Source organism: Periophthalmus magnuspinnatus, chromosome 10 (genome assembly GCF_009829125.3).
Source record: "Periophthalmus magnuspinnatus isolate fPerMag1 chromosome 10, fPerMag1.2.pri, whole genome shotgun sequence".
NCBI classification, from domain to species: domain Eukaryota; kingdom Metazoa; phylum Chordata; class Actinopteri; order Gobiiformes; family Gobiidae; genus Periophthalmus; species Periophthalmus magnuspinnatus.
The window spans coordinates 4855512-4927600 of record NC_047135.1 but is presented as its reverse complement, the minus strand read 5'-3'; the positions used below and the strand labels follow the sequence as shown (position 1 = coordinate 4927600).

Below are 72089 nucleotides of genomic sequence, written 5' to 3'. Positions count from 1 at the left end.
GTTACTGGGATTTTCACGCACAACCATTTCTAGGGTTTACAAAGAATGGTGTGAAAAGGGAAAAACATCCAGTATGCGACATTCCTGTGGGCGAAAATGTCTTGTTGATGCTAGAGGTCAGAGGAGAATGGGCCGAGTGATTCAAGCTGATAGAAGAGCATTGTTGACTGAAATAACCACTTGTTACAAACCGAGGAATGCAGCAAAGCATTTGTGAAGCCACAACATGCACGACCTTGAGGCGGATGGGCTACAACAGCAGAAGACCCCATCTCCACTACAAATAGGAAAAAGAGGCTACAATTTGCACGAGCTCACCAAAATTGGACAGTTGAAGACTGGAAAAATGTTGCCTGGTCTGATGAGTCTCGATTTCTGTTGAGACATTCAAATGGTAGAGTCAGAATTTGGCGTAAACAGAATGAGAACATGGATCTATCATGCCTTGTTACCACTGTGCAGGCTGCTGGTGGTGGTGTAATGGTGTGGGGGATGTTTTCTTGGCACACTTTAGGTCCCTTAGTGCCAATTGGGCATCATTTAAATGCCACGGGCTACCTGAACATTGTTTCTGACCATGTCCATCCCGTCATGACCACCATGTACCCATCCTCTGATGGCTACTTCCATCAGGATAATGCACCATGCCATAAAGCTCGAAGCATTTCAAGTTGGTTTCTTGAACATGACAATGAGTTCACTGTACTACAATGGCCCCCACAGTCACCAGATCTCAACCCGATAGAGCATCTTTGGGATGTGGTGGAACGGGAGCTTCGTGCCCTGGATGTGCATCCCACAAATCTCCATCAACTGCAAGATGCTATCCTATCAATATGGGCCAACATTTCTAAAGAATGCTTTCAGCACCTCGTTGAATCAATGCCACGTAGAATTAAGGCAGTTCTGAAGGCGAAAGGGGGTCAAACACCGTATTAGTATGGTGTTCCTAATAATCCTTCAGGTGAGTGTAGAGCAATGTTGATGGTGGAAAAGGCATTTTCCAGGTCTATAACTATATTAAACTGATGTTATGTAGACAGCTTGTTGAGAGCAATGTGTGGTTCGGGGACTGGGTGTGATTCTTCTACTGTGACTTCATTTATGGGTCTGAAATCTTGTTCTCTGTGTCAGGGTGATTTGCATGAGTTGGTTCATAGTGCAACGCTGCCAATTTTATCATTGCTCCCAGTGATTTCTGTGTGTGATTCTTTGAGATTGCCAGGGACACAGGTGGAGCACTTTCTTCACCTCTGCTGTAGGCAAGGTAAGGCAAGTTTATTTGTATTGCACAATTTGTACACAAAGTAATTCAAAATGCTTTACAGAATAAGAAAGTGTCATGATCCTGGTCTGTGTGTCATATTTTGTATATTTTTTCCTGCTTGATCACGTGTCTGAGTCTGGAGCTGGGGCGGAGAGCTGGGCTCCTCCCGTGCACACCTTGGGCTAATCTCTAATCAGCCGCACCTGAGGAGAATAAGAGGAGCCAGGACCTGACACTCACCGCCAGATCGTCCGCGTGCCTGAATGGTATTCTCGCTTGGCTCAGTTCTTGTTTTTCCCTGTCTTGTTTCGGTCTTACTCATTGGATATTCTACCCTCCACCAGATCCTGCTCCTTGGACCCGCTCTGCTTTCCTGTCCCGGACCCAGCTCTACTCTGCCGGTACTGTGCGCCCTGTCCCAGACTCCGCTTCACACGCCCTGCTCCTGGACCATGACCCACGCCCTGTTCCCAACTAACCATTTGATCATCGTTCACGTATTTTGCACCTTTGTAAATAAACACTGTAAACTTTCCCCCAAGTCCTGTATCTTTGGTCCCCCTTTGTGCCGAGCGTTACAACAGAAATACATTAAAATCGCACAAATCAAAACATAAATAATCACAAATGATCATCATAAAATTAACATCAGAACAGAAGAGTGCAGAATAAAAACCTTTCAGTCATGTGCACAGCTAAACAGAACTGTTTTGAGCCTGGATTTAAACATTGTCAAAGTAGAGGCCTGTATCACATATTCAGGAAGATTGTTCCAGGTTTTACTTGTATAAAACTGAAATTCGGACTTCCCATGTTTAGTCCTGACTCTTGGCACCAGCAGGAGGCAGGTCCCTGAAATCCTCAGAGGGCAAGATGGTTCACATTAACATGTCAGAGATGTACTTTGGTGCTAGGCCATGGAGAGACTTGTTCACAAGCAGAGCTGCTTTAAAGTCTATTCTTTGAGCTACAGAAAGCCAGCGCGGAGATCTGAGCACAGGACTTATGTACTTGTACTTCCTGGTTCTCGTCAGGACCTGCGCAGCAGCGTTCTGGATGTACTGTTCTGTCTTAACGCTTGTTTGGAGAGGCCAATGAGCAGGCCATTACAGTAGTCTAACCTACTGCAACCTACTACAAATGCATAGATAAATCTCTCTAAGTCTGGTTTTGACAGTATACCTTAGATTGTTGCAATGTTTTTCAGATGGTAAAAAGCTGGAGATGTTATTGATTTGATGTGGCTGTTAAAGTTCAAGTCTGAGTCCAGTATTACCCCTAAATTTCTAGCCTGATTTGAAGGTTTTAGAGAGAGAGACTGGAGGTGACTGCTGACACTTTCTCTTTGTTTCTGTGTGCCAAAGACTATGACTTCAGGCTTGTCTGAGTTTAGCTGGAGAAAGCTGTTTTGCATCCACACACTGATCTGTTGGATGCAGTGGCAGAGTGACTGGTCCATATTCACCACCTGTAGTGAGACATAGATCTGAGTGTCATCTGCATAGTTTTGGTAGGACACATTATTGCTGTGTATTAACTGGGCTAATGGCAGTATGTAGAGATTAAAGGGGTCCCAGGATTGACCCCAGGGACACTCCACAGCTGAGATTCATTTTCCAATTTCATCAAAGTCTCTGTAAGAGGATCCCTTGATCCGCATGTAGATGAACTCAGAATGGTGACGATCTCTTGGACAGTTTTGTCAGTTACAGGTGCAAAGTGAATCAGCTTTAAGCATCCAGGTGGATGCTGGGTTGTTATTTGCATCATGGAATTGATGCCATTTTTAATGCCCTGCACCTTGTTATTAAATAATACTGCAAACTCATTGCACTTGTGGAAGATGTGGAAATTAGTTCCAACGGCAGTTGAGCTGGGGGGTTTGTTAATCTGTTTGCAGTTGCAAAAAGGACATGAAAGTTACTGCAACTTCCAATAATCCAAAATACCTCCCCCTCTACATAGAGTGTGGTTGTAATTGTGCATCTCTTCTCTGTAAATCTCAAAGTGAACCTGGGGCTGTGACTTGTGCCATTCCCGCTTGGCCCTCCGACACTTCCTTTTCTGTGCCCTGACTGAGTCATCATTCCGCCAAGGCGCTTTCTGCCTATCTTTAACCATTTTAACCTTCATCGGGGCACTGGTGTCCAAAACATTCAAAACACTCGAAGTCACAGAGTGAACAGTGCACCTGTGTTATCATTTATGTGTCTCCTTTGAACAACTGCAGGACTAGCCACCGCTTTGGGTGTAACAGACATGTCAAAAAAGACACAAAAATGATCAGACAGAGCAACATCCACCACATTGACATTTGAAATATTCACTCCTTTTGTGATGAGCAGGTCCAGAGTGTGCCCTCTGTTGTGGGTGGGCTCGCTGACATGCTGAGTCAGACCAAAGGTTTCAAGGACAGAACTGAGCTCTTTAGCATTTCTGTCAAACACATTATCCACATGTACATTAAAATCACCTGTTATGACTAAACCATCAAAGTCCGTGCATATGACTGAAAGCATCTCAGTAAAATCATCAATAAAACTTAGGCAGTGCTGGGGAGGTTTGTATATGACTAAGTAGAGAAGGGGTCGGCAACTTCGCTTGGCTTCGGGCCAATTTTTTTAGCGCCCACAGGTGGCGGGCAGGATGGTAAAGGTATTGGCTTACATATATTTATAAATACATAAATATGAATTACATGCATTTTAACTCACCTAAAACAGCCAATTAAAAAATCCTCGGGCAAAAGCTTTTGCTCCTTTTATTATGGTTTTGGTAAGAATTATGCCTTTGTTGAACATGGTAATATGGATGCTAAAGGTGCACAGTATCGGGTAGAGCTATGAAAAACTTTTCACTAAGTTTTTACCTCATTTATTCAGGTCTTTGTCTCATGATATTAATTGAAACTTATACTTTTGTGGTTAAAATGTGCGGATTTAAACAAGGATAAAATCTTTCTAAGACGGTTACTTGAACCAGGAAGCTGCGTAATTATTGCTTATCGTCAAATCTCTCCATCAAAATTCTTTTCTCACGCTGTCTTCTTGTGACCATCGCTGCGATTTAGCTCTGCCTCGATGGTTAAACTACGACAGGCTTTTAGTCGTGCGTAATACCGCACTAACGGCTTCCTTACTCCGCATTTGGTGCCGTAATGACCTGCACCTTTACGCACGACTGTGGGAGAGCTGTAGGACTTGGATGATGCCAAGTGCAGCAAGGATCGTGATAAAATGACAACGTAAATGAAAAATGTTTAAAATTGACATGGCTAAGTGGATTTATGTTGTGTCAAACATGAGCAAAGGTCGGGAACAATAAAACCTGACATGCGGACAAAAAGCCCCCACCCCGGTTAAAAGAAATCTTCAAACTGAGTATTTTGACAGTTTTGTGATTAAGTGATTTATTTTAATAAAATAGGGAATTTTGAATAACTAACCACAGAACTGCAAGAAGGCTATAGCGTAACTGGTGCACATTCCTTGAGCTGCGCGCAGTCTGCGCGCTTGCCTCACCAGATGTCCAAAAACAGTTAGCCACGATTTTGACTGGTGAAGGTGTATGTACACACCAGTTCATTGTTTGCTTTTAATGTTGTGTTACATGCACATCATGGGCAGTGGAATGCCCGTAGCAGTGCCCATATAACTAGGTATTTGTCGTAGCGGTGGGTGTAGCGGACCAAAGGATGCAGACTCGGGGAAAATTTACAGTATTTATTAAAGAAATGACAAATGGTGTAGTTCGAGGGTTGAACCGGCGGTGAGCAGGAGGTGAGGCACGGGCCAGGATCCAGGAGCGAAACGTGGAGCGCAGCGAAGATGACGATGCGGGCAGCACCAGGGCAGGACGCAGAGTGCTAACCAGGGTCCGGGGTCACGGAATGCAGAGATAAAACAGACAGTACCAGGGCTGGGAAGCAGGGTGGAAGCAGGGTCGGAGCTGAGCCGGGAGCGCTGGAGCTGAGACGGTCCAGCAAGCTGGATGGAGACGCACATACGATCCGGCACCGAACGGGATGAGGATGAAACGAAGATGAACCGGCACTGAACAGGGTGTAGAAACGCAGATGATCTCGCCCTGAGTGTCTGGTCCTGGCTCCTCTTATACACAGCAGGTGGTGGTGATTGCGCTGATGAGCTGCAGGTGCGCGCAGGAGGAGCCAGGAGCTCAGCCCAGCTCGGCAGGTGAGGGAGGGAAGGAGCAGGACAGGAGGAAAAACGTGGAGCAGACGGAGCGGATCATGACAGTATTAAAGAATCAATGCCAGAAAAAAGTCCAAAATCCTCTGGCGGGCCAAAAAAAATTGGCAAAGGGCCAACATTTTCCCGCAGGCCGGACGTTGCCGACCACTGAAGTAGAGTATTGAGGGGGATTGTTTTAGCTCCATTTTGAATGAAACATACTCAAAAGATGAAAACACCCCAAATGACAACCTGTGAGTGACCAAATTATTTCTAAAAATGCACACACACCTCCACCCTTTTTGTTTACTCGTGTTTCAGATTCAAATTTAAAGTTGGGTGGAGTTGATTCCACTAGAATTGCATTACCTGTGTTTTTGTCGAGCCATGTTTCGGTTAAAAATATAAAATCAAGATTAAAAGAAGAGATAAAATCATTAATTAAAAATGACTTTTTACATAAAGCTCTGACATTGAGCACAGCGAGTTTCAGATTAGTTTCAGTAGGGCTGGATGTTATCTTCTTACAGGGAATGTGAACTAAATTTCTCTCATTGGACAGTCTAACTGTCCTTCTGTTAATCAGTTTATGCGGTGTAACTGTAGATAGATATAGATGTTACATTAGAGTCTATTTTTAGTTTATTTTTTAAGTCTATTTTTTAAATTATTTAAAGCTATTTATCTATTATCTTGTTTTATTGCATGTATCATTTTCCTTCTGTTCTTTAACTGTGCAGTGCAATATGGGAATTTCCCCACTGTGGGACTAATAAAGGCATATCTTATGTTATCTTATATATCTCCATCACAGAGCCTCAGCATGATATTATTTTTATCACGACTGTATGTCCTGAGACAGCAGAGGCCCTGTGTGTCCTAGCTTTTGGTGATAACAGCTCTAGGAGAAGGCAGGGGGGAGTTTGGGTGAGGTACCAGGTGAGGGCTGAGGAGGTGGAGCAGATAGGAGAAGAATTCAGCATAGTTGATGCCAGAACTCTTGATTGCGCTATATTAGGTGTGATGGGAGCCATCTTAAGTCTTGATCTGAGGAGGCTTTCTAGATGGGTGGGAAGGGCCATGAGTGAAGGTGGGGAGTAGAGGGAGTAGATGTAGCAAAGGGGACCCAGGGTTGGCCTATGGGCAGGGGAGGTGACGAGGTGCTGCTGGGACTGAAACCTCCGTTGGGCTGTCATAGACAGGTTCAAGACCTGTGATGAGGGGCCTGGGGGAAGTGATGCCGGTAGCACCGTCACGTAACACCAGTGTATCTCTGGCCTTGATGTTTGGCACAGATTGCCTGTCTGCAGTTGCTCTTTTGCCAACTCATTGGTCTTGTTTTGTGACAAAAATCAATTTTCTGTTTGTATGTTTACACCAACATCAGTCTGTGACAGTGGCAAAAATCTGTTTGTAAGCTGTATTTTGGGTGATGTACCTATATTAGCATCTTTTATCACTTGTTGCATTAGCTTGGCATTCTTGTCTTTACAAAGTTTTGTAAAAGACACAGCATTACTCAAGTATAAATTGAAAGTAGCAGTTTTTTCTCTGCAAGTTACTGTGGGCTGCTAACCACTGGAAGTCACAGGGAGCGTCCGGTGAAGTCCTTTTTCAGATTCTAAAACAAATATCCGTCCTTGTAGCTCATTAATTTGTTGCTGATAGTTCCGACAGCATTCACAGAAAGAATTCCTTTGGTTTCTTCCACCGACAAGTTGCTGGCTTGTCAGAAATTTTGTAAATAGAAAATAGAATGTGTCAATTAAGACGTGCGTGCAATATATTGTAGTGGGTGGTTTTAAATTTTCTATCACATCAGAGGAAAAATACGAAATCTTGGTGTGATTCTTTGGTTCCAGGCTTTTTTATCAATGCAATAGTCTTTTGTTAGTAGTTTATGTCCTTCTGGACAGAAAACTAGAGACAATTAGAGCTTGATCATATGATCTCTTTCTTGCGATTTCACAACCTGGTAAGTATAGAAATTCATGTTCAGTAGTTAAATCCTTCATGCTTACTGCCTATGGTTCAGTGAAATGTTTTGTGTCTGGTTTTCCAAAACAGCAGGAAATGGGTACTGTAGTCTTCATAGTTAGTGGTAATGTCTGTCTTATGCAGGAAACTGTGGCTCCTGAGTCCATTAAAAACATATCTTCTGTCCATTTATCATCAAGACCACCATTGATTCACATCTCCATGGTTTCAGTGACTGTCCTTGGTATGGCTGTAGGCCCCTTCCATTGTCATATTCATTCAAACAGCTGTGGTCAGCAGGATATTGAGCACAGTTATCACAGCAAAGTGGCATCATACTTGGAGGTTGAGGTGGTCTATATTGTTGAGGTGTCAGGATCCCAGTCTGCCTTGTGTTTTGTGCTGTTTCCCCCCTCCCTTCTGCATCAGAGCCTGGAGCTGGGCGGAGATTCAGGCTCCTCCCATGCATACCTGCAACTAATCTCTAATCAAGTTGCACCTGAGGAGGACAAAGGGACCAAGGACCTGACACTCAGCCCCAGATCGTCCACGTATCCACAGTGGTACAACTCTGCTTGGCTCAGTCTCATGTTTTGCATGTGTTACTTTTCACTAGTGATGTTCAGATGAAGCCCCATGAAGCAACAACCCTTTCAGCCAACTGTGCTGGTACATGTACCGATGCTTCATATTGATTCATTTACTCCAGGAAGCCATCTGGAGGTCAACATGTACAATTATCTAATTTCCATTACAGCACCATCACGTAGACAAATGTACTTCAAAACATGTGATAGGACCACCATGAAACACAGTTTTAGAAATAGGAATGCTTGTGTAACTTTGTAGTAGCGTTTGTAAATAAATGAGAATAAAACATTGATATGTTTCATTGTTTATTATTCAAAAAAAGTTTTTCCAAAGTGGCTGGACTGAGGCGGTTCCGTTTTTTTGTAAGGATTTCCCCTGCTTTAGAGAAAATCCTCTCAAATGGCACATATGTTGCTGGTGTTGAAAGATAAGTGACAGCCAGTTTGTATAAAGTAGGGAAATTCTTTTCCTGCTGTTTTCCAATACTGCAGTGGATCTTCCCATTTGTCCATGTTTGGCTCTGCCAAGTATTTCTGAACTTCAATTGTAGCATTTACTGTCACAGACGTAGATGGGGCTTTGCCTTTTCGAACGAATTCGTCCAAGCGATGCCACAGTTTGCTCCCTGAGACAGTCACTATATAAAAGAAGTAACATTCATGTACCGCATACAATACCTCCTGTTTGTGGCTGTGAAGCTTCAAATGGCGATGATGCTGGAGCTGATGATGTTGAAGCTGCTACTGAGGGAGAAGTGCGTCTTATTACAGAAGCACATTCTGAAGTAAGTCTTCTCTCTGCTTCTGCAGCTTTATGTGGATCCCAGTTTTTAAAATCTGGGATCCAGCATGGTGCTCAGTGATAGGATACTTTGAGATTGCAAATAGAACAGTTTTTCTTTTAATATTTTTTTTCAGACACCCCACTAATGTGCTTCCCTCTGGAGTGGACATATTCATAATTTCTTCTTCTTCTAGTGCAGTATGAAGCATTGTCAGCATCGGTATGACTTTAGACTCCGACACACACTTTCCCCCTGACAACTCAATGGTTGGATCATTGAATGGTGCCAGAACCTTTAATGAATCAGAAATTATGTTAAGCTGATGGGAGGAGAGAGGAGAAATGTCCATACTCAAGCCAGCCAGGGCAGCAGCAACTGGCTCCCTTTCCTAAAAAAGTCTCTGCAACATGCTGTAAGAACTATTCCATCGTGTTTCCACTTCCTGGATAAGTTTTAGAGTTGGCCGACCCATTTGGATTTGAACCTGCGAAAGTCTCTCCTACAAGTGGAGCAAAAGTATTACTATTACTAATATGATGCATACATACACGTGAATGTGATGGAGAGACAAAGATGAAAAAGAAACTACCTTTGCTGTAGTGCTGCTCTTAAAGTACCCAACGATCTTCCTGCTTTTGTGTCTTATTTCTGATAGCGTATCATTCACGTATGTGCCACACAGATGACATGCTTAACTCCCATCTCTTTTGCACTCACAGCCATATTGGCAGCTCAATCTGTGACTGAACAGGTGACCTTGTTACTGATGCTCCACTGTAGAAGAAGGTCTTTTTTCACAACAGCCAAATTCAATGCAGTGTGTGATGCTGGGAAGTATGTAACACCCAGCACAACAGAATTCAACTTAGTGTTTTCATCAACAAAATGGGCAGTGATGGTGAGGAATGCTTCAGTATTTATGGAGGTCCACATGTCAGATGTTAAGCTTACAGCAGATGATGCACTCACAGTGGCTTTTGCCTTCTCCTTGTTTTGATTATATTTCTTATCCACCATAGCTTTCAGGGCCTAAAAAGATGAAGAAAATTAGAGCAATAAGTACAATTAACAAGCAATAGAACAACTACTTGTAGCTGATTTAAAATAACACCTGGCGTGTAGGGAGAACATAAGATGAGTTGCATGATTTAACCAATATATGGAACCCATTCCCCTCTACAATGGAGAACGGCAGGCAGTCTTCCACAACCATAGCAATTAATGCTGCGGTGATATCAGTCTTCTCTCCTGAAAAAGACTAAATAATTACTTGAACATTACAGCTTAACTACAGACAGTTCAAATGACTTTGTTATCTCATATGTGAAGTACAAATCTATATATTGACATATTAAAATATTAAGATATTTGCATTGTATTGAGATATTAAGATATTTTTATATATACAAATTTCTTAATTTTCTCTGACAGTGACACAGTATAATGTGTATTGTGTATTGCACTCAAAATAGCTTACCAGAGCTTGAACCACCTGCCATGCTGTCCTGATGCAGGGCTCTAATGTGCCTCACCTCATGTCACCTCATTACTGAGGTGTTCCCATTATACCCCAGCTCTCTCAAACACAAGAGACACTTCACCTGTGGCAACAAGCCCATGCTCAAAAGGTTTATAGTACGTGAGCAGACAATGTGTAATTTTGCACACCTCTTGTGTGACTATACGAGTTAAGCAATAGTGATTTTCTACATTGTGAAATTAATAAGAAGTTGGGTTCCAGAGCCCAAACTGTGCATGGAGGCGAGGCCGACTATATCTAGTCGGTAACGCTCAACCTCCTGCACAAGCTCCGGCTCCTTCCCCACCAGCGAGGTGTCATTCCATGTCCCCAGAGCCAGTCTCCATGTCCAGAGATCCGGTTGTCGAGGCCCCCGCCTTCGACTGCCACCCAGATCTTCATGCACCGGCCCCTTACGGATCCTCCTGCGGGTGGTGGGTCCACATGAGGACGGCCCCACGTCACTCCTTCAGGCTGAGCCCGGCCCCGTGGGGAAAGGCCCGGCCACCAGGCGCTCACTGTCGAGCACCCACCCCAGGCCTGGCTCCAGGGTGGGGCCCCGGTAATGCCGGTCCGGGCGACGTAAACGGCCTTGTTTTTACACTCATCATAAGGGGCTTCTGAACCGCTCTTCGTCTGACCCGTCCCCCTGGACCTGTTTGCCATGGGTGACCCTACCAGGGGCATGAAGCCCCCGACAACATAGCTCCCAGGATCATTCGGGCACTCAAACCCCTCCACCACATTAAGGTGGCGGTTCAGGGAGGGGGAGAGAGGAGTTCAAGTATCTCGGGGTCTTGTTCACGAGTGAGAGAAGGATGGAGCGTGAGATTGACAGGTGGATCGGTGCAGCGTCTGCAGTGATGCGGTCGCTGTATCGGTCCGTTGTGGTAAAGAAGGAGCTGAGCCCAAAGGCAAAGCTCTCGATTTACAATCTACGTTCCTACCCTCACCTATGGTCATGAGCTCTGGGTAATGACCGAAAGGACAAGATCGCGGATACAAGCGGCCGAAATGGGTTTCCTCCGCAGAGTGGCTGGGCGCACCCTTAGGGATAGGGTGAGGAGCTCAGTCACACGGGAGGAGCTCGGAGTAGAGCCGCTGCTCCTACACATTGAGAGGAGCCAGCTGAGGTGGCTCGGGCATCTGCTCAGGATGCCTCCTGGATGCCTCCCTAGGGAGGTATTCTGGGCATGTCCCACCGGGAGGAGGCCCCGGGGAAGACCCAGGACACGCTGGAGGGACTATGTCTCTCGGCTGGCCTGGGAATGCCTTGGGATCCCACCTGAGGAGCTGGAGGACGTGTCTGGGGTGAGGGAAGTTTGGGAGTCCCTGCTTAGACTGCTGCCACCGCGACCCGGCCCCGGATAAGCGGAAGAAAATGGATGGATGGATGGATGGTGAAATTAATAAGATTTTATTAATATATTTCTTATAGGACAAACCTTATTGGCAGTTACGAGGTCAAAGTACTCCCAAACCGGGGAGTACTTTCTTTTTTTTGGTGCTGGTTCCATCTTCGATTTGGAAAGACTTGCAAATGCAGTCAGACAACACAAGATGTTCGGGGGACTCCATTGCCATTTGCTGAGGCTTTTATGCTTCAAATGACACGCGGCATTTCCTAAACCAGCAAACCACTTCTTGAATCAGTCACGTGGTGCTTCAGGACGGTTCAAGCATCATCACAGACATCACCAAACCATGCTTCGAACCACACTTTGCTTTGTAGCTGCACTGATTACTCGACTCACGCTTCGAAGCCTCTGTTCATTTTGCCCATCACTAATTTTTTCCCATTGAGCGTTGGCTGGGGTGTGTGTGCCTTTACCACAATGAACTAATCTTTTTTCATTATTTTTATTAAACAGCATTTTAATCACTGTGATTTTAGCCTTAGCTTGTACAGGATCTGCTTCATCCTCATGCAACTTGCACTGTAAATGTTCTAGGAGTGTTATTGTGCCATTTTGTATTAACAATTTCAGTGTTTTATATGTTAAAATCCAAAATTTGTCAAAATTAGGTTACCATAAGAACACTGTATTATTGGAATTTATTAAAATTATTACTGTAAGAATATTAAATTTTAAATTTGTTAAGAGTACTGTCACTTTAAGAGTGTGTATCACGCAGCATGCAATCTACAATCAAAAACTAGTTAAAAATAATACACACAGCACCTTTAAAAAGTATCTTGCACACACTGGAAGCTAATGTCACTTTAAGAATATGTGTCACAGAGCATGTATTTTATACTCACTACTAGTTAAGAATATCAACAATTAGTTAAGAATAGAGCACACACACTGTGGGCTTTGCTTGGCCTTCACTTAGTTGCCTCAGTATTTATTCTTTTTTAAATATTCGTTACCTTGACACCTAGTGCCTTTGAGAATATGTAGCACACACCATGTATTCTAGACTCAATAATCAAGAATAGTTATCTCAGTATTTATTCTCTGTAAATAAATGTTGCCTTGGCGCCTTTATATTTGCCTTTATATTTTGGTACCCTTAGCGCTTTTATCTCTCAAAACTTCTTTACTTTGTGCACATACATATTAAAATCATTCACATACTGGCATAAAGTCTGGCAAACTCATAAAGTTACATTTAGCGAAAAAGAATCCAATATGCAGAACTCCGTATTTTAACGCAAGAGGTTTCTTACCTGTTAGTTGGCTTGACCACACCTTTGGATAAAATCAGTCAATATGGAGACTACGAGCTCATCATTTCAGGCCATTGATGAGCACATACTTCAGGGCGTTGATGAGCACATACTTCAGGGCACTGATGGGCACATACTTCAGGGCGTTGATGGGCACATACTTCAGGGTGTTGATGGGCACATACTTCGGGCCGTTGATGGGCACATACTTCAGGGCGTTGATGGGCACATATTTCAGGGCGTTGATGAGCACATACTTCAGGACGTTGATGGGCACATACATCGGGCCATTAATGGGCACATACTTCAGGGCGTTGATGGGCACATACTTCAGGGCGTTGATGAGCACATACTTCAGGACGTTGATGGGCACATACATCGGGCCATTGATGGGCACATACTTCAGGGCGTTGATGGGCACATACTTCAGGGCGTTGATGGGCACATACTTCAGGACGTTGATGGGCACATACATCGGGCCATTAATGGGCACATACTTCAGGGCGTTGATGGGCACATACTTCAGAGCATTGATGAGCACATACTTCAGGACATTGATGGGCACATACTTCAGGGCGTTGATGGGCACATACTTCAGGGCGTTGATGGGCACATACTTCAAGGCGTTGATGGGCACATACTTCACCAAGTTTCTTTGTTGGTTTCTATTCTGTTGCATGAAGAACAGGCACAGAGGCATGAAAATTGTACTTTAAGTCTTTATTGATAGTCACAGCAATAGAAATGCAGAGTCTAAAAAGTATCAAATGCTAGCAAAGTCTAAAGTAGAGTCTTACAAGTGAGTTTACTTTGAGGCTTATATCGTCCTCTCTTAGTGGGAGTCAAACACTCCTGTATGAAAGGAGGTTTCACTGAAGAGATGTGGCCATGACCAAAATGAGCGAAATGCAGTTGCTACCTCTCAGTTTCCCGAGGTTATGATAAATGGCAGCTGCTACATCTCTGTTTTATGGGAAACAGAACTTTTTGTACCTTGGTAAGGAAGCAAGCAATGTATTGCATATGAATATTGTTCACACTGCCTATCTTTATCCAATGTCTACACACTTTCTTTTCCTAAATTATCCAGACTATCCAATTAAGGTTAAGGTAATGTTAACATATATCTTATTTCATAAATTTGTCCTCTGCAGTTGACTCCTCCATCAGTGTCACTGGAACAACCTGGCGGGAGCATGACACAGAGAAGCACAGAGTTCATTGGAGTTCGTTTAGTCCGTTTCATCTTAGGAATCAGAGACTGGAGATCACATGGTCCATTTTTAAAATTTCACTTAAAACTATTTTGGAAAGAAGAAGTGTAAAGAGAGTCCCGTGGTTTTCTGACAAATCCAAAAACATGAGGACATGCCTCAGTGGCTGCCTCTAGATTTGCTGACTATCACAATATTTGAAAAAAGATCTGGTGTAACTCAATTAAACTTTTAAGTTATTGTGCTAAAATAGCAAACAAAATGTAACAGTTTAATAGTTAAAAACTTGTGCTCAGTGTAGGAAGAAGTACTTAGTTTTGTACAGTATCGATATCAGGGCAAAAAAATATTCAAGTAAAAGGAAAAATAACTCATGAAAAAAATCTGCTTAAGTTCAAGTATTAAATGTACTTAATGAGTAAAAAGTAAAATTATTTCACACAGATTTTGAGATCTAAGAAAGCTGTAGTCATTTTGATAAAGATTTGTGCTGAATTTTGTTCAACAGAGACAATTGGATCAATGTTTTTTGTGGCTGTTTTTCTTTGTATATTTTTGTTTGTTCAAACTACAAATGTTAACAATAATGAAAAATACTTTTCAGTCCTTCTCAAAATGTAGTGAAACAAAATAGCAAAGATACTTGCTCTCAAATGTAGTCAAGTTAAAGTAAAAAGTTCTCGATTTACCGGTCAATCTACATTCCTACCCTCAACTATGGTCATGAGCTCTGGGTAATGACGGAAAGGACAAGATCACGGATACAAGTGGTCAAAATGAGTTTCCTCCACAGGGTGGCTGGGCGCTCCCTTAGACATAGGAGCTCAGTCACACGGGAGGAGCTCGGAGTAGAGCCGCTGCTCCTACACGTTGAGAGGAACCAGTTGAGGTGGCTCGGGTATCTTTTCCAGATGCTTCCTGGACACCTCCCTAGGGAGGTGTTCCGGGCACGTCCCATTGGGAGGAGGCCCAGGACACGCTGGAGGGATTATATCTCTCGGCTGGCCTGGGAATGCCTCGGGATCCTCCCGGAGGAGCTGGAGGGAGTGTGTGCGTAAGAGGGAAGTGTGGGCCTCCCTGCTGAAACTGCTGCCTCCGCGACCCGGCCCCGGATAAAGCGGAAGAAAATGGATGACTGGATGGATGGAATATCCACAGGTAAAGTACAGATACCTAAAATTTATACTTACTGTTTTTAATTTGTTACGTTCCTCCATTGCTGGTACCTGAGTGATTTACTGTTACAGTCTTCCCTGAGCTGGAATTAAACCAAATACTTTACCAGCTGCAAACCCCATTGTGGGTCCAATGTTCCCTCTAAGTTTTCACGAGTCTGAGCAAACACACAAACTCCCTGAGCGGTCACATGGACCACTGTGAGCAACATCAGACGTGCGCACTGTGGTCATGCTGCATCGCATCCATCCAAGTTAAATGGTTTATTAAAAGAATCAAACTACTGCATTTACATTTCTGTTATAAGACTTTTAATTAAGTGCTTTAACCCACTTATACAAAGAAAAAATGACAAAAATCTTGCTCATGACCTGTGTAGTATGTTAACGCTATTGGAAGTATAAATATTTAATTTTAACTATGGCAAAACATGAGCTTCCAACCAAACCAAGCCAACTGTAAACTCCAATGTTGAAAACACACTTAACATTTTTATAGTAAAGCTCTGACTTGTATTATGAGTAAAAGCCATTGTGTGAAGCTTTTGCTGTGCACTGAGTGAGATTGCCCCACTGTGTCTGGGAGACAGTCCGGTAACTCTTTTTCAGTATATGACACGATCATTTGATTTTTACAACTCATAAACTAGTAACAGTATTCAATGACCAATACACACTGAGAGCGGGCCGTCGGAACGTTAAGGGGTTAAACAGCACTTAGAATCATTAGCGAGTTTTCACTCCACATCGGCCACATTGGCTAAAACACTGGTAGCGGCACATGAGGACGCCTGTCAGTGACGTTGATAAGCTGCACAAATACGTATGTGAATCACATAATTGGCTGGAGCAGCTCATCACCGGTCACACTCACTGACTCACATTGAAAAATAGCGCAGAATGAATTGTTGTATGTTTATTTTATTTGCAACTCTGGTTTGATTTTTTTGTGCGCAGTGCAGATTTTCTGTGCGCGGAGACCGTGTCAGCAGTGCGCAATTGCGCACGCGCGCAGCTTGGAGGGAACAGTGTGTGGGACCACTAAAAGTTTTCTTATTTTCAAAAACAGTAGTAACAGGGACATTTATGATCTCTGCTATGTAGTCCAAATTAAGTTACTGCCATCGATGTCAGAATCCAAAATCTATAAGACTACTTTGCATGAGACTGCAAAGAAGTCCCAAGTGTGGCGTGGTACTTTTCAGAAGGTCTAAGGTTTGACAGTGCAGGGCCTTTGACATAAACATTACAGTGGAAGGGGAGCTCACACAAAGGGAGCCATGGCTTCGGATTTGTATGGAAATTCACATCTGATGAGCTCAAACAAGAAGTAAATATGTTGCTTTTTAAAAATGATTTCCACGCAGAGTAAATCATCAGCCCATTACATTGATCCAAACTAATTTGATATTTATATAAGATGATGCTCTGAAACAACCCTCATAAATAAACTTTTTTTTTACTACTAGCTGTCAAGAGATTCATATTCTTGACGGGGAAACATGGGTTCATCGACATTGAGGGTTTTGTCAATGAGAAAACTCGCAAACATACAGCACTTCAGAGTCACATTGTGATCCAACATTTATGTAAATTTGTCTGAACACATTCTGTACTGTACAGGAGACACGGCACAGAGGAGACTGATGGACAATGGTCTACAGTCCCTCAGCCAATCAGGACGCAGAACACAATGCACATTCATACGCTGTAAAAAAATAAATAAATAAAGCATGTAAAATTGACATAATGTGACCCATTAGTGCTGTATTGGCATTGGTTTGACTTCTTATCTCTTCCCCCTTTTTCTCACTGACTCCATGTTTTTGTGGGATCACTCTGAGCTAAAGTGTGAGTAAATGCCAATCCTTGCTTGTCCCTTCAGAGAATTCAGGTTTTGATTCGTATGGTTTTGCTTCTCATGGTTTATTCATTAAAATCATTTTGTTGCCAAACCGTCAGGTATAGCTCAACCTAACTCTTATCTCACAAACACACCTTCCAATACTTTCCTCCAGAGGCTAAACTCATTCCTTTAGAGCTGGTATAGGCTCAGGCAATCTAGGGCTGTGATTTATTGTTTGTGGTTTTTATAAGCACACGGCTCTTGTCTTGTGGTTATTTCACATATTTTGCACATACTGTATTCTCTGTGTGAATTTAAGGTCAAGGCAAGGTAAGATAATTAAACTATACAAACAAACTTTGCTTTCTTGGCTCTGAATAATTAGAGAGCGCATCAGATGAAAGAAATAAGAAGAGATGCATGAAGAAAACTTGAAGTCAGTGGTCAGAGTTTATCAGACCTTAAATCCAGGAGTCAGTGTACCGCATCAGAGGAGATGACGTCATCCATTTGTCCATATATGGATATGTACACTATTGAGTTTATCACAGGTAAAGGCCAACTGCTTTTATTTCATTACCATGTCAAAGTGGAGAAGGGCCACAGTTCAATGTCAATATTTAACCAACCTTCAGCAATGCCCTCATCTCCCCTCATAATGTGGGTCCTTCACCATAACGGCGGAAATTGTTCGCAGCACAAACAGGTCCAGATCTGAACTATTATTGAAATATTAAAGGTGTTGCGTGCTCCTTTGGGCTCTGCGTTTGACGAGCCTCAGCCTGGTAGGGACATGTTTGGAAATAAGCAATAATCCATGTACATTCAGAGTAAAAATGTTATAAATGATGTAGCTCACTTGACTTACCTGCCTCTATATTCACTTTTTTTGTTTGTGGCATAGACTGTATGAAGAAGAGGACTAAATGAGTGTGATGTCACCCATAGCGTCATCAAGGCTAGTGGTTATAGGGCGATTTTTGAGCCAGGCTTTATATTTGGAATTCCGATCACGAGCAACCAAAGAGCCGATCTGGAGCGAAGCTGTGCAGTGCCAGTGGAGGGGCTTGAGGGGGCCCTAGTCTTCTCTAGGATAGCCAATACTGTCCCATAGCTCCCCCAAAGATTTTTGCCCCACTTTCATAAAACATATGATAAAATATTTAAATGTCAGTGTTCAAAATGCTGCGACTACAAATCCGACTTCCAAAACTGAACAAGAGGCTTGGATGAGCAGTGAAACGGCTTCACTCCTGCAACTTTTTGTCCACTTGACAGATTTGAATTTTGCTTTTACTATGGATCATACCTGAATGACGGAGAGATTACACAGATAAATTTAAACTTGTTAGGTAGGGGGAGGGGGGTCCACTTAAGTGAGGACGCACATCGAAGACCTTGGTACTCCGTTAGCTCCTAAAACCAAAAATGTCTGGTGCCGCCCCTGGGCCTTTCTGCACTAGGTTTGCATGTTCTGCCTGTGTCGCACCAAGTTTCCAATGGGTTCTCTGACTTCCCCCATCTATTTATTTGTGATTAAAGGTCTGTGGACACAGTTAATGCGTACTACTCCTGACAGACAAGACAAATTTCCCCAAAAGAACAATAAAATCCTTAAATAAAAAAACTAATAAGTAATAGTAATACCCCACATGAAAAGGTGTACAGTCTTTGAAATTTGAAAATGTATTATTGTTCCACTTTTATATTAACTGCAACTCTCCTTACTTAATAACGTCTGTGTATATTTATATTCAAAAAGACGTTTTCTCTTTTCCATTCAGTGATATGTTTCCCAATAGTCATGTGAGAATTGTAAGTCGTTTTGGGAAGTAGTGGATGCGTGCCACTTGTATGTGTAAAAAGCCAGTCTTGTGATGATGGTGTTGTGCAAAGGCATGCATATGGAAGTCTCATGAGTGGAACATAACCTGCAGGGCTTGACATCCATATGGCCAAAATAATAAATAAACTGCAGCCAATAAAAGAGTCACATTGGGCTCTTTTCCTGCAGCTTAGAACCAACATATTTATCTATTTTCTCAAAGCCCTTCATTCTGGCAGTTTCCTAACGGATATAGTTTGAAATTTTGGTGCTGACTTTCAGAGCTTTGCACGGTCAGGCTTCTTCCTACATCTGTCCGTTGATGCCTTCAAAAACCAACTCAAAACACATTTATTTGGTCAAGCATTTTAAGGTGCAGTAGTTTTTTAGGGGCTGCTGTGCCTGCCTTGTTGCAGTATTGACTCTGTTGTAATTGTGTGTGTATTTTTATGAGTTTTTACTTGCTATGAAGCACTTTGTGACTTCCCTCTCTGTGGAAGGTGTTATATGAATAAACTTCTTCTGCTGCTGCTTCCTGTTTTTCTTTTAATTGTAGATTTTATGCTACAGTTTATGCCTTTTCATGCCTGTTCATTGATCACTAGCTGGACCAAAATCAATCAAAAATGAATTGATAAAATTTATAAACCATGGCCCATATTTTTAAAGACATTCTAATAACTACCTTCTCACATTTAATAACTAGCTTCTCGTCAAACCCTAAATATTATATTTAGTAGCTCAGCTGGCACAGTGTTTGTTCACTGATCTGAAGGTTGGCGGTTCGAATTCCACTCTTGACATAAACATTGATTGATTGAGCGGTTTGTGCAGTTTGTTTATGTAAAGGGATTTGAGTGTCTTGAAGGTGGAAAAGCGCTATATAAAATGTGACAATTTTTTCCCCTTTGAAGTATGCAAATGTGAATGGCAAGAATGAGATTCCCCAGTTTTCTATTTGAACTATCCTTATATGTGGTGATTTATGACAAAAATGTTTCCACTCTGTTAGCGTGAAGTTGCTTTGTTGTTTCTCATTGTCTTAACTAAGTCCCAAAACATTCTTCAGTCACGTCGATGTTAAAATAGAGTGTTTACAATGCTCTTTGGCTTCCAGCATGGAAACAGGTTTGCTGCATATTATGTGGCCAGTCTATATGGGTTTGAGGAGTTGAGCTACATTCTGTGTTTACTGGACCCTGCTTAGTCTGTACCTGTTGTCTAGCTTTGTTTTGGATTTGTATATGTGAATTGAATATGCTCATTTTGTATTTTGTCACAATTTAAGCTTGATCTAGTTGATTGGCTTTACAAGCAAATACAAAATGTGTAATTATTCAAACAGCAGATGTCGTTAGTCTGCATACTCAAAGGTGACAGGATCAGGCTGACTATTGATATGTTAACGCATGTTTTGGTCGCAGTGACACCAGGTTTGCTGACCTTTCTGCCCTGGACCAGTCATGACTTCATCGGCAGATAATCATTCAAAGCAGTGCAGGAAATAGAAGGAGGGGGCAGCTGAGGAGGAACAGAAAGCAAGACTTGACATTATATAAAGAAAAGTGCGGTTAGGCAGAGGTGTGTTAACAGAAGATTGAGAAAGTTTCCTGCAGAGCCTGAGCTGTAAGTACATACTAAATTATATGTATAGACTTTACTGTTACAGCTGCTTTGCATGTGCTTCAAGTTGTAGCTTTGCTGCACACACATAATGTATCTGCATAACTTAAAGGACGTCCTCAGTGCACACATATTTTCTGTGCACTAATATTTATGTTCTGTCAATATATGGGATCATTTGTGCTGGGACCTAAAAAAAAGATACAATGCTGTTGTTTGCAAGTTAATTATTTATGTTTTACAGATGCATTTAAATTGTCTTGCATTCAGACAGTGCACCTACTTTTGTGTATTTTACAATGGTAATATTAGTGTTATGTTACAGATTAAGGTATTAAGTATTAAGTATTAACATATTACGGCAAGGGAAGTTTATTTCACAGTAATTCAAATTACTTTACAGAATAAGGAAGCATTTAAAATCACAATACAACAATGACACATTAAAAGAGAAGAGTGCAGAATAAAAATCTTTCAGTCATATGCAGCGCTAGAACTATTTGGAGCCTAGATTTAAACATACTCTTAAAAGTAAATTCCTGTCTCACATCTTCAGCACGATGGTTTCAGGCTTTAGCTGCAGTAAATTGTAATTGAAAAGCTGACTACATGTTTAGTCCTTACTCTTGGCATCAGCAGGAGATTGATCCCTAAACCAGGACTAAACCAGAACTGAACCAGGACCACATCAGGATTAAAGCAGGAGGCCAGTCAGAGATGTACTCCAGAGCTAAGCCGTGGACATACGTAAGATAATCAAGCTTTGAAGAACAAACTTGGCATGATTAAAATGAGGGAACCTTTGTTTTGAGAAAGTAAAGCTGCATGTTGAGAAGAAACTAAATGTATTAAACCATGAATTACAATACAATAGATTTGCGATATTAACGATGAGACTATTTAACAATGCTTTCAAATTTGTCATATTAAACTCTGGACAATATCTGAACGTTTTATGGTGGTTTTAAAGTAATTCTAATCCAACAATAACTAGTACATACAGTCATATCTTTCTGCATGTCTTTTAGGTTGATCATAGTTTCTTCAAGTTGGAGCAATGCTGTGTCTGAGGAGCTGCTCGAACGTCCGCAGATGGCTCACCTTTGCCACCGGACTAATCGAGTGTCTGTGTTTTGCTGGGGCTGTATTCGGATGGGCGTCTCTGGTTTTTGTCCTTAAAAGTGAAGGATATTTCAGCTCATTGTGTGTGAACTCCACAGGAATAAACGGCACCCACACACTAGGTCAGTTTATTTTAATTACTGAGAGACGTAAAGATGTGCTAGATCTAACATTTCAGGTGGACGGTTTGCCACCTGGTTGTCTCAGTATGACATGCCAAAATACTGAACTCGATCTAAAAGGAAATATGTGATTGGGTTACTGTAGGTTTCTGTTTTTGTTTGAGTTGCTTGCTTTAACATTACCCTTCTTAATTTTTTTTTATGTGTCATTTGCAGATTGCCGTGAACAGGATGAGCAGTTTTCTCTGGTTTTCACTATTGCATCTTTCATGAATAACTTTCTGACTCTGCCCAATGGTTTCCTGTTTGACCGCTTTGGAACTACTGTGGCGCGCCTCTTTGGCATGTGAGTCAAGTGATAAATACATTACTCACTCAAACTAAAGGTCATGACCTGAAAGTGAAGGGAAAGGAAAGGCAAAGATTAACGTGTGGAAAGTAAACCAGGTTCCCCAAACGCACAGGGCATATTGATGGTTTTGTAGTTGGGTTATCGTACTGTTTAACCCAAGTTATTTTGTTTTCCGAGACACTTAGCGAACTCGTGACCTCACTTGAACTGGATCACCGATGACATGGGACTCGACTCAAGTCCTACTGCTGATTTCTGTTTATAAATGCAAACTTCACTGCAGGATTTAGTGAGCACAGTTTGAAGAATAATATAACTTTACATGGACTGGAGTTATACCTGTGTCTCAGTTCTAGATGATAATAAGGATGATATTCTAGTGTGACTCAATATGCCATAGGAGGTGATCATTATTATTCATTCACTCCATCCCCGGTGGTTGTAAAATACACTGCCGGCACGCATTCAATGTGACTGTTAGAGTGTGTAAAAGGTCACACACTCTAATATTTGGTTGTTCCGCCTTTAGCTTTAACTACGTCGCACATTCGCTGTGGCCTTGTTTTGATTTCGCTTCTGCAAAGTCACAAGATTTATTTCCATCCAGTGTTGCATTAATTTTTCACCAAGATGTTGCATTGATGATGGTCGAGTCTGACCGCTGCACAAAGCTTCGACTTTTGACTTTTTTTTTTGGCCAGGCAGTGTACTTCTGTAGTGTGCCGTTTACTCCTCTGGGCCCCACAAGTTCCTCATGCACACCAAATTTATAGCAGAGCAGGGGTGTCAAACACATTTTCACCGAGGGCCATATCAGCAAAATGGCTGCTTTCAAAGGGCCAAATGTAAAATAAATCTAACAAATTTTATAACTTTTTAATTAACCGTTTATGTATTTATTACTTATTCAAGTTACAAATATATGCATTTGCCTAAATATAAAAATATGACTGTGTACCTGCGTATCTCCTGATGAATTGAGATTTTAAGACCATCATACCTTTTAATTTACCCTGTCGAGGGCCATATAAAATGATGTGGAGGGCCACATTTGGCTCACGGGCCTTGAGTTTGACACATGTGTAGTAGAGGAATTGGGTGAAGTGCACAAGGATGGATGAAAGCACTAACCACAGACACTGTCACTCATTTACTATTCTTTTATTTGTCTAAAGCAGAACACGATTCTAATATTGCGCCTGTTTTTGAATTCATACTTTAGTCTGTGGACATGCTCTGGGGTTCTTTACAGCTTGAGCTGACTGAAGCATGAAACTAAGAAAACATATGGTTGCTTCTCTCTCTATTAGAATTTGATCTCGGGAAAAGCCACGGGGGATTGAAAAAGAAATATCTGCATGTTTTTAGGTCACTTACATCTTGTACACATCTGCTACGTAAATAATATTCATGGGTTTGAAGCTATGGCAATGGTCCTTCATACCACAGAAATCAAATAAAATGAATATATCTTTTGAAAGGTGAAAAGTAATAGAACATAAATCATGTAAAATAAAAAAAAAATCCAGTTATATTTTTATTTAGATTAGCCATTATTACAATATTTGAGATACAGACATGCAGTAGATGAACCAGGCAGTATAAATCATCTTAATTGGACGCCCCCTTACTCCGACTGTTTAAATATCCAAAATACAAAATGTTAGCTTTATCCTTCATAATAAACACCTCTTTGTGTATGTAGCCCATTTTAATTTCCTGTGCATCTCTGAGTTTATCCACGTCTCCTCTCTCCGACTTCATCTCTATTTGCATTCCTCCTCTTTTTTTGCTCCTCCACCCATTTTAATAAAAAACACATGGGTTTCGTTATACCTCTTTGTTATTTGGGATTTTGACATAATCTGGGCTAATAAACTGATATAGTTTATGAAGAAGGGCAATGGATTATAGAGTTCTGAGACTGCACGGAGAGACGAAGAAACGCCTTTACAAAACATATTATCCCAGTGTCCGCCCATCTGTTCAACTTTGACAACCTTTGTGCAAATTTTAGATGCTTTTTCTCACATAGCTTTTGTTTTATCTATCCAAAGACCATTTTATGATTCAGTGTCTGGTGCGTATTATTTCCCAGCAAGAAACTCCTTTGAAATGTCATGACCATTACATAACATTGTGTCTCAGAGAATAGCTTTGTGGCATGTTCACACACTTCACACTTAAAAGAATGTTTAACAATTTCTTTTGTCTTTTCAGATTTCTGTACACTATGGGCACATTGTCGGTGGCATTTTCATCTGCAGGTAAAATCAATAACTTTATTCTGAGATTTTCCCCTAAACTGATGATTCTAGTTTCAAATAGTTTGTTCATAGTTTGTTCAATAACTGTCTTTCCCTTCCAGTTCTCTCCAACCTGCTGTTTCCAGCTATGGCATTTTTGGCAGTGGGTGGAATCTTACTCCTAATGACGAACATGCAGGTAAACAGATCACTGAAAGACATTTGGAGTATTTTATATAGTAGTAGCAATGTAAGGTAAGGTAAGGTCAGTTTATTGGTATAGCACAATTCCTACACAAAGTGATAATACGAAAGACATTAAAATCACAATACAAACAAATCAAAATCTACATAATCAGCCTAAAATAAACATTAAAAGAGAAGAGGCAGTCTAGTCCTCCTCATGTGAGATGGTTCATGTGGCTCATGTGGGAGATGTTCTTTGGTGCTGGTCCATGGAGAGACTTGTACATGAGCAGAGCTGTAGCAGCTGATACAATTGTAGGACCGAGTGTTACACATAGTTTTGTTGTTTTGTGGTACTTTTTTAATATATATCTTAGTTTATCCTGCATTTTTAGGGAATTAAATTACTTGTAATAATATAAACAATCAAACATCTCACATATTTGGTTGTGTCATTTAGTCCTGTGTAAACTCATACTGGCTGTCCATGGGTTTCAGAAGGATGAAAAATTAGAGCAGTTGTCATAGTAATTAACAATTTAAAAGTAAATATTATTATCATTATTATTATTTGAATAGTCAACTGTCCTAAAAATGGCGCCATGTAACAGAAGCTGAAACCCCTGGACTCTCTGACAGTTGAATAATCATCATTTTGTTTTGCACAGGTGGGAAACTTGTTTGGTGCTCGCCGCTCCACCATCATCACACTCTACAACGGAGCATTCGATTCTTCTTCTGCGCTTTTCTTGATCGTTAAGGTGAGAGCAGACACAGCCGTATAAAGCAGTTCCGTATCCATCCCTTTTCATTCATTTTATCATGTGATGTGTTTCAGCTGTTGCATGAGGCCGGTTTCTCCGTCCGTGCCTTGTTTCTGTTCCTATCGGCCTGTAGCGTCATTCATTTGCTCAGGACTTTCTTCCTTCTACCTCGAAAATTCATCCCGTACCCACTGCCCGAGCAATACACTTACGGGTACGACTCCTCAAACTTACTTTTATGCATTATAATCTATACTAAAGGGCCCATATTACACTATTTTCTGATCTATGTTATAATGTTTCCTCATTACAAACAGACCTGGAGTTGTGTTTTGTTTCATTCACACATGTTTAACACACAAATCCTGCAAATTTAGGCTGAGTTCTTCCCTCAAATAAAAAAAACACTCCACTTTGTGATGTCATGTGGTGATACAGGAAGTGCTCCAGTGTGTTTTTAAACTCCATACACCTTCATTAGAATCATTTGGATGATTTTAGTCATGGAAGTGCCAATCTCTACTGAACAAAAGGTAAAAGGAGCTGTTAACTTTAAAAATACCACTTCATGACATCACAAGGTGGAACAAAGCATTTTGAGCTTTGGAGATGTAGACAGACTAATAATAAAAAGTTACCCAAACATGTGTGAATGAAACAAAACACAACTCCAGGTCTGTTTTTGAGGAGGTAACAGCATTATAACATGGCTTAAAGTTCACAAGAGTCCGTTTTGTTTCTAAAAGCTTAACAAAATTAAAATGGACAAAAACGATGATTTTAATTTAGTTTATAGGTTACACACCATGGTGGAAATGTACTTAAAGAACACAAAGTAAAAGTATTTCGCACAGACTTTGAGGTTTTATGAAGCTTCAAATGTAGTAATTTTGATAAAGATTTGTGCTGAATTTTTATCAACAGAAACAACTGAATCAATAGTGTTTTATGGTTGTTTTTACCTGAATAAATTTGTTTCCTAAAATTATGAATATGTTACAAATAAACCCTCCGCTTTTTCAGCAGATCTCAAACAACTATGAAAAAAAAATAAAAAATACTTTCACTTTTCAGTCCTGTTCAAAAATGTAGTGGAGTATAAAGCACAAATACTTTCTCTCAAATGTAGTGAAGTAAAAGTAAAAAGTATCCATTTTAAAATCTACTTGAGTGCAGTACAGATGCCTAAACGTATACTTAAGTGCAGTACTTTACTACTTTTACTTCGTTACGTTCCACCACTGGCTACACATGATTAAAATCCATGTAGTCTATGCTTTTGCCGCGATGGTTTTGATCTCAAATGTTCTCTTTCATATTTTTGTCTAAATAAATGTATGTATCTGTATTGTCTTAACACTTTCAGAACAGCCTTATATTTAGACCTATACATTCATTTCCATTGTCTGAATCCACCAGTTGACATTCTTCTGTCTTTGTCTGTGAATTGCAAAAACAATCATCTCAAAACTTCAAACAGACACACATGTTCACGATAATAATTACACAGTAAACCTTGTTCATGTCAGGATTTCCTGTGGCCAGTCCCAGTCTCAGAGTCAAGAGCCATCCTCGGAGAACGGCTCCATTAAAGCATCTTCAGAGGAAATGCCGCTAGAAACTGACATCGCTCCAAAACAAGGTCAGCAAATACACCTCACGTATGATTCATGAAACAAAATCGATCTTAAAGGGCCCGTATTACGCTAATTTCTGTGTTATAATGTTGTTTCCTCATCACAAACAGACCTGGAGTTGTGTTTTGTTTCATTCTCACATGTTTAAACTCACAAACCCTGCATATTTAGGCTGAGTTCTTCTTCTCTCAAACAGAAAACACTCTGTTCCACCTTGTGATGTCATCATGTGGTGATACAGGAAGTGCTCCACTGTGTTTTTAAACTCCACACACCTTCACTAGAATCATTTGGATCATTTCAGCTCTGGAATCGCTAATCTCTACTAAACAAAATGTAAAAGGTAGCGGTTAAGTTGAAAACTACAACTTGATGACATCACAGGGTGCAACAGAGCATTTTGAGCTTTGGAGATGTAGACAGACTAATAATAAGGGTTACTCAAACAGGCAAACTCCAGGCATGTTTTTGAGGAGGTAACAGCATTATAACATGGCTTAAAGTTCACAAGAGTCTATTTTGTGTAATATAAGACCTTTAAGAATGTAAAGAAATGAAGTTTTGACAGAGACGGACAAACCTGGCTGCAGGGGCGGAGTTTAATCTACTGTTATCTGTTAGACTGCCCAGTTTAGCAGCTCTGTTTCAAATGTGGTTGTGGCCGGAATTTGAGTGTTTAGTCCCACTTTTAACAGTTTGCAGTGGTCTAAAGTTACTCTTTACTCGCTCTATGAATTCAAAACATCCTAACAGTTTGCAGTCTTGGTAAAGCTAACAACAACTATCGTGCTAACCATGCACTTCCTGATTCTCGGGCAATAAAATGGTTTATATTTAGATACAGACAGTACACAGCTGACTTATTTTAACCTCAGGAGCTGCTTATGCAATATATCTGCACTGGGGCAAGAGAAAGTTTGTTCAAATATATAGAAAAAAAAATAAATAACACAACTTTCTATTCAAATTTCGCTCTTCCTACAAACACAAAATGGCCACTGCAGTTGCCACGACGACAGTATTTATGATCTCTCTAGTTTTATTCACACCACACTGATATCACCATAGACCAGTTAGCTGAGCCGAGTGAGAAATGACTTGTTTTTTGTTGTGCTAATACCGTCCTCACTATCTCTTTTCGCAGAGAGGAGTTTCCGTGAGTGTCTGCTGTCGCGGTTCTTCTTCTGGCACCTCGTCTGGTTATCAGTGATGCAGCTGCGCCACTATCTGTTTATCGGGACACTCAACCCTATGCTACAACGGCTCACGGCGGGGGAACCTTCACTGGGTACTATGGCATCTTGTACTATGGCAGAGTGAAACGTGTAGTCAAAGTGGGTTATAAACTCGCTTTACTTGCGCTGTATTTCCCTGCAACTCAAATAATTCCCCATTGAAACAGTTAACAAACTTTAGATTTCGCTGTGTTTGAATTTCACTAAGGATTAAAGATGCACTGTGTACTTTTCTGGGTGTCCGCCACCTCCCCCAGTATTGGTTTACCTGGAATGTTTCACCGTACTCCATTTACACATGTTTTTATTGCTAAAAAACTCTTAAAAATATGCATTCCTACTATGAGTGGGTTTGCTTCTCCACAGATCTGAACTGTAACTTGTCCTGGTGATGCTACCTGCTTGTCTCCATAGAAATAGATACGTTTAGTAACATGGCAAAGTAAAAGTAAGCTCCATGCAGACACGAAAAGTTCTATAGTGCACATTTAAGTAAGAAAGTAACACGAGGATCATTACTTTACTTGGGTCGTTTTTTACTTATAATTGAGTATTTTTTTAGTGTCCTGCGCCTCTTCTATGTACAGGTATGTTCTATAAAATGATGAAATAACTAGATTTATTCCTGGTTGTTGCAGTGAGCCAGTACATCAACGCGTTTGCCGTCACTCAGTTGTGTGGAGTGCTGTGTGCTCCCTGGAACGGGCTCATCATGGACAGACACAAGGGCCGACCACGAGCTCAAGGTAACACCAAACACAATACAATACTCTTTATTCACTTATGAGTCTTTTAAATAAAGTGAGCATTCATGTTACTGCCCGGAGCCTGGATCTGGCCCAGTAACAATGGGCCATAGGCAAAGAGGAGTCATTACTGTAGATATATAAATAATAAATATGTACTTTTTCACAAGGCTGTATCAAAACTATATCGATAAAGAAAAAACACAGTAAGGGAAATGGATATGAATAAGCAGAAGTGTAGTGATGTAATGTGGGACTGCATTAAATAAATACAGTCTACTTGATGTTTAGATTGTACTGAAGCTTTAATGAATATATCTTTGACTAAATAGACTTGTGTCCTTGTTTTAAGCTTTAAACGGGAGGTATTATGTAAAATGTACTTTAACGTATCTGTTTTTGACCTGTAGTCCCTCGTCGCTTGCTCAAAGTTGTACTTAATGCATGTTTTAATTAGTTATTGAGTAAGTTTTTTCCATAAAACAAGCACAAATTGACAGTACAGTGCAATATACATCAATAAAACAAAACAAACAAAAGACATCGAACAAGAGGTTTCTTTCGCTTCGGCTTTTGCTTCAACTTGAATACTATTTTTATTGAAGTAACAGTACTCTTAAGTAAAAGTCGTGGTTATTCTTCTCACCGTTATTTAATCTAAGGGACAAAAGCTTTATGTTGAGTTGTTTCAAGCAAAACAAGCAAAAATGGACAGTACAATGTAATATAGATCACCAAAAAAACAAAACACATTGAACAGGAGGTTTCACAGAGTACAACGTTTTCAGCTTTTTGTAGAGTTATAAACACATCTATAAAAGGATGAAGTGTTTTGTTCTGTTTTAATCTGTCTCAAACATAAGGAACAAACCAATAATGTGTATTTCAACAACCCCCCACCCCCTTTCTCCACCCACAGGTCTGTGTTTACTTTAATTATATATAAAAAAAAAATAATTCTAGAGTCATGTTGGTTTCAAAAATCTCACATGGTTGTTCGTCTTCTGCTTTATTCCTCACTGAAGAGGTCCCAGTTCCTCAGTTTTGAACAGTTTTGGTCAACAGGTTTCTATTTACACTCACTTGGTTTCATATTAAAGGAATCATGTGTAAAAGTCTGATATTAAATTCCATAAACATGACTTAAGATATGAGGTAGACATGTTCAAATCTTGTATAGCTTTTACTGATAACAATTATAATGCTGATTTATTCTTACTTAACAAAAACACTGGACATGTCGTGTATAGTTCATGTTATAATTTGGCAAAAGCAGAACAAACCTCACATGAGCCTCTTACTTGGGTTGCCAGTTTAAATCCTCAAATCCAGTAGATTTAAACCTACAATTATTAATTTACTTCATATTATTTTATTAACCTTTATGTAACCAGATGAAAAACTCCATTGAAAAAAACATTTACACATTTGCACTAAAATAGAAACAGTATAAATGATTTTAGAAGATTTTATTAAAGATCATAGCTGCGTTTCCATCACTTTATCTTTAATGTGCTTTTTTTTTTTTTAAATCACATAAATAGTAACGTGATCTAGAACGCTTAATTCACATAAAAGTTTATTCTCTTCAGCTGGATTTTGAAGGTAAACGCACTTAATGTTCATAGGATTCTTGTTCTTTTTTTTTTTTTTTTTTTTTTTTTTAAATGGAGCAAAACCCTCTTTAAGAAACTAGCGCACAAAGCTCCAGGGACTCTCTCTGATCTGAATCCTCACTAAACCCCAGCACCTGCAGCAGTGTGTGTCATCTGTATAGTGAGCATGAAAAAACACTTGTATGTGTCCTCTATGGTGACCCACGTTCAGTTGTGATTGTAGTACATTTAGTAAAACGTGTGGCTACATCATAGACTGTATATATAAATGGATATAGCTAACTTGCACTACATCCAGTTTCTTTAAGTGTGTTTTGTCTTTTCAGGAGAGACTGAGCAGGAGGCAGATCTCAGAGCCTCGGTGCTGTCCTTGGCCCTGACGGCGTTTCAGTGTTTGTTGTTTTCTCTGTGTGCGACCATCCCCTCTCTGCCGCTCCAGTACGCCACCTTCATCCTGCAGGTGCTCAACCGCTCCTTCCTCTACGGCGGCAACGCGGCCTTCATCAGTGTGGCGTGAGTATCCAATATATAGATATATATGTTTGCTCTAGTTTGGTTTATCTGTTTTTTGGTAACACTTTATAATAACCTCAGTATTATGACGGCACTGCAAAGTGTGGAAGTCTTTAAAAAAGGACTAACATTTTTACTCCAAAAAAAACTCTTCACCTTGTTCCTCTTCTTGATCCTCTTCTTGTTCTTCTTGTTCTTGTTCTTGTCCTTCTTGTTTCTCTTCTTGATCCTCTTATTCTTCTTGTTCTTGTCCATCTTGTTCCTCTTCTTGATCCTCTTCCTGTTCTTGTCCTTCTTGTTCTTCTCGGTCTTGTTTTTTTGTTCTTGTCCTTCTTGTTCCTCTTCTTGATCCTCTTCTTGTTCTTGTTCTTCTTGTCCTTCTTGGTCTTGTTCTTTTTGTTCTTGTCCTTCTTGTTCCTCTTCTTATTCTTGTTCTTCTTGTTCCTCTTCTTGTTCTTGTTTTCTTCTTGTTTTCTTCTTGTTCTTCTTCTTGTCCTTTTTCTTTTTGTTCTCCTTCTACTACTTGTTCTTCTTCTTGTTCTTTCACTTTTCTAGCTTAAAGATGCTTCTGAGATTATAACTACTTAATCAAGATGATAAACTATTGGTTGATTATTATTAAGTCTTTGTGCTTTATTAAGGCTAATTAAAGTGTAGTTATTATAAGTCGTTGCCAGATACTTTACATCAGATTGAGCTAAACCTAATTTCCATCTGCAGTCGCGGAGCAGGTAAAGAAACACAATTAAATACATCCAATATGCATCCATTTACTATGAAAACATGCTGTCTCCACTCTTTCCTCACATTTCACGCTTCATATTTTACAAAGTATTACTACATTTGAAATTACCACATGCAAGTACAAACTATGAAACCTTTGATTAGAGGAAGAGTGGCGTGGAGACATAAAGGCCACCGATGTATTTAAATTAGTTATAGAAACAAATACATGTACATTTTTAAAGCTCACAAATGTATGAAGTGATGATAAGACAGTAAGTAAAAAGTTATACTCGAAACAAAGGGTTAAATTGCCATATTTCAAAGCATCTCTATCTGTAGCTGTTGTGAGGTACTGTAGTTCTGGGGAGTATTTGATATCAAAAGTGATCCAACCTTGAACGATTGTAAATAAACCGTGAAAGCACTAAAATACTTAATATATTTATGATTTTTTTTTGTGTTATAGCTTCCCATCATGTCACTTCGGTAAACTGTACGGCCTGGTTATGGCTCTGTCTGCCCTGTTTTCAATCCTGCAGTATCCTTGTGTAACACTGGTAAAACACGTTCTGAATGGAGACCCGTTTTACGTGAGTTCAAGCTAAATATTACTCAAAGTGGCTTCACTTGTTTACAAAACTCACATGATTGATTTTCTTCTTCAGGTCAACATTGGTCTGACCGTCCTGAGTCTTTTGGCTTTCGTTCACCCCATCTCCGTCTACCTCCACTGTCGCCGTCAAGCCGCAGAGCGAAACAGCAAACTCTAACCTCTATTTCTACTGCGTTATTAAGTAGTAGTATTCGGAAAAAAATACATGTGGAGCTTAAAAAGTTACAAAGCAATGCAAACAGCTCAGGTCGATACGAAGTTACATAAAGACCTGGTCATAGCAAAGGTTGTGTTTGACTATTACGACAAGCAGAGGTCGGTAGTACTCAGTTATATTTACTCCTTTGCAGTATTCAAGTAATTTTCAGAGTACTTTTCTACCAGCACACCTTCACTATGACCTACTTGAGTAATATTTTAAGTCTTACTTGAGTAAAAGTTGCAGTTTTTCTTCCCACTGTGAGCAAGTCTACAAGTACGACAATATGAAACGACTTGGGTATTTGTGTTTCTTGCAGCACTCCTTCAGATGTGATTTAGTTTGTCTCATTTTTGTGTCTGTTCCATAGACTTTATATAGAAATGGACATAGCTAACCTGCTAGCCACTGCGTTCCAAATAGGAAGTGAGCGTAGGCGCACTTCCGGCTCCATTTACTCTGGCTCCAATTCACTTTACACTGGAAAACTGTGGTCACTCTCTCTGTAACTGCTGCTGTCAGGCTCGTCTTTTTGGTTTTAAATGTTCGTATTAACCCGCCCTACATGATCCTGGTGTTTATTTTGCTGTAAAATGTCAGAAAAATCAAGATATGAACATTAATAACAGACAAATCAGGCGCCTTCTTTCTCCGAGGTCACCCCCCGCTAGCATTAGCAACAGGTTTGATTGACAGTTGCTAAGCGGCCGCTCAACACTACATGAGCGGGGCAGCTGGCAAGGAGCGTTACCTTTAACAGCGTCGCTCCAGATTGGCTCTTTGGTTGCTATGATACTCGCGGTCGGAATTCAGCTCCAAAGTACGCGCTATATCTGCTAGCCTCGATGAGCTTCATTTTCCTTGAGCTTAATTCACTTAATCCACTTTTTTACACAGTCGATGGTCTGTTCTTTGAAAATAGCAGATTTGGTGCATTGTTTAATGTTTTGTCCTGACAGTTACTCTTTAAGTTACTCTTACTTGAGTAGTAGTCGTCCGAAAAACTTTTTTAATCTTGAGTCATTTCTTTGACCACTACTTAGTACTTCTACTTTTATATATTATTTTTGAAGTAACGCTACTCTTACTTAAGTCAACATTTTGGAGACTCTACCCACCTCAGTAACAGTGAAGCACTTACACTACCATGTGAATTGTTGTACTGCCCCCTATTGCCATGGTGCTGTTATTACAACCTCAAAGTGAAAGAAATGTGAAAAGGGAGGTTGTTTGTTTGTTTTTTGAGATGGGAGGGACAGGACAGAGTGGAATTACGCTGGATTACAAAGGGCCATAGCAATTATAGTCTGTTACTTGTTCGTATATGCAAGAGACTATATTATTACCAGTTATTTTTGTATGTGTATTATTATATATGTATGTTTTTTTAATATTTGATTTGCTTTGCTACTAAATAAAATGTACGTTTTAATAGAGATAATTGTGTTAAGATTATTGCCTGATATTACACAGCAACTTCCAACTCAACTTGCTTTGCTGTAAGAACGAGCATCTGTCACATGGGGATGACAAAGTGCAGGTTTTTACAGCCTCTGATAACAGAAGGATGCACTCGAGTTCAGAGCGTGGATCTATTAATATATCCAGAAGCTGTTACATTCTTGTGTCGAAATGCATCTAACCTAACAACAACGTGTGACGTGTTACTGTCCATCATCTCTCACCAACTCACAAAACAGGACTGACCCACCCACTGGCCACACGAATGATGTGACATGAATGAGTCAGGTCTTTTGAACAGTTCTTTAAAGTTCTTTTCATTTTTTTAATAGAGCTGAATTTTTCTTTCTAATTTGTATGCATTTTTATGGTGCTTAACACTGAACCGACACAAGAATCAGAACAGAAGCAGAGCAGGAGACATGAGTGAGAGCTGTGTGCACAAAAACATACTTGGCATCATATCAACAGTTTGTAAATTATGTATTTCATAATTTGAAAGGGTAAACTCACTCCCAGTCTCAGTTTGGACCATTTTAAACACATTAAGCCTTGGCCATTTCTTTCTGTGATTAGTTTGTTGTGCAGATACGGTCAGGACTTTGCTCAGACCTGCTCTGGTCACAGACTGGCAGCCGTCCAGCGTCCCAAGTCTCTCTGAATCTCTCTCCTTGAGCATCTCTCCTCCTGGTCCTTAGTCTCCCTCAGAGCATCTGAGCTCTGAGTATTTACACCAGAATGACAAAGCTACATACATTTCAAAGCAGAGGTTTTTGTTTTACATCCATGAGATAATGAAGTTTTACACCTGAGGAAAGATAAGACGACAAACACTTTCCTGGAGGATGGGACGGAGCCTTCACACATGTTAATGTCTAGTCTGGGTCTCTTCATTTACACAATGAGTACAATTAAATTTCCATCACAGTAATGTTGTTTTTCAGCTTTCAAATAAGAACAGCAAAGATAAAATATATTAGTGAATTAAAATAACTATCTTTGTGGTAAATGGTCACATTTTTATATAGTGCTTTTTCATCTTCAAGACACTTAAAGCGCTTTAACAAGGAACCAATCACCCATTTACAAACACATTCATACCCCAGTGTTGGGTCAAATGGTTCAGTGGATCTGACTGCACAACCAATGATGTTTATGTTGTGAGTAGGATTTGAACCGACCTTCTGATCAGTGGACAAACTCTACCAACTCAGCCACTGTCGCCATGGCTACTGTCACTAATGTGCAAAATGAGGTTTTACTTAGGCTACTGCAATTAATAACTGCCAGGTACAAGCTCCCACACCTCCTTTCATAATTCTGTTTAGTTATTGTCAAAGCTGAAAAACAACATGGCACTGCAATCTTCAATCTGTGCATAAAGAATTACACAGCACACCTTTCTTTCTATGATTTATTGAATGTAATTAACATTGAGGCGTGAATGGCTCATAGGTGCTGGTATTTGAGGGAAACTGCATGCTCTTGAGTTTTGCAGGGCAGCTCTGAATGCACCAAAGAACAGCCCTGGACCCAGACTCTGAAGAGGCACCACAGATGCACTGCTTTCAAGCCTCCTCTTCATTCAACATGACATTTCCTTATGCCAGAAACTACAAGCCATTACTTTACTACAACTACACAATCTAATCTACTGCTTCCTTTGGGACAAGTTGCGTAAGTAATTGGTGAGGAATGCCCGAACTTGCGACACCTGCGCAGTGGGGTGCCATCTCATCACTGGTTTGCCATCTGGACCCACCAAAAACTTCTCAAAGTTCCACTTGATGTCGTTCAATTTGAGTGGATCCCAAAAGAGTCTGCCGGGTACTGAACCAAAAGAGTCTCCAACGGGGGGGCAAGCACTCTGCACAGATAAAAACTAAACAAAATCAGTAAATGGGTTTTGTTTTTTTAAATTTACAGTCAATTGAGTATCACAACATCCCGAATGATGGAGGTCAAATGTTGCCAGTAAAATATCTATCTGTATTTTTTTATACAGATTGATATATACTGCAAACATGATCGTCCAATCAGATTTGTTTTTTTCAGTGACACGTGAAACAAAGGAGCTCATTGGTCACATACGATTTACAATTAAAATCCCATTTATCTCACCTCAGATTAACAGTTTAGCTTCGCTCATTGATTCTGCAGAAATCCACCATGTTTTTCAGTCCCCTGTGAGATTTCTTTCCCTTTATTTTTTCCGATACAGATGGACCATGCTTGTCCCTGATTGGCTAAACCATCTGTCAATCACACCCATTTGAAAACAGGTAGATTCACTTGTGACCAGACTCACATCTTCATAAAATATTGAAGATGCATGTATTCTGGATCCCAGGTAAGGTCAAATGTATCAGTAGATAACGTTCATATTAAGAATGAACCTAATTAGATGAAAAAAAAAAAAATCTTTGTAAAAATGGAGAGATTTGGTGTATTTTTGTTGAAATACAAAACGATTTGAGCTGTGAAGGGGAGAATAAGCCCCTTTTATTGCTAATTATTTGTTGCAGTTCATGTCTTTTAATGAAACGGTCTATTTAAAAATGCTTTATCTTAATCAGTGACATAAAGTAGTTTCAATGTCGCAGTATAACGCTGCAGCGATATATCATGTTTCAAAATTTGTTATCGTGACAGAGGTACCTATAGAAGTTATACTAAAGATTGTGAAAAGAAAACACATTAAAACATTTCTATTTTTTTCTGATATCGACCATAAGAAAAACACATGGTGGCGTGTGTCAGTTAAACATTTTTGGAGTAACTGTTGTATTTGAAAGAAGTACAATGAATTTCAAGGTTTTATTTTTAGCGTTGCATTAATTTCCCTTTTTTGTGTAGTTTTCCCAATTAGAACAAAATCAGATTACTCACTTTAGATTACATAACATTTCAAGAATCAGATAACACTTTTTTAACACTCTTCTCCCTGGTATTTAACACTAGCTGGACAGGATTTTTTGGTGTTTTATTGTTCTTTCCCGTCGTATCGTGTCTGTATATTTGTTTTTTTTTTGTTGACTTTTATGTGAAGCACTTTGGTCGGCTCAAGTTGTTTTAAACGTGATATAGACACAAACTTGAATTGAACTGATAACTCCAGAAATCAGATAATAATCAGATTTCGGAATTGTGAATTGTGATCAAACCTGTAACTGGATGTATTCATTTATCAGACAAGTGAACATTTTATTTATATATTACAGTAAAACACATAATTGGACTTGAACAAGTTGCCAAGTCGCAGTGTTGAGAAATAACTAAAAACTTACTCAAAAGTAGAGTTCAGAATATGTTTTTTTGCTGCAACTGTTTCTGGTATAGGTACTTTTTCATTACTTTACTAAATTAAAAGGAATACACAGCAGTACTTCATGCACTTTTGGGTTTTAACTGCACAGTATTAATGAGAAAAAAAAGTGTGCGTCTGATTTTTCTTGTCTCTAACTAGGCATAAATATCTCTTATGTTTTTTTACTCTATAATATATTGTAACTCTGATTGGTCCATGTAACAAAATACATGACAAAATACTTTTTACTTCAGGTTTTCACAGTATTCTTCCCATCACTGCCAGATTGTGATGACATTATTCTTATATACTGTATGTTTCCATCAGTACTGGTCCAATAAATGGAGTCTTTTGTGCGTGGTCTTACTCCAAAAAACAGCTTCTTAAGATAAAACTGCTTTAACTATTCACAGATAATAATGCTATACTTATTAAACGCACAGGGAAAATGACTTGCCTTAAGGAAAGCAAAGACAGGCTGCTCATTTTGTCCATTTACATCCCCCTTCTCAAATAACATGAAGTTTGGCACAAATCCATTGCCCGGTCTGACATACCTAAAACACAAACAAAGAGTATCTTATCAGTCATAGTGAAAGTTGAACAAAACTATCAAGTAAATATCAAAAGCACTTTACCTTAGATTCAACTTTAAATATTCAAAAACACAGAAAAAACATGGCTCATGTTTGTGAAGCTTTCTTAACTTGAAGTAAGACGAAGGGATCGGACTTAATTAAATACGGATTGACTGTGAGAATCTCAGGTATGTGTTACTGCAAATACTTGTCTACAGCTTAGGAGAGTTTTGTTTCAGAAGATTAAATGTTATGGGTCATTTCTCGTTCTACTGTTACATGTATGCGCAGGTTATTTAGTCAGTGATCAGTGAACAGTACTAGAATAACAAGGTAAATAAAAGTAGGTAAATAAAAACAGTGAACATGACCTTATAAATGTAATATAAAACTTACTGTGGCAAAATTTAAAGCTGTCAAAAAGGGTCCGAGGTACAAGTGAAAGTCGTATTATGTGCTATTAAATGGGACCTACATTGAAAATAATATACATACATATACATACTTTCAAGAGACGTCAGTACAGATTCTATGGTCATAACTTCGAGGATATTTTTGTCCAATCCAGTCGCCACCTGGGTTTAACTAAGCAAATATGTTGGGGTTGATGCAGTTGGTCTATTCTAGGGTCAGCAACAGTCTGTGCTCAAAGAATGAGGTCAGCTGACACCTGAATATACTGAATGACCAGGTTATTCCATCAATGGATTTTTTCATATTCCAAAATGACAATGCCAGGATTCATCGGGCTCAAATTGTGAAAGAGTGGTTCAGGAGCATGAGACATAATTTTCACACATGGATTGTCCACCACAGAGTCCAGACCTTAACCCCATTGAGAATCTTTGGGATGTGCTGGAGAAGCTTTGTGCAGCGTCAGACTCGACCATCATCAATGCAACATCTTGGTGGAAAATTAATGCAACACTGGATGGAAATAAATCTTGTGACGTTGCAGAAGCGAAATCGAAACAAGGCCACAGCGAATGTGCGACGTAGTTAAAACTAAAGGCGAAACAACCAAATATTAGAGCGTGTGACCTTTTTTTGGTGGGTGGTGGTGACGTTTTTTTTGTCCAGGCGGTATATTTATGCACCACAAATCTTGCTTTTACTTTCCAGAAGCGCCCTCACTCACACTCACTTCTATAAATGGTAAATGGTCATATTTATTTTCCACTTTTCCACCCTCAAGGCACTCAAAGCGCTTTACATCAAGGAACTACTCAACCATTTGCCCACCAGTGAACGCAGACACTGGGGCCAAGGTGGTGTGGACAATATACTTTCTTACAGCGGTGTTTCCCATGAAGCGGTGGCCATATATCACACTAAAGGAAGATAACAGTTATGTTCTGGTCATTTTGGTTAAGGCCACATTTCTTATCTGTGGCCCCTCTCATCTCAGGAATGTGTGACCCCCCTCCATTCTGGGACCACACTACTGCAATCTCACCCTCCGCTTACTACTCACTTGACTCCGCTTTAGACTCTGTTTTGCTGGACACTGCCTTAAACCCGACTGTATTGCTGTAACCGACAATAAACATCCCCGTGCCTCTGCGCCTGCTCTTCATGCAACAAAACAGAAACCGACAGCGGGTTAAGTGTCTCGCGACCGCTCAACCGATGATGTTTATGTCACGAGGAGAGGGATTCGAACCGCAAATCTTCAGATCAAGGGCCAAACACTCTACCAAATGAGCCACTGTCGCCTCTATACACAGTTTTATTGAGATTCAGTTGGAAAACGTACAGCGACGTACAGATATTTTTTCTTTTACATTGATTTCGGAGATGTATTTTGAACCTAAGGATGGGTCACAGGATAAAATTTCAAGAAAACGTTAGTAAATGTATGTACAGTATATAATTTTTTGACCCTACACCTTTTAAATGAGCTCACTGACCACTGTGTCAAAATGCTTGTCCCACGTAACTAATATAGAACTTTTACTTTACCACTAGCAGATCCATTTTACTGCTTTTTTTTTAACTTTATGTCACAAGCATGGCCATTTTCACTGTGGCTCGCCCTTGAGAATCACCAGTTTTAGATATTTTTGCAAAGAAATCTCTCCCTTTTCCTGTATTTTTAAGTAGGTAAATAGTATTGTAGTGGCATGTGATCTTTCCCGTACACACAAGTATGAGTTCAGTGTCAGCAGCAGTGGATGAAGTATTGTAGATTTAGTAAAGCGCATGAAGTAACTCTAGTTTTTCTGTTCCTATAGCGATATCAATACTTCGATTTAAGCGTCGGTATGAAGTGAAAATGGCAGGTTTTCCACAGTGAACTCATTACAAACAGAGTTAACTTATTTCAGATTGATTCAAGAGTGTTGTGTAACTGTTATTTAACCTGCAAGTACAGCCTTGTTTGGATAAAAGTTCACATTATGACATCGTTAGTAAAAAAAATACTTCTAATAGGACCAAACTAAATTACGCAACGAATACCTGATGCAACAAATGACCAGTATGGACATCTGTGAATCCATAGTAGTAATAGTTTTTGTGCTACTTTCTACTTTGTACCCTTGATATCACTTTAATTTAACCGTTTAACCATGTGGAGTACTTTTATGTTGGTACTTTTATGATGTTTGCTTACTTTAGAGCTGGCAGTATCTCGTGTTTTTGCCCCGGCTCTTGCTTCCCGAACTGATTAGACGGGAAGGCGAGGATTGTGAGTCCGAGTGGGCTTAGTTCTTCATGAAGTGCATTCAGTTCTACGTGGAAAAAACACAATTACATTAGTTCAGTGGTGGAACGTAATGAAGTAAAAGTAGTAAAGTATTGTATGTAAGTATCATTTTTAGGTATCTCTACTTACTACTACTCTTTACTTTTACTTCACTACATTTGAGAGCAGTATCTGTACTTTCTACTATAGTTTGAGAGCTGCTGAAAAGGCTGAGGGTTTATTTTTAACATGTTCATAGTTTCAGCAAACAAAAATATACAAACGAAAATAGTTAGAAAATAATGGATTTGATTTTCTTTCTGTTGAACATACTTTTACTTTATTCTCTTTAAGTACATTTATAAACAGGTAAAGTGCTTGTTTAACACTTCTACTAAAGTTGTTTTCTTCATATGAGTTTTACTTTTACTTGAGTATTTTTTGCTCTTGTATCTGTACTTTTATTTATGTAACTAAATTGAGTACTTCTTCCTCCACTGCTTTAGTTAAACTGTGCAACAAAAACTCCAGAAGGTTTCATTACATAGTTAAACACTTTATGATGATTATTCTCACCTTTTGGACCAAACACGAAACAATAATTTAAGGACTTCATTTGCAAAACTACACAACTTAATTTATATACATTTTCAAAACAGATTTTTACTTAAACTTAAAGTTCTCAGTTACATTAAGGTTGAGTGACTTTGGCCAAGGAGAGATTGCTTCACTGTTCCACTAAAATAGATTTGGTGTTTCAAATTCTTGCATTTCTATGAAAAAATAAAATAACCAGCCCAACATAAGCACTTTTTGATTTGATTTTATTGTTTTTGGATTGGTGCTTATTGGGTTTTATACATTTCAGAATCAGAATAAGTTTTGTTTTATTGCCATTTTCAGAGAACAAAATTCACAGATTATGAACCAGCTTTTGCTTATTATGAAATGTTCTAAAAACTATTTACAATTTACACTGGTTCTTAGTTAAAAACATTGCAATCAATCATTTTCTGCAAAAATCTTAAAACTATAAATGCATTCTAAAAAATGTATAATAAAGGGGAAGATCACCTAGAAAGATGCATTTTCACATGTCTGTGTGCTGCTGTTCACTTACCCACGTACTGGTAGGTCAAGCCTCAGTACGTGGCCACATTGATGAAGAGGACGCTCCTTCCTCTCAGACTGTCCAGACGCACCGTCTGGCTTCCGTTCAGGGTCTTCGCCTGGTATCTGTAAATGGTGCCATCCCCGGATGAGTCACAGCGCTGTGAACAAACCATTCACATTTCACTGCTCAATAAAAGTCATAATTAAAGCTTCTGTGTGAATGAAAAATGCAAATAAGACCAGTGATTTTCAGCACAAACTTGTGCACCAACGACGTCATGTGTTTTGAAAGGCAAATGTGATTCACTGCCTCTGTAGTTAATGCAGCTCTGAGCTCAAGAACATCTTATCATCAGCAGAGGAAGGTAACGTAGTACAAGCAGTGAAGTACTGTACTTAAGAAGATTTTTTAAGGTATTTGTACTTAAGTAAATTTTACAGTGGGTACTTTTTACTTCATTACATTTGAGAGCAGTATCTTTACATTTTACTCCATTCCACTTTTAAACTAGACTAAAAAGTAAAGAGTACTTTTTGAGGGGATGATATGATTTGAGGGGTTATTTTTACCATGTTCGTGGAAACAGCCTGAGTTTTCAAGTTCAAGTTTTCAAGTTCAAGCTTCGGCTTTGAGCAAAACAAAATAATAATAATAATAAAAAATACACAAAATTCATAAGAAAAGTAAAAAAAAAAAAAAGATTTGTATTGCAACTACTGACCAAACTGTACAATTTTTGAATCAATATCACTACATTTACACTTTAACAAATGAACAACACTTGAAGTACATTTTTAAACAGGTGCATCAATACTGTCACTTAAGTAATTTTTTTCATGTGATACTTTTAGTTTAACTTAAGTAAAAGTACAGATACAGAGGTAAAAAGTTACTCAACAAAATTGAGCACTTTATCCACCACTGAGCCAATCATAGTGAAGAGTGAAAAGCAGCAGATGGAAAAAGTGAGTTGTCCATCACTGTCTGTTAGAAGAGAACAGCACTGTATGAAATGTATCTATGAGGGACGACTTCAAAAAACTGCCAGGACACCTCACCTGTTTGTTAATCATTAATACTGGAACATTTAATACCAGATCACATGAGTGCATAAGGCTAAGGAAGAGCTGCACCAAAACTGAGATGGAAACGAGGCTTTTAGCTGTTTTACTTGATGTTCTGTTTGTTTTTCTGCTTGTATTGCATTTTAAATTGGACATCCATGAAAAAAGAGCCCAAGTGCCCAAGTGATCTTATTGGACTCCCCTGTATAACTAAAGATAAAGAAAGAAAATACTTTTACAATCAGTTGAAAACGGCACGGGGGCATGATAAGATAATATGTTAGCACCACACGTTCATGATTATTGATGCATTCTGCCGTTGTGAGGCGGTTAAGTGAGTCTCACATCTGCCACGTTTCAAATAAGCCCAGAGTAAACAGAGCAAAAGGTCACATCAAATAAAAAGCATTAAGACACACTTTACGCACATAGGAACTGAATATTTACATTTACAGTAGGTCCAAATGCAAATTAAATATGTTAATGCATAAAATAAAATGAATCTAGGCTTGATGGGCTTTGTCATGGACTACAGCCTACATAGATTCAAAAATATTTCAGTAGCACTAACACCAGTTGTTATATTGGCTCTTGTGTAAATTACCCTATTTTTTTTTTGTATTCAACATTTATTTCAACATAACTGATATACACTATATATGAGTTAACAGCCTATATCTAACCCTTCTTGGGATAGTCTCTGGCAACTTCCACATAAGACAACACAATAATAATAATAATAATAATAATAATAATAATAATAATAATAATAATAATAATAACTTATCATATATGCCTTAAATCATCCAGTAAAGCACCATATTGCCTATTTTGTACAGTAAAGAAGAGGTGATGTCATGTAAAAAGAGCAACAGGTGCCTATGTGTGCCTATGTGAGCCTTTCTGAGTCTATTTGAGCCAATCAGAGCCTATGTGAGCCAATCTGAGCCTACCTTTGAGAGCGGAGAGGTGGAGGCGCAGGGCCGCAGCAGACCGAGGAGCACCAGGGGGATCAGAGACCACGGGATGCCGTCCATGGCTGACACTGGGAGATTCTATGAGGCGGATGCTCTGGACGTGTCTCTATAAAGACCCAGAGGAGCTGCGTGGACACGGACGGAGATGGAGAGGGCGCCATCTGCTGCTCAGCTGATGTACAACAGAAACATGAAGTAATAAAATGTTATTGTCAAATTAATAAGACTGGACAAATGTACTTTCCATCCACATACACTACATTTACAGGAAATTATTTTTATTTCTCTGCTAAGATAACTAAGTAAAGTGGACTTCAGCACAAGGCCTGGTTAAAACTTTGAGTACTTTGAGGCTTTGAGTAAGAGCAGGCCTTCAGAGAAGTCAAAAACTAAACTAATAAACTTTACACTAGGGAAAACGTTTAGCCTTGTTTTCCTCAGTGTATCCCCTGTTCTTGATAGTTACTGATATGTATAGGCCTGTATACAAAAGAACTTACCTCTATTTATCTGTTAACAGAGACCACATAAAGCCCATATAAAGTCAATGGTTGCACTAAATGTGTAGTTCATGTGCCATCTTTATATGATTCATGCAGACTTATCTGCTGTAGCATATGATTTGTGTTTGTTTTTACTGAATGTATTGTTTCAGATAATATTTGGACTATCACAAGCTGTTCTATCTTAAAGCAAAAGTTTGTACTTTCTGCATACTGCATTAAACAAAAACCCTGAATAAGAGTTCACTGTAGACTGTAGGTTTTACTGTCCTGAGCTACAGTCTAAGGTAAACATACCAAACAGCCTATAGGCTATTTCTTTAAAAAGTCAAACCTCTTTGTTGCATTTTTTTTTTTTTTTTACATTTAGATTACTGGAGCGTTTAAATTTTAACAAAATTAAGTTCCCTAAACAGTTTTATCTCTTCTGAGATTAAACTACTGTGAGTGAGAGGCAGCATGTTTGAGCAAACTCCCTCATTTGTTCCCTTTACTTTCTATTTTACTCCAGATGCAGCAGCTTGGACCGTCCATTTGTTCCTTTTACTTTACATTTACTTTACATACATCTCCAGCAGCAGCAGGAGCAGCAGTAGTCCTCTGGCCCGGTCCGTGGTCTGGTCTGTGAGACACGTTGACGCGCATGCGCCTGACGCAGATCGGGCAGCGGCGGAGCGGTGTAGTGCAGAGATGGCGTCCCTTCTGCAGCCAGACACGGTGGTGTATCTGGTTCGCGGAGAGAAAAGGATCAGAGCTCCTTTATCCCTGCTTTATTTCTGTCGATACTGCAGTGAATTACGGTCTTTAGAATGTGTGTCTCACGAGGTAAGTGAAATTATTTACTTATATGATCAAGGAAAACAAATCTGGTGCTAGCATTTCTCAGTTAGCTGTGCTGGTTTGCTACTAGCTTTGACAAGTGGGCGGGCTTTAACTGGACTTTCTGACTCCTAATTGGATAATCTTTTACTCAGTCATCCAAACTCTAAATATTATTGGCTAGTTGAAGAAGCTAACTTCCGTAAATCCTCAATGATTAGCATTTACACCCATTTTGGATATAGTCAACAAAAAATGCTTTCATAAAATAATTTGATGACCTAATACCGATTTATTGATTATGAGGCAAACAATAAGCATTTCAGCAAACGTTCAGCGCCATGTTTAGCATTGAGTTCATCCTGTTTTAGCCCTCTCATATTATTATCGTACCACACCCATAGCTTTGGGTTTTCTGACTCTTAGTAGGAACATTTCATACATTAAAATGAGCTCTTGAACTTCCAGTGGTGAACTGGATACCTTTATTAATATATCAAGCACTATTGTCATGTCTATTGTTTAATTTCATTCATCCATTTGTGCATCTTAGGTGGACTCCCACTATTGCCCAAGCTGCTTAGAAAACATGCCATCAGCAGAGGCTAAGCTTAAAAAGAACAGGTGAAAGACATGTGTGCATGCATTTGTACATTTATGTATTGTTCTAATTAAGAATCTGACCTGTATTTAAATGAATATCTGCATATAGGTGTGCTAACTGTTTTGACTGCCCCTGCTGCATGCACACCCTGTCCACTCGAGCCACAAACATCCCAGCGCCTCTGCCAGATGACCCAACTAAAACCACCATGAAGAAGGCCTATTATTTGGCCTGTGGGTTCTGCCGCTGGACCTCCAGAGATGTGGGAATGGCGGATAAATCAGTTGGTTTGTGCTGATTTTATCAAAAAATAATATCAGAAAGTATAAAGTATTAAATAAGTAAAACTAACATTTTTGTCTTTGCAGCAAGTGGTGGGTGGCAAGAACCAGAAAACCCACACACTCAGCGAGTAAGTTCTGCCCTGTGGCCTTTCATGAGTTGCTCACATGCTTTAGGATTTAATTTTTTGTCTTCAGCGATAAGCCTTTTGTTATGCTCTACAACAAACTTAACACGTAAAATACATCAAATGGTTATGAAATATTGTTTTCCTGTTTTGCATTGTCATTATGTCTGTTGTTTATCTCTTTATATAATATAATATAACATAACAACAATTATTGTATTGTAAATGTGTTTTTTTTTTTTTTTTTCTTGCAGATCAACAAGCTTATTGAATATTACCAACCACTAGCTCACCGAGAAAAACAGGAGAGGGATAGAAAGAAAATGGCAAGGAGAAGACAAGGGATGCCACTGGCTTTTTCGGTAAACCTGTTCTCAAACAAAACATCTGCAAAAATGATCTGGGACTGTAGTAATCTGTTTTTTCTAAGTAATCTGTGGGTACTTTTCAACATGTTGAGCATTTTTATCTAACAGCTATCAGGGAGTTGCATAAAACAATTTGTCTGTATACATTTTGCTGAAGTTTGGTTTGTTCTGGATGCAACAGAAAATAGACTTTTCTCCAAAAAGTCACTCTGATATTCTGCATCCACAGGAATGAACAAACTGCGTTTTGCCTGATTTAGTACTGTGTGCCGTTCGCCATCACTGATGCATTTTCTGTTGCTGTTGCATGAAGTACCACTAATGTTTTTGTAATGGCTTGGTTTCACCTGTTTCTTTTTTCTCTCCTTTTGCCTGTTAACTTTTGTATCCTACCAGCAACACACTATTCATGTGGTGGTGAGTTCCACTTTTTCTAAAGGTAGTCCAATTAAAACAGTAGTTGTTTTTCTTTTTAATCTCATAGTGACCTCACAGATCACATGAATGTCTCCTTGAGTAAATTAGTTTTAGAGCTGCTCACAATAGGAGCCTTTATGTGGGTCAGAAGCAGAGGAGAAACTCTACACTTAAGACTCTGTTACAGATCAAGATGCCTTTAACCCTAATTAAAACCAGAATCTCAACTGTGGGGTGAACTCCTCTCCTTCTCTCATCCACAGATTAGTGGATTTGTGGATGATCTATCCTCAGACATGTTTTGTCTTAAACACAATCTTTCTTTATTTTTGATGGCATTTATCTATATATTAACTTGATGTAAGTCTATAGAGAATTGTGTCATACGTGATGTCATGATTTTTGAGTTTATTTCTAACTTCTGCAGGAAAAATATGGACTTGGAACTAGACTGCAAAGGCAAAGACCTGGAGGACCTCTTTCTAGTCTAGCTGGCCTTTCGTGAGTACTCTTTTTGTATGATAAAGGCTTGGACTACAAACTGATTTATATTTTTAATGATTTCATGTTTCAGTGTGCACAAGTCAGAACCTCTATGATACATTTTTATGTATTTATATCTTAGGTTTTTTAAACTGGGAGAGTTGCTAGTCATCAAAATGATTTAATATCTGTTATCTAGTATCAAGTAAGTTGTCTTTTTGTCTTTCTATTGTATGTTTAAACAGTATTAAAGAGGGGGAGGACCAGAAGGAGATCACCATTGAACCGGCCCAGGCCCTTGATGAAGTGGAGCCTCTTCCTGAAGATTGTTACACTCGACCTGTCAATCTTCCGGAGGGTGAGCTAGTCATCTGTTTTGTGATCAATGTATACTGATTATCAGTATGTATAATGCATCTGTGCTTGTGCTGATCATCATAGTGACCACTTTGAGGCAGCGTCTCCTGCAGCCAGACTTTCAGCCTGCGAACGCCTCTCAGCTCCACCCCAGACACAAGCACCTGCTCATGAAGCGCTCTTTACGCTGCAGGGTCAGTACCCTTCAGTCTAAATCCCTGAAGAATCATGTAGTGTCTCTTATTTTTAGTGGAGGGGACTATGACACCTTCATGTCTAATCTGATACTTTTTCCTTCATATATTTGAATCATATAGAAGTTTACATTTATTTGTTCTTACAGGCAACAATTGTTTTGCCATAAATTTGCCAAAATTGCTGGTTCCCTCATTGTATCAGGAGACCCTTGTGGGAAAGTCTGACTCATGTATTTTTCTTTCAAAACAATTTTTTTTAAATATTATATTTATCTTTATTTAGATACATTTTCAAAGTATAACATAAGTCTAACACAACTTAATCATGCTGTTTTGATGAAACCAGCAATCACTGACATGTGACGTATGTTGTTTTTAAGGAATACAATGGCAGTTATGTTTAAATGAGCTGAATTTTATATTTGATTTACATTAGACTTGAAATGTATGCTCTGTGTAAGTAGCAGAAATCTACTCTGAAATCTATTTTGATTGGCATTAGAAGAGTTATTTATATGAACAGCCTAATTGTTCCTGTCTCTCAAATCTCTTCTAGAAATGTGAGCACAACCTGAGCAAGCCAGAGTTCAACCCGACTTCTATCAAGTTTAAAATTCAGCTGGTGGCTGTGTAAGTATTGAACAGACTCTGAAAGTCTGACTTTGATAAATAAATCATTTTTATTAATTATATTTTGCCAGAAGCCTCTACTACTTGTAATTGGATTAAGTCTGTAAAGTGTAATACTAGCTGAGCCTTAGCACAAGCATATATTATAATAATTATTCATGCGGCTTTAATAAATGAAAGCTTTTGTTTTGCTTTTTATGCCTTAATAATTGCCTTCTAGAAATACTTTTCACAGTAGTTTAAATTGAATTGCAGCAAAAGTTTGTGTTTGTTTATTATTATTTATTCATTTGATGTTTTCTTTTCATTTCCACCTTGCCTTTAGAAAGCACTTTTGTCTCAGACTGAATGAATGAAGATGGTTTTATTCTTTGAATTTTATTTGCAGGAGTTATATCCCTGAAGTGCGAATTATGTCCATTCCAAATCTCCGATACATGAAAGTAAGTCTGACCAACAAATCTAATGTGTTATGAGGTTATGAATGGTCAAGACAAGGACTAATAGAACTCCAAACTAAAATAGTAAATAAATGATATTTGGTTTTCTGTTTAGGAGAGTCAAGTGCTGCTAACGCTGACCAACCCAGTGGAGAACATCACCCATGTGACTTTGGCATCTTGTGAAGATGACGATCCCGATGACATCAACAGCACGGCTAAGGTTTGTTTACAATCCTGTTCACTTTTTAAACCTCAACCGACACACGAGGCCTTTGTGTACCAATAAATCTTCTGTTTAGTGACAGCTTTGAGTTGTTTCCTGAATGGCATCTTCTAACAATATTTTAGGAAACAGCTTGCCAGATCTACTGTTACCTTGGTTACTCTTCATATCTATTCATGTATTTAGCATACTGACAATGGCTGTATTCAAAACACATTTTATTTATCATTGGGAAATTAGGGAAATTATTGGACACAGTAACTGAATAATAGTGTGAACATAAAAACTTGAAAAACCAAATGGTAGTAGTAACAGAAGTTAATAGGTGTAGTTGTATATTAAGAGGTCCATTTGCTTTAAGTCTACTACAGTTAGTCAGAGTAACCCAACTAAACAAAATAATATAAATAATTGTTTACTATTTTAATTTACCTTGCTCTGCACCATACAGACTCTAAAACACAGGCCAAACATTTCTTTCAATTCTGTGTTATTTATATTGCACATTTAAATACAACTTAAGCTGCCCATAGCGCTTCACATAAAAAGTAAACAAAAAAACCCTAAAATATATAGATAATACGATACAAAGGCAAAGAACAATAAAACACCAAGATATCCTGTCTAACTAGAATTAAACGTCAGGGAGAAGAGGTGCATTTTCAGTCTAGTCTTAAACTGCATTAAAAACTGAGAGGATCTGCTCTTATCTATAATACATATTTATATTCATAAATGTTTATCTAGAAGCATGGCTAACGTTTATTTACAAAAATCTTAATGTACAGAACAAATAATCATTTGACTAGTAAACTAATCAAACACAAATGGCCAACTGATAAAATACTCTTTAGTCGCAGCCCTATTTATCACAGGTTACAAGAGAGCACCTGGCTGGAGTACATTACCTTCATGTCTGTACTCCCTGTGGGCTCCCTGACCTTTTATAGCTGCTCACTTTGACAAATGTGAGCAGCTCTACATGTGAGTCGTCAAACGCACAACTCAAACTGTCCCTTCCCAGTGGACAGTCTACCCCCCCCGTGTCTATGGCTGTTTGTCTTCTTGGGCCTTCACTGATGATGTCCCAGATCAGAGTGAGAAAGCGCCCCTGGCCATAGCACAGCATCTTCATGACCCATTTCTATTCACATTATGGCCAAGTGGAGTGTGCAGGACTGTATGTAGTGTTGTTATTCTGCTTGATCAGTTCAATCACCTGGAGGCCATTGTGAAGAACATGTAGGTATGCTTGGATGGGTTTTATCAGTCTGTTCTTACTACAGTGAAGTGGAGGTGAGAGTGGACAATATCAAAGTTGTTGTTCATCTCTTATGAAAACTACTCTTAAAGGTGCATTATGTAGCCTTTCTAGTGCTGGGTTTGCCACCTGCTTGTCTACATGGAGATGTTACTGTGTTCCATGGATTGGAATGTTCCCCATTTTGGCATTTAAGTCATCCATCTGGCTTTTTTCAACAGTATGCATTGTATTGTATTGTTACGTATGTATATATATTGTAATGTACTGTGGAACAATACAGGAAAGCGATAGCATCTCCATTGATATAAGCCGGGTTGCGGACCCCACACTAGAAAAGTTACATTGTGCACCTTTTAAAAAATGTAAAATAAATAATATAAAATAAATACAAATAAAAATATGAAGGGAACATTTTTGCAACGCAAGTGCTCTATTTTACAGTTTAGATTAGTGGACTGTTCTGCTTATAGTGTCACTCCAACACCTGTAATTTAAAGACTGGACTGATTACACAACGAAGTATGAAACTGTGATTGTTGTGAAGGACATTGGCCACATGCATACTATGGATCAATGGTGGAAGAAATGTCTTCGATGTTGTTACTTAAGTAAAAGTACAGATACCAGGGCAAAAAATACTCAAGTAAAAGTATCACACGAAAAAATCTACTTAAAAGTATTAAAGTACTATTAAAAATGTACTTAAACAGTATAAAGAAATAGTATAAGGCTTCACATGTAGTGATTTTAATAACTATTTGTGCTGAATTTTGTTCAGCAGAAACAATTGAATATTTTGTTTGTATATCTTTGTTTGCTCAGATTATGAATGTATTCAAAATAAACCCTCAGAATTTTCAGCAGGTCTCAAACTCAAATATTTTTACTTTTCAATCCAGTTAAAAAATGTGGTGGAGTAGAAAGTACAGATACTGCTCTCAGATGTAGAGAAGTAAAAGTAAAGTAAAAGTATCCACCGTTTTAAAATCTACTTAAGCAAAGTACAGATACCTGCATTTTTTACTTGAAGTACAGTACTTTACTACTTTGTTACATTCGACCACTGCGATAGATACATGATGCTTATGCAGAATACTTAAATCTGTATAAGGCATTCTTCATAAAAAAAACAAACAAACAAAACAGCACATGATAAACAGCACATAATAAACAGCACATAATAAACACCACCAGTGCAGTTGTCTTAGTGTCTTGCGTCTTAAACCTGATGACACCTGCTGCTTCTATGGCCGCAGTGAGAAGAACATTCATTACATGGGGAACACTGTGCTCATTAGATCTGTAAAATGGCTGCCAATGACATTAACCAAGTGTCAAAAAAACTGTCGCTGGTGTGGCTCTGGGGATTTAAAGTGCTAGGAACGAGTGTAAAATTAATCTGCCGTAATTCAATCATTTGCATTGTGAGCGACTTTAGTTTGATTAGGTATGAGGCTTATAGACGCAGTGTCTTCTTGATGTTTAAACTGTGAAAAGCACTTCTTTGCAAAAATTATAATGATATGAATTGTCATCAGTCAGCTCTTTTCTTTAATCCTCTCTAGAGTTATTACTATTAAATTGTCAAGGAGATTCATGTTTAGAGAGTTTTGTTTCCTTTAAACTGTGCAAAGACGACAAGAAACAGCTGTGACGCAAACTTAATAAACCCCAAATTAGCACTACAATAATAACAGCCTTAGTATCTGTGTCAATAGAAATGAACTAATCCTCAGTCTGCCAGATGCACACTGTCAAAGCCATTAGAGAGATTTGTACATTTTCATTTCTCAATTCTGCTTTTGTTTAGCTTTCTTTTTTCCAGGTTTAATTTTCACAATAGCTGTTAGTTCTTCTTATCCTACGTTATTCAGTGATGGAAGAAGTACTCAATTTTGTTAGTTAAGTAAAGGTACAGACACTGGAGTAAAACAAATACTCAAGTAGATGTTTCATGTGATACTTTTACTTAAGTAAAAGTTTTGAAGTACGTGTTTAAAAATGTATTTAAAAGGTAAAAATGCAACTTCTACAATGCAAATAACACCTCTGCGGGGACCGTGACACTTAGACTGGTGACGATCTCTTGGACAGTTTTGTCAGTTACAGGTGCAAAGTGAGTCAGCTCTGAGTTCTTCTACATGCTGCCTCAATGATTTACCCACTAAATTTCTAAAGTCTGTGCTCAACAATTTATATCACCACTTCCATAATTAACATGTCAGTTAGATCTGGAACAAGAAAACTGCAGTTATCAAGCCTCTCCTAAAGAAGAAGAGCAGTCTTGATGCCAGAATACTGAACAATTACCGACCAATCTCAAATCTGCTGTTTTTAGTCCTTGAAAAAGTCATTTACGAACAGCTTATTAACTTTCTCTAAATTGACAATTCATTTGATGTTTTCCAGTCAGGTTTTAGACCCCACCACAGCACAGAGACTGCTCTTATCAAGGTGACAAATGACATCTGCTAGAACATTGATTCAGGCAAAGTCTTGATCCTGTTAGATCTGAGTGCTGTCTTTGACACTGTGGATCATGGGATCCTCTTACAGAGACTAGAGGACTAGGTGAGCATCTCTGGTACTGCACTAAACTGGTTCAAGGCCTATTTAGAAAACAGGGAGTACTTTGTTGAAACCTGAAAATGTCCCTGACCTGTGGGGTGATCCTGGGGTTAATCCTGGGACCCCTGTTGTTCAATCTCTACATGCTGCCGTTAGGCCAGTTAATACACAGCAATAATGTGTCCTAACACAACTATGCAGATGATACTCAGATCTATGTTTCACTGCAGCAGGTGAATATGGACTAGTGGATTCACTCTGCCACTGCATCCAACAGATCACTGTGTGGATGCAAAACAACTTTCTCCAGCTAAACTCAGACAAGACTGAAGTCATAGTCTTTGGCCCAGAGAAACAAAGAGAAAGTGTCAGCAGTCACCTCCAGTCTCTCTCTCTAAAGCCTACAAAGTACATATATCTACACTGGCTTCCTGTGGCTCAGAAAATAGACTTTAAAGCAGCTCTGCTTGTGCACAAGTCTCTCCATGGCCTAGCATCAAAGTACATCTCTGACATGTTAGTGCCATATGAACCAGCTCACACTCTGGGCACCAACAGGAGGCCTGAAGTCCTCAGAGTCAGGACTAAACATGTTGAATCAGTGTTTCAGTTTTATGCAGCTAAAACCTGGAACATTCTTACTGAAGATGTGAGACAGGCCTCTACTTTGACAATGTTTAAATCCAGGCTCAAAACAGTTCTGTTTAGCTGTGCATATGACTGAAAGGCTTTATTCTGCACTTTTCTCCTGTCAATTTTATGATGATTATTTGTGACTGTTTGTTTTCATTTGTTTGTATTGTGATTTTAATATCTTTCTTATTCTGTAAAGCACTTTGAATTCCTTTGTGTACAAATTGTGCTATACAAATAAACTTGCCTTGCCTAAAAAGTAAAAGTATTTAGTGCAGATTTTGAGATCTAATAAAACTTCATATGTAGTGAGACTGATAAAGATTTGTGCTGAAGTTTGTTCAACAGAAACAACTGAATCAATAGTTTGTTTTTTTCTAGCTTTTATTTGTATATCTTAGTTTGTTCAAATTAGAAACTTGATAAAAAAAAATGAGCTCCTCAGCCTTTTCAGCAGGTCTCAAACAATAATAAAAAAAAAAAATTCACTTTTCAGTCCTGTTTAAAAATTTTGTGGAGTAAAAAGTAGAGACCTGCTCTCAAATGTAGTGATGTAAAAAGTATCCAATTGAGTACAGTACTTTACTCAGTGGTGTAACTTAACCAGGTAAAACTAGTAAATTGGTTTAGTGTGGTCATTTCATTGGCATGCATACAGATACAGTACCATGCTATAGGCTTTTAACACTAATAGTCTAGTTAGGACTAAAATTACTGTGCAGCACCAGCATTGTTTTATACTGTGGCGCTCCGAACCCTCTCCACAGGTGCACTAAAAGTCAGTGCCTCTATTGTTTCTTTAGGTCATGGTGCCCAGCAAGGAGTTGGTTTTGGCCGGGAAGGATGCTGCTGCAGAGTATGATGAACTAGCTGAGCCTCAAGACTTCCAGGATGACCCGGAGTAAGCACAAAAATACACAGACATTTACACACATTTACACACAACATGGTTTTAATAGACTGCTCACTCCTAACCCCATCTCCATCTCCTCCTCCAGTATTGTTGCCTTCAGGAAATCCAACAAGATTGGTTTCTTCATCAAAGTGATCCCTCAGAAGGAAGAGGACGGAGATGTCACTGTTTCATTTAAAATCCGGCACGACTTCCGTAACCTGGCGGCTCCCATCAGGCCGAGCGACGAGGGAGGGGACGCCCAGGCAGAGGCCATTTGGCTAACTCATCATGTAGAGCTAAGACTGGGGCCGCTTGCTCCATAAACAACATACTCCAACGCACTGTCAAAGTAGGATCTTATCAAACTAAAATAACGCGTTTCAGAAATGTGTCATCCAGCTAGAGCCTACAGAAATAGAAGGTTGAATTATTGCATTGTATGTTTTTGCTGCTCATCCAAGTAGCTTCTTCAGTTCTGACACGGCTCATTTCAGTCTGGTCTCTAGTAACACATCTCTTTTCTGTAAACAGCTAGGATGTGCTCGTTTCTATGTACTACTTCTCCTTAAGACGAGCCTTTAAGCTAGTCTCATGCTAGAGCTGTCAGAGCTGAAGACGGAATGTACTCACTCCAAAAAAAACCTTTCATTTCAGAAATAGTCAGTTTCCGATCCCACATATTCGCAGCTGTATCACTTATCATGTGGCTTATCACAGTTGTTCAGTATTGATGTGGTTAAGACTGTATGAATTTTGTTGCAACACTATCTTATTCAAAACATCCTTAAAATAAATATTTAAACTGCGAACACCATTTTGTACTGAAAGTAATCTACCTATAAGCATCTGTATTCTAAAAGTCCCTTCTTTAAATACCACAGATCAAAATAGAAACGTGGTGTTAAAGCTGGAGTAAACTGGAGGTGTTCCACATACTCTCCACCTTTGCACTTAAAACATATCTGTTGTTATTGCTATCGACACTAGTACTGTACAAAAGGGCATGTAACTGGTAAATGTCACATCTATTTTACTCCTGTACAATTTTTTTTATCTTACTAAATTCCACTTTTATTTATCTTGAGCAACCATAAGTATTAGGGCACAAGTGAAGTAAAAAAAAACATGCTTCTCATAGACCTGTAATCCGCTTTTATTTGCGACCTTTGCTCATCTAAAGTTTAATATGTACTCTTTTGATTTCTATACTGTTCTGCTGGCTTGTATCGTCTGCATTGTACAAATCTACTAAACATGCCCACATTATTCTGTTCTGGCTAATAAATTAATACTACAAATTACCTCGACCCTGAGCTTGATTTCATATTTTTATTCCATAATTTGCCTGAGGTGTTAAGGGGTGAAATACCAGTTAAAGCCAGCAATAGTATTAATTGGTTTTGGATATGAATTTTTAATGAATTTAGAACAGAAACAAAGGCAGTAACAAAAAGCAAAAAGTAAAACTCCTGTCTCCTGTTTTACCAAATAAATTACTATCCTGTTTGAATTAATATTTGTGTATAAAATGTAATTATGCGTTTATCATATACAGACTATGAATATTTATATGCATGAACCTGATAATTGAATTCACACTAATGCCATGCAAACATGTCTTGAAATTTAAAAAGGGCTGTTTTGTGTTTTTGCAGTTTTAGCTTTCACCACTGGATGGGGCTACAAGGCAGGCTTTATTTTGACAGGCTTTGAAACTCTATACACAGAGGAACCAGGGACACGTGTTATGATGTAAAATCAGCCTGACAAAAAGGGACACGCCAAAAACAACAAAACAATGCCTCCTACATGTATAAATACTTTCCTTGTGAGACTGTTTTATGGGCTTACTCAAAGACTGAAGTGGATTAAATGCAGATGTAGCTCTTGTTTGACATTGGCTCATCCACATGGGACAATTTTCCTTTGAAAGATCAGATCCTTTCCGCAGTTCTCCTCTAGAGGCACTTGTACTATGCAGTCATTCTGTGTGGGTAAAACAGCTTTGTTTTTCTTTTATCTTGCGCAGGTCTAAACAGCTGGAGGAGTGGACCGTAGACCCATAAATCACACTGAAGATGAGGTAATAAAATGCACATGGACCAGCCTGTGCCAGAGAGTGTGTCCTTCTGCCTCCTCTTCAGCGATGATGATAGCTGTGGCATTTTCAAAGCACACTAGCGCTGTTTGCTGCATGCACTTGTTGGGGCTTAGCCAACCAACTGGGATTTCACACTGATGGATGTGAGAGACCTGCTAGAGGAGACATGCTATTTATGGTTTAAGTGTGCTGTGATAACTTTTCAAGGCAATTATATACAGTACATGTGTCCACGTCTGTTTGTTACTGCCTGATCTTGTCAAATTTGCCAGGTCTGGTTAGTAGTTGGGGGGGGAGAGACCCCTGGGAATACCGGGTGTGGCTACAGTAGTTTACCAGCACTGAGAATGGACTGAATGAATAATGCACTCGAAAGTGACTGTGAATGTCCAAATGAGCATTACATAAATCAAATGCATTGGTATTATTAGTTCAACAGGTACATGTTACACTGTTGTGGGCTGTACAAAAATGCTGAACATAATAATCCGAGATTTAAAAATGGGACTCATCAGGTGGCCGTTCTCTTTGAGCACAACATGAGCCTTAGGATTAAAATACAATATGTCAGTGTTTTTCATTTGTATCCACCGCGTTTCTTTTTTCTTTGTTATTTTTGTAAGATCTTTATTTTTAGAGACAGACCCAGGCAGCTGTGACCAGATGAAAAATTCCTGACTCAATTACAGGTTTGACTCTTCCAGCATTACATCATTGGATAAATCACCAGCTGCTGCTCACACAGGAGAAGTACAACACACAAGGACAAAGGAAAGAAAGTTACACTTAAACTATAAATTATGTTAATTGAATAAAATGATAATATATTGGGAGCATAGTGGGTTTAAAGTCTAGACAATTAATCACTAAAGCCTCTAATCTAGTGTGTTTTTTCATATAGACTGTAATGAGCTTCCTACTGTGCAGTTATGTCATCAGGATCTACAGACCCCTGGCATGAAATGAACTGTTAATTGGCATAACTTTAGCCAGATGCCAGCAGCTAACTTCCATGTGTTGTCTTCTCACAAACTCACTCTCATTCATACTCCAGTGAACTTCAATAATGGAGGTAGGGAGGATGAAGTGTCTTGCCCGAGGACACAGCTACAGTATGCACTAAAGAACCTCTGAGCCACTGTTCTCCTACTGCTACACCTGCTTTTCCCAATGGTATCCCCAATGGTCTCCCATCCAGTACCAGCCCTATCCGCCATTTTCAAGATGATATGGTCATCTTGTTAATATGGATACACAGTAAACATCTCCTTTACGAAGAGTTCATGACCCTTTTTGGCGGAATTAACTGGAACAAGAACAGGTTTGGAAAATCTCTGTGAAAATAGTGGAAGTGATTTAGTTTCTTGGTAGGGCTTTAACACAGCTATAACGATATGGTTTCAACTCCACTGTGTGTGCCAAAGCAGATGGATAGATGCATACTTTCTATAGTCCTCAGATCCAGTCCAGACTTTGGCCACTATAGCGTGTCTCTTTCAGTGCGTTTTGGAGGAGAAAGGACTTAAAGTTTTCTGTTTTTTTGTGATTGTAGTCAGCTCTGGGCGAGGTGAGTGATTAATGGGCTCTTTCAGTTGGTGCTCACCGGACCATCATTGGGTTAATTAGAGGTAAGTGATGGTGTCTGCCCACAAGAATAACTGCAGCCACTCGACCAGGGGTGCCAGATACTGTATGTGAAACTTTAGCTTTTTAGATAGCAACAATACGACTACACACAGCGACTTTTGGACTCAATAGCGTGTTAATACAGTTCTATTCTTGCACTTTATTGCACTTTGAACATTAATAATTTGCTCTATTATTGACTGACTGTTAAGTTAACCTTTGAAAATAATACTCAAATGTTTACACTTCTTTGCACACCGTTTTTACTGCTGACAGTTGTACAAAAAACTAAACTGTTGCACATTATCTGCGAATATGTACATAGCATAAAGCCTATACTTTTCATAGTCTATATTCTGTAAAGTTTAGATTTCTATTTGATTATATTTTTACATGCTTCTCTTTATCCTACTATTTATCTTTTTATAAAAATGTTTATATATTCTTACGAATAAAAATAAGTAAAAATGTCATTGTACACGGAAATATGTTTCTTTACTGTGCATATGACAATGAAACTTGGATGAATAAAGTGCTTTACAGAATAAGAAAGACATTCAAATTACAACACAAACACATCAAAACAGAAATAATCATCATAAAATCAACATAGTGCTGAATAAAAAAACAGAAAAGAGCTATATAAAACTGACCATTTACTGTTTTATCCTCTAACCTGAAGGCTATATTTGTAATAAAAATGAATAAAATACTAAAACTATGACATCCATTTCCTGTAAAAAAATTGAAGTTTCAGGTATCTTCCAAGTTAGACCATTCTTGCAGCAGTTTTGTCTGAAATGTTGCAGAATAGGGCATCAAACTTATCTGTATCCATGGAGACAAGCAGGCAATGCTTAAAGGTTTTGAAGTGAGAAAATCACCTGTTATACTGTGAAACATACCGGTCAAATTTACGAAACAGTAAACGCGTCTCATTATCTGGTCAATAAACAAGAAATCAACCTCAAAAATTAAGTTAGTCAAAGAGTCACAGGCTCCACAAACCATTCGCAGCCATTCACATTTACAGTGAGTTAAATCTGAAGCTACTCCACCTCTGTATGATCCATGATTTGCCATTTTCTTCACTTAGCCCCCATTCCCTCTCAACTTTCACTCCTAAATCTGTCGGTTGGTTGAAATGTTGACTTTGGACGTCGTATTGAAAGAGATCGCTCTGAGAAACCAGATGACCTTGGCTTGCGTCTCTGAACCTCTGCCTACTTCCACTATAGGCTCAGCTCTTGCTTTCATTCATTATTTGCTCAATTGCTCACCAGGGGCATTACATGTACGGGGCACAAGTGGGTCATCGCCCGGTGCTCGGCCTCATGGGAAATCCCCACTGGAGGCTCTATAGCATTTAGCTTTGACAGCGGCCTGTAATGAGAAGAAATGATGTCAGGGAATTAGGGCTGCTATTGATTAGTGAAAGGGGTCACGTCCTGGAGGGAATTGTTTAATCGTTTAAGAACTTGCTTATTTGCTTCGCACAGACCAACCCTATTATGAGGAGACTGACAGCACATTCATAATTAGTTCGAAGTAAGTGGTTAGCTTGGTGTTCGCTCTATGGAAGTGGCTATGATGGGTATTGCTTTAGGCTAATATCTTTGACCTATTCAGCGCTTGTCAATCTCAGCAGGTTGAATATATTTGAATAAATGATACAGATAAAAAGATATTTACAAGTTCTATTTACAGTTCTGCATCAGTATAGGCCAAACTAATGTTCAAAGATATTCTTTATAAATGAAACTGATATCTCTGACGTTGTGTTGTGTCCTGAGATCTGCTATTTTGGTGAGATTGCCATAAAGTGAGTCAGTATTTTTATGTTTAATGCAGCTCTTTGCTCTCTGAATGAGTGACAGGTGATTTCAACCAATCACAGTGAAGTGTACACTTTCAAACGCAGCAGTTACCTCTTAAAGGCATAACAAAAAAACAAAAAAACTTGATAGAATACAAATTATGATCTTTATAACTTATCCTCTTTTGAGTTTAATTTGTCTTAAATTCACTGACCTACCTTATGCCCAATTATTGCTAAAGCTAAGCTAATGCTATCCAGAAAAAGCATTGAACACATAGGGTACACTATGACAAAACATGGCCATGGACTGTATATATAAATGGACATAGCTAACCTGCTAGCTGCTGCGTTTCAAATAGGAAGTTTCAATCCAATTCACTTTCTATTGAAAACATGTTGCTCCTTTCTCTGTAACTGCTTAAAATGTTCGTATTAACCCTCTCTACATGACCTGGTGTTTTTATTTCGCTATTGTGTCTGTAAATCAAGATATGAACGTAAATAACAGACAAATCAGGCACGTTCTTTCCACAAGGTCACTCCCGCTAGCGTTAGCAACAGGTTTGATTGACAGCGTTGCTAAGTGCCCACTCCGTGCTAAACCTGTGTGGGCAGGAAGGAGCTTTACATTCAACATCCTCGCTCCGGATTGGCTCTTTGGTTGCTATGATACTCATGGTCGGAATTCCAAATATGTAACTCTGCTCCAAATTAGCCGCTATAACTGCTAGCCTCGATGAGCGTCATTTGACTGGATCTGAACACTATGGCTAACGTCACACTCCTATAGTCCACTTCTTTATATAGTGTATAGAACAAGGCCCACTCTAAAACCTGGCCAAGCAGCTCGTACTTTGTATTAACCAAATTATGAACGCGTACGAAGGTTTTTAACGCTCATATCTGTCAGCTTATAATGTGTTATATGGAGCAGTAACATCCGCATTGCCAATAGTCTATCCTGTAAGATCTGAGCCTGCACTGAGCTCGGAGCCGCTTTTCATTGGCATATAACTGCTGTCACGAGACGCAGTGCCCGAACACTCGCATAGCGCTCATTTATTAGCCTACATCAGCAAACAGAGCACAGCCTGACTTCTGACATTTATAGAAAAGAGGCGTCTCGCTACCTGTCAGCCTGAGCTCTTAATTCAATGCTGCCAACACACAACAGTCCTCTACGCTCCATCCGATCAGTATGCGGCAGAACAAACGACATGTCATTGAAAATCACACTGAACGCTAGCACGGGAGTAGCATGGACGCTAAATACAAGGAGTTAGCAGCCACTTAGAAGCCATCTTTGCGTCCAACTGGCAGCGCGGTGGTCTGTGGAAGAGTGGTTAGCATTCCTCGCAGAAAGAAGATCCCAGTTGGATTCAGACTTTGTTGAGCCGTTCTGTGAAGTTTCCGTGTCTGTGTGAGTGACCTTTGATAACTTTGGCTAACCATTTGTGCTTGATACATGCTAAGTAGGCTATTATAGGCTAATCCAATAAGAACCTATAGGAGAACAGTTAGCGAGCGCTGTACTGTGACCACCCACTTCTCCTGATGGGTTATTCCAGCAGTACTCAGGATGGGTCAAATGCACAAATCTGTAATATAAATAGAGTTGCATCTGTAATTGAACCAGTTAACCTCTGGCTGCAGGTCAAATGCTTAGCCCGCTGATTACTGTTGTAAAGATATAGTCAGACTAATTTAAAGTAGAGACGGTTTGAATGATGGTCATCTGGACACTGATTTTACGATGAAGACATTTCGGCTGCAATCCAGAAGAAATTTTCAACTGATGGAACTGGCTTGAAACACCGGGAATTGATCCCACTCTGAGTCAGTAAGTCCAGCCCCATCAGCTGAAAATGGTTTCTGGATGGGAGCCGAAATGTCACAAAATCAGTGTCCAGATGACCACCGTTGAAAGTGTTTCTACTTTGAACTACTCCCGGACGAATGAGGGATTAGACCATCTCTGAGTCAGAATAATTGATAAGGTTAAATATGACGATGAAGCAAAGGTAAACATTACATTGACTATTGAATATTATTTGTTATCTGCACTGGTGGAGCGTAACAAACACATTTTAGGTATCTGTACTTTACTGAAGTACAATTTAAAGTGGATACTCTATTCCAGGGGTGTCCAAACTTTTTTCACTGAGGGCCGCATGCATGCTGAAACATATTTGAAGTGGAGTGCCGATACAGGTAGTCAAAGCATCTAACACAAATTTGACAGAGACATTGTATCTTTAATAAGACTTGGAAGATTATTTTTAGGTCTGTGTCACAATGCAATGTGATATTATTCAGGTTGTAGAAGCAGAATCTCTTCAATTTGTAGTAAAAAGCCAGTTTAGGAGGAACCATGACGGCCAACAAAAATTGAGCAGAGGGCCGCATTTAGCCCCCGGGCCGTAGTTTGGACAGCCCTGCTCAATGCTTTTACTTCACCACATTTGAGAGCAGTATCTGTACTTTTTACTCCAGTAAATTTTGAACAGGACTGACAAGTAAAAGTGTTTTTATTATTGTTTGAGACCTGCTAAAAAGCCTGAGGGGTTTATTTTGAGCAAAAATATACAAATAAAAACAGCTTGGAAAAAATAATCAGCGCGATTCTTTCTGTTGATCAAAATTCTGCACAAATTTTTATCACAGTCACAAAGTTTGAAGGGCTCAAAATCTGCACGAAATACTTTTTACATTTTAAACACAAATACTTTAATACTTTTTCTTGAAGTTAACTTTTTCATTTGATACATTTGAGTATTTTTTTTTTTTGGATCCTGGTGTTTTTATTTCGCTATTGTATCTGTAAATCAAGATATAAACATGAATAACAGACAAATCAGACAGGTTCTTTCCCCGAGGTCACTTCCTCTAGCATTAGCAACAAGTTTAACTGACGTTTGATTGGCTCTTTGGTTGCTATGACACAACCGACCGGAATCCCAAATATGAAACTTGGCAAAAATATACAAACAAAAAGAGCTTGGAAAAACATGATCAATGCAATTCTTTCTGTTAAAAAATCTGCACAAATCTTTATCAAAATCACTACATTTGAAGACCTCAAAATCTGCACAAAATACTTTTACTGTTTACTCTTACTTTAATACTTTTAGTAGACTTTTGTGATACGTTTGAGTACTTTTTTGCTCTGGTATCTATACTTTTATTCAACAAAACGGAGTCCTTCTTCCATGTCTGGTTATACGGAAGAGACAAACCGAAAACTGACCAAACTTCTTTTCTTGTAGGCGTGGTGGGACAGTACATCATAAACGCATTAGGTCTCACAGAAGGCGTTGGCAGCTGGAATGACAGTTGTAGAAAGATGGAGGACAGAAAGATGACCATGGCGGGGCAAACAGCCAAAGCCACAGAAGTCCGCTCCATCATCAGCCTCTGCCCCACCATAATATTGTTCCCCTCCGAGCACGTCGCTGTAGATCACCCACTGGAGGCAAGGCTGAATCAATGCGGAGGATCAATGTGAGCTTCATGGGATTTATGGCACAAAAATATGAAATGTCAAACTGCAGAGGTGGATTTGAAGCGGGTTCGGGCTGCGGTGTGAGATCGGGGGACTCTTAAAATGTTACACGGAAATAAATGTTTTCTTCTCACGAACCGCTATCGCATCTGTGCAGGTTCACACAGATCATGAAACGTACACGAGCGGCCAAAAGTGTGGACACGCCCTCTCATTCAAGTTTTTATATACACATGGAAGTCATCAAATATATGAAGTAACATATATGGATTTATGTAGTAAAGAAATGTGAAAATAACTCTTCTAAATACTTTTTTGAATGTAGTTTATATTCAAATCCTTTGCTTTGTCAACAAATATTTAGAATACTTATTTAACTTTTTTCTTACGTAACTCCATATACAGTGGTCCCTCGTTTATCACGGGGGTTACGTTCTAAGTAGTCAGCTTTATTCTTTACAATTATTCTCTATGTTTTTGGCTGTAAAACCCCTCACCACACACTTTATACACTTTTCTCACACAGGCGTTACCACTTTCTCACATTTCTCTCTTGTTTAAACACTCTCAAAGTTCAAACCTTCGTAGGCGCTTTACTTTATATATTGTATCATATGTTAATGTCTTCTATATGTATTTAAAATGCAGAAAGTAGTAAACATATGGTCACATGGTACATGGTCACAATTTTATATAGCGCTTTTCCAACTTCAAGTCTCTCAAATCACTCACCCATTCACACACACATTCACACACACATTCACACACCAGTGCACACAAACATTGGAGGCGAGGTGCGTTAAGTGTCTTGCCCGAGGACACAATACAACAACAATATTCATCTGTGAGAGCTGGAATCATGCCGCCAACCTGTGGGTCAAACACCAACTGAGCTACTGTCATAAAGAAATAAAAACACCGAATGAGAAAGTGTATCCAAACGTTTGACTGTTGGTGTATGTCTGCAATTTAGTAGAGTTATTAAAAATTGTTGTAGTCTTATACATTAAATATAAGATTATTAGCCTATATATGTATAATCTATTCTGCAATTATAAAGTCATTTAGATGAGATTGTTTCCAACATTTTTATATCAGTTTCTTGCCTTTTCTTTACTGGGGCTTCAAACTGGTACTTCACAATTCACGACGGATAAATTTAAGTTTGTATTTCAACTTCAGTGCTTTATTTTTCTTTTGTTCTGTTTAATTCGTTTTCATACCTAACAGTTTGGACTGCTCACTGGTGCCTCAGAGTGGTCACGTGATGTTACTGCGATGTGTCCGGTCAGCTGATTTAAACAGGTTTTGGTGCTGTGTTAGTGCCAGTTGAGGCAGGAGGACAGCGCCATCTGCAGTCCGTCTTCTTCAGGACAGTATCCCAGGTGTGTGAGAGCAGAAAGCCCCCCTTGTCCTGGTTTAAAGTTGTTTCTGTATTTCAGTATTTGTTTGATGTTTGTTGTCCTCTGTCCTAATGATGTTTACTCCGTCCCAGCCCATAATGTGGCTTCCTCTTTCACAACGGTCAAAAACAGTCAATTTGAGTTCTGCTTTGTGTTTTGCTTCTCCTTCCTCCACCGGTAGAAAAACAGCACCAAAACCTATTTAAATCAGCTGACCGGACACGCCACAGCAACATCACATGACCACTCTGAGGAAGGTTACGTCAAGGTCAGGTGTGAAAACAAACTAAACCTTGGTCTGAGAAAGAATCTATTAAAATAAATGACTGGGCCAGATGAACCTCACTGGACTTTCAGTTATTCATGTTTGTATTTTTTATGCTCGACAAATGAGGCATTAAATCTCAAGAGGCTAAACTAAACAAAACAAAGGATTAATAATAGTACCTTTAACCACAGGAACATGCTGCAAATATGTCTGAGATAAATGAGTGCTCTTTTATGTGACCATGTGCTTTTTCTTTTTAACGTAAACTCACTGCTCAAAGACATGACCCAAGTTAAACTGACTCAAGTTAAGGAAAGTTTGTTACCTGCACATTTCTTCTTTTTCTTTTCAAGGGCCCATATCGCACTATTTTCTTCTATTTTCTTCATCACAAACAGACCCAGAGTTGTGTTTTGTTTCATTCACACGTGTTTAACGCACAAACCCTGCGTATTTAGGCTAAGCTCTTCTCTCAAGCAGAAAACACTCCGTTCCACCTTGTGATGTCATCATGTGGTAATACAGGAAGTGCTTCGCTGTGTTTTTAGAATCATTTTGGTCATTTCATTCCTGGAATTTCCCATCTCTACTGAACAAATGGTAGCTGTTAACTTGAAAACGAGCACTTCATGACATCACAAGGTGGAACAGAGCATTTTGAACGTAAAGTCATAAAGACTAGTGGGGGACCAAAGATTTAGACTCGGGCGTAGAAAGTTTGAACAAAGTTTATTTACAGACACAAAAAATGTAATTGTAGGTTGACGGAGCAGACAATTAAGAGCAGTGTCGTAAGCTGAAGTCTTTGAGCAGGTCGTGAGTAGTGGGGTCAGAGGCTGGGGTGTTCGTACCGGTCGAGATGAGCTGGGTCGGAGGCGGAGGTGCAGAGTTGTTCCAAGGAGCGGGATCTGGCGAAGAAACTGTCAAAAACTAGACTGAGCCAAGCAGAACCACGGGGGATACACGGACGATCTGGCGCTGAGTGTCAGATCCTCAGTCCCTTTGTGCTCTACAGGTTGCAGGTGCGTAGTGGGCGGTACCAGAATCTCCGCCCACAATCAGGCTTAGAGACAGGAGGGAGGGGGAAAAGACAGCACAAAAACACAAACAAAACACAACTGCGGGTATGTTTTTGAAGACATAACAGCATTATAACATGACTTAAAGCTCACAACAGTCCATTTTGTGTAGAATAGAAGCTTAACATTGTGTTAAAGATGAAGTCCTATCTCTTTTGAACGGATAATAGCGTTAATCCGAGTTTAATAAACAACTACCTGCTCACACTTAGTAAGATATGCATCATCAAATATCTGTTCCCCCCAGTGCATACAACTACGCCATTAAAAAGACCAACCGTGGATCTCTTTTGTGTTTAACCGTAATGAGCAGACAGTTACCTCCCAAACCTGTACTTGCTAAATTAAAGTCAACATTGTGTGTTTAATCTGGACCCACCTGCAGACAGTCAGTCAGACTAGATACCCCACAGAGAGAGAGTGTACGCAGACGAGAGACGAGAAAACCGCCTTAGTCACCATCATTAAAAGGTATTATGATCTAGTGTGGTAAAACAACGGCACGATGAGCAGATGCAGCTGTGGGGGTTATTATGAAGAAAATTGAATTCATATTATTAAAAGTGCACAGTGGTTTAATATTTTAGCGAGATTAAATTGAATTAAATTATACAAATACTCAAGTGGGCACAGGGCAATGAGGAAGCTATAATCTTTCCATGCAATGATACAGCTGAACAACAGTGTGCAGGGGGTTAATTACTGCTCCATTGGTCTCTAGCTGAGCACATATTTCAAAATGGCAAAACCACACCTAAAACTATAATGCGTTCTTTTACTGCCCCCTGTGGCTGAAGTATGTATTGCTTTTGAATAATTTCTCACCTTTATACGAGACTTTTTTCTCCAATAGTCTCTAGAAATGTCTTTAATTCTGTTCCTAAAGGTCTTCTATTATTTGTTGGTCTGCCACCTGCTTCTCTCCATGGAGATGTTATGGGATGTTCCACAGTATGGCATTAAACTTATCTATCTCCATGGGGTTAAGCAGGCCAAGTTTTGTTCATATATGCGGTGAAGAATCTCAAAAAGAATGTGTGCTTTTTAAAGATTTTTTTAACCTATAGCAACATCTGTAATTCGCTCTGTGCACAACAGCGCCCCCTACCTCACTGTTAGCGTCACTACTTCCTGTCCAGTTTTATCTCTATGAGGTTTTTGCCGAGTCACGCTAAAATAAATAAATACTTAAAGATCAGGAAGTGGACAGGGAGTGGACAGGGAGTGGACAGGGAGCTGCACATGGGTTAGGGGTCAGGGGTCAGAGGTCAGGGGGATAGGGTCAGACGGTGGACAGGGAGCTGCGGGCGGATGTCACTGACAACATGTTAAACACGACACAAATAAAATGAACACTTCACCAGAGACAGTTCTGTGTTTAGAAAGAGACATGTTTGTGTCTCAATGCTAATGCTAATGCTAATTTTGAGGCCTAATAAATATTAAAACAACACCACAAACTGAAGCATTCTACATAAATAAATAAATAAATTGCAGTCTTTATTTGAATTAATTTGAATTTTAATAGGCTGTTTATTTTATGTTTTCTGATTTTAATTAAAAAAAAAAAAAGACTGTTGGCTTTGAAACACATTGAGCTAGCTAGCATGCTACTGTGCACGGAGCCTATGGAATATTCTGTGGATTATTCTAGACAAAAATAACCAATAACATCTGCATAGAGGCTAGCAGGTAGTGAACCCCCTCCAGAAAAAGTGACATTGTGCAGCTTTAAATTCATAGTTATTTATTTAGCATACTTCAGTGCAACATAATCCAAAATGAATCTCAAATAATCTGACCACTGCAAACAATTCAAAACATTCCCAGTCACTGCACACGCCCTAAACATTTACTATATGCTATATGTTTATGCTATATGCTACATGCTATATGCTACACTGGTGTAAACATGTCTTTGTGGTGTCACTGCAGGAGACCGGGCTACTCCGAGTTCCCCATAACCATGTTGTTTTTCATTTCCTGTTGATGCCGCTCGCAGATTTGATTTCCTGCCGGCACGGGAAACATTATCTGGTTGCCAATCTGTGACACTGAGGGAGAATTCACTTCAATGAGACTCAACAGCTCTATCCAGGACCTCTCACCGCTGGAGGGCCGGGGGTCTGTGGGTCTCACATCTGCTCTGGGGTAAATATGTCCAAAAACTCACAATATGGAGGATAACATCTTATTCGCGCCAATGGTTGACACTGTGAGAGAGAAAAAGACCCAAATCTGATACTGTCACTCAACTGGGGTTATGTAACTTAATGTAATAGTCTTTTTAAGTGTAAACCAGAGAGAACCTTCCCGGGTCTTTTATATATGTACTGTCCTATATAATATTTATGATTTTTGAAAAGTGTGGTCTGTTCTGGAAGGCATCAGCCCAAGAAATATGTAGATTAAAAAAGTTTATACCAGTTGTCGAATCAGCAACATTTTTGGCTGAAAATTCTCACCCTATAATCTGAAAATATTTATATTTTTATGCATTATTTATTTGTATTTTCTAAGTCGTTTCCAGAGAGCAATTTACCATTCAAACCGATTTGTTAAGTGTAGTTTCTGTCTTGTGCGTTGGCAACAAAACTTCCAAAATCTTCGCACTTTAACGGCAGTTTTTCTAGCAAACATCTGTGCGTCGAAAACACCGCATTAACGATGTTGCACTGCGGCCTATGGAATGCAGGTCAGGGAGGTTAGAAGTGAAAAAAAGAGTAATATTGTGGATGCAGAAACGTGAGAGCGAGAGATTCGTCCTGAGGGATGAAAATACGGACTTCAAAGGAGAGCAATATTCAGGTCTGGACCCAATCTCACCCATCTGTCACTGCTTTCCTGAATCACATCCCATGATAATAACTGAGGCTCCTCTTGAGATCCCGTACACGTTCGCCCGCGTCTTCTGTTATGTCGATGTTAGCGGCTAGAAATAACCTCCTATCTCTGTAATGCCACTGAGATGCTAAATGGAAAGGTAAAATTGCTAACCATAACAGAGCGCAACGGGGTACATGTAGTAGTAATACATTTGACATATTTCCATTGACCTGAGAATGGATGAGCTTGACCCTTTGGTACTTGACCTCTAAACCAAGAGCCCCGCATTCCCAAGATCACTGGGATACAGGAGGAAGGACCACCTTGGATGCAACCTCATAACAAGTTGATTCACTGGAAAAATGTCTGGCTTGTTGTGAACGATATCCATCCAAGTCGGAGATTGGAGAGGCAGCAGGAGAGACCGTAATGATTTCATGTTTCTTGCACAACATTGTTAAAAGAGGCTTGTCCTCCTAAGAGTCTGTTATCTCTGTGTTTGAGTGAATATTTTCATGCTGAGGGTTATCAAAGCATGACCCCGCGGTTTGCAAAATAGAAAATTCTTGACTTTGAGAGTAATTTAAAATGTGTTCTCATCCAACTTGGACAGGGCTTAGCTAGTTTTTCATTTTTACTGTTGTCTGTTAATAGAAGTAACAGTTCACGATTCACCTGTATGTACTCATGAAGGTTTGTAAAAGAAGTTAAAGATCCACTATGTGACTTTTAAAGCTTTTCTGGCGAATGTGTTGTGTCTGCACATATTGATCACATTGTGGAAACTTAAATCTGCTAAATTCATGAGGATCTGCTGCCTTTATGTGGACACAAATACACAGAAATACTTTATTATTAGGGTTTTAGGTTAAGGAAGTGCATTTACGTCAATGAAAAACATGGAAGTCCAACTTGAATGTGTGTCTTAGTCTGCAGCATTGATTTCACACCTGTTTTAGTTCAGTTTATTTCCGATATAGACTTGGTTTGGTCCTGTTCTAGTCCTACAGTCTTAGATCTTTAACGTTTCTCCATAATACCATAAAACTAGAGCTGCTGTTGTAGTTATAGCTGCCCTGGGGTAGACTGATAGAAGCGAGGCTGCCAATCTGCTTCATCAGACTCTCGCTCCACTCTCATATTAGGCAAGATGGGTGAAGTATGTTGCCTAAGGCACAACAACAGAACTCGAGCCAAGTGGGAATAAGGAGCTTCTTTGAATGTTTGACACATAACAGCTAAATCATGATTTCATCTCAAAGTCTATCAAGCACCTAATTACACCACAGTTAAAATAAGCGTGGACTTGCTAAGCGTTTGGCATGTGCTGAAGTTATGCAAACCAGCTTTAGCTCTCTGCCAGATGAGAAACCTTTGGTGTATTTTTGCCAACTCGCCGTCACACTCATCTCTAAGTGGGTCAGTGAAACCGAAATGCAGGCACGTCTTTTTGGGGGCTTAGAGCAGCTCTCTGGAGGCACAGGGCTGCAGGCCACTCACCCAGAATCCAAACCAGAAGGTCAAACATGCCCTCAATCAGGAACTCAGGCACTATAGGGACTGTGCTGGTGAATTTATTAGCACATTTGAGCAGGAGTGGGATTACCTATGGCCAGAGCTTCCTGAGTCAGCATATGCACAACCTCAAACTATTTATTTGGTATTTTCTTATTCAGCAGTGTAACTGATAGTTGCGCATGGCTGCCACAGGACAGATGACCGGGCACATATCTGGATCTGTTTATATTTGGGAAGTGTCTCCAAGGAAACCACATATCACTTACAGCTGCTGTTTGAACACATGACCGGGCTGTGTACAGTTACAAAGCTGTACTTATGACAACTGCATAGTGATACTTTTACACTATTGGAACAGAGTACTAACACTCCATTGTAATATTAAAAATGAAAGTAGATAGAATAAAGTGTGAGGTGGAATTATAGACTGTATAAAGCAGGAGTGTCAAACTTGCGGTCCGGGGGGGAAATTGCGGCCCGCGAGACAATATTTTGTGGCCTGCAGGACAATATGAAAGATTAATGTTGGTGTGGCATTACCCTGTTGCGTGTAGAAGGTTCCGCCAACACATGTGTCACTCACGCTGTGTACTCCCGTCACAAAAGATTCAACAAATAACAATGTATATCCATAAAATCCACAAGAATTGGCATATTTCTTCATGTATGTTCAAAACAGCGATGACGTTTGAGAATATTTTAACAAAGCTTTCTTGTGGAATACTTGATGCGGTCCAGCTTCACCCAGACTCTGCCTCCTGTGACCCCCAGATAATTTCAGTTTGAGACCCCTGATATAAATGGACATGGCTAACCCGCTAGCTTCAGCGTTCCAAATAGGAATTGAGCATGGGCGCTTCCGGCTCCATTGAGTCAGGCTCCAATTCACTTTTTATTGAAAAAAGATATAAACATGTTGTAACGCTCGGCACAAGGGGGGACCAAATATACAGGACTCGGGGGAAGGTTTACAGTGTTTATTTACAAAAGTGAAAACAGAGTGAACAATGATCGAAAGGTGAGTTGGGAACAGGGCGTGGGTCGTGGTCTGGGAGCAGGGCATGCAGAGTGGAGACGGGAACAGGGCGGACAGTACCGGCAGGGGAGAGCTGGGTCCAGGACAGGAAAGCAGGGCGGGTCCAGGGGGCAAGACGCGTGGAGCAGAGTCTGAGGCAGAACGAACTG

General features: G+C 39.4%; 3 protein-coding genes across 4 annotated transcripts; 2 read left to right on the top strand and 1 right to left on the bottom strand.

The window, feature by feature from the left end:
• The first annotated feature begins 12057 nt into the window (after nucleotides 1-12057).
• On the top strand, nucleotides 12058-56063 carry dctn4 (dynactin 4). 2 transcript variants are annotated; one of them, XM_033974210.2, is made up of 15 exons: nucleotides 12058-12061; nucleotides 45137-45277; nucleotides 45825-45895; nucleotides 45984-46162; nucleotides 46244-46287; nucleotides 46539-46646; nucleotides 47049-47069; nucleotides 47497-47570; nucleotides 47798-47910; nucleotides 47994-48103; nucleotides 48663-48736; nucleotides 49125-49179; nucleotides 49292-49399; nucleotides 54671-54768; nucleotides 54866-56063. In XM_033974210.2, the coding sequence occupies exons 2-15, from the start codon at nucleotides 45143-45145 to the stop codon at nucleotides 55083-55085; spliced, it is 1410 nt and encodes a 469-aa protein (XP_033830101.1). In that variant the 5' UTR covers nucleotides 12058-12061; nucleotides 45137-45142; the 3' UTR covers nucleotides 55086-56063. The 2 variants fall into 2 exon arrangements, with proteins under 2 accessions (XP_033830101.1, XP_033830102.1); XM_033974211.2 differs by lacking the exons at nucleotides 12058-12061; nucleotides 47049-47069 and having other exon boundaries at nucleotides 45100-45277.
• LOC117377817 (equilibrative nucleobase transporter 1-like) lies at nucleotides 20619-34199 on the top strand. The gene is made up of 13 exons (XM_033974320.2): nucleotides 20619-20688; nucleotides 21714-21929; nucleotides 22146-22275; nucleotides 24502-24548; nucleotides 24650-24726; nucleotides 25382-25474; nucleotides 25552-25691; nucleotides 27007-27119; nucleotides 28259-28402; nucleotides 28988-29095; nucleotides 31038-31224; nucleotides 32417-32540; nucleotides 32616-34199. Exons 2-13 carry the CDS (start codon nucleotides 21743-21745, stop codon nucleotides 32718-32720), a joined length of 1455 nt encoding a protein of 484 aa, XP_033830211.1. The 5' UTR covers nucleotides 20619-20688; nucleotides 21714-21742; the 3' UTR covers nucleotides 32721-34199.
• Nucleotides 35624-45147, bottom strand: gpx3 (glutathione peroxidase 3). Its single transcript, XM_033974321.2, has 6 exons — nucleotides 45020-45147; nucleotides 43926-44121; nucleotides 41915-42065; nucleotides 40723-40840; nucleotides 37988-38087; nucleotides 35624-36090 (listed from the first exon to the last, which is right to left on the bottom strand). Exons 2-6 carry the CDS (start codon nucleotides 44007-44009, stop codon nucleotides 35875-35877), a joined length of 669 nt encoding a protein of 222 aa, XP_033830212.1. The 5' UTR covers nucleotides 44010-44121; nucleotides 45020-45147; the 3' UTR covers nucleotides 35624-35874.
• Nucleotides 56064-72089: the final 16026 nt, after the last annotated feature.

What these genes read in the sequence shown, in the direction of transcription:
- dctn4 (XM_033974210.2), top strand. Translation starts at nt 45,143, where the DNA reads ATGGCGTCCCTTCTGCAGCCAGACACGGTGGTGTATCTGGTTCGCGGA. An exon ending in GCTAAGCTTAAAAAGAACAG is followed by an intron (nt 45,896 to 45,983) that starts GTGAAAGACATG and finishes ATCTGCATATAG; the next exon opens with GTGTGCTAACTGTTTTGACT. An exon ending in GACTTCCAGGATGACCCGGA is followed by an intron (nt 54,769 to 54,865) that starts GTAAGCACAAAA and finishes CTCCTCCTCCAG; the next exon opens with TATTGTTGCCTTCAGGAAAT.
- LOC117377817 (XM_033974320.2), top strand. Translation starts at nt 21,743, where the DNA reads ATGCTGTGTCTGAGGAGCTGCTCGAACGTCCGCAGATGGCTCACCTTT. An exon ending in GTGGCGCGCCTCTTTGGCAT is followed by an intron (nt 22,276 to 24,501) that starts GTGAGTCAAGTG and finishes TTGTCTTTTCAG; the next exon opens with ATTTCTGTACACTATGGGCA. An exon ending in GGTGGCATTTTCATCTGCAG is followed by an intron (nt 24,549 to 24,649) that starts GTAAAATCAATA and finishes TTTCCCTTCCAG; the next exon opens with TTCTCTCCAACCTGCTGTTT.